General features: G+C 43.6%; 2 protein-coding genes and 1 non-coding gene across 3 annotated transcripts; 2 read left to right on the plus strand and 1 right to left on the minus strand.

Moving 5' to 3' along the window:
* The first annotated feature begins 27,156 nt into the window (after window positions 1-27,156).
* On the plus strand, window positions 27,157-29,935 carry LOC136527539 (transcription factor MYC2-like). The gene has a single exon (XM_066520305.1). The coding sequence runs from the start codon at window positions 27,291-27,293 to the stop codon at window positions 29,430-29,432; it is 2,142 nt and encodes a 713-aa protein (XP_066376402.1). The 5' UTR covers window positions 27,157-27,290; the 3' UTR covers window positions 29,433-29,935.
* A 1,111-nt stretch (window positions 29,936-31,046) lies between these two features.
* TRNAG-GCC (transfer RNA glycine (anticodon GCC)) lies at window positions 31,047-31,117 on the plus strand. Its single transcript has one exon. It is a non-coding gene; the product is annotated as a tRNA-Gly (tRNA).
* Window positions 31,118-31,368: 251 nt separating this feature from the next.
* LOC136527534 (dnaJ homolog subfamily C GRV2-like) lies at window positions 31,369-47,280 on the minus strand. Its single transcript, XM_066520300.1, has 22 exons — window positions 46,431-47,280; window positions 45,503-45,733; window positions 45,318-45,405; window positions 44,695-44,903; window positions 44,397-44,498; window positions 44,260-44,322; window positions 40,900-43,107; window positions 40,265-40,627; window positions 39,931-40,071; window positions 39,130-39,522; window positions 38,534-39,025; window positions 38,079-38,302; window positions 37,618-37,962; window positions 37,193-37,487; window positions 36,029-36,466; window positions 35,593-35,938; window positions 34,940-35,283; window positions 34,384-34,851; window positions 33,618-33,742; window positions 32,945-33,068; window positions 32,166-32,234; window positions 31,369-32,030 (listed from the first exon to the last, which is right to left on the minus strand). Exons 1-22 carry the CDS (start codon window positions 46,866-46,868, stop codon window positions 31,803-31,805), a joined length of 7,734 nt encoding a protein of 2,577 aa, XP_066376397.1. The 5' UTR covers window positions 46,869-47,280; the 3' UTR covers window positions 31,369-31,802.
* Window positions 47,281-72,089: the final 24,809 nt, after the last annotated feature.

Consider the following 72,089-nt stretch of genomic DNA (forward strand, 5'->3'; position numbering starts at 1 on the left):
TGAGAACATGAGATGTCAACCAAATCTTGCAACCATGCCCAAATGACTCTAGATGAACTCTACAACAAAAGTCATGAAAGGTTCATGTTGAGCAAATGCCAAGAAAACGCTCCAATGGATCAAAAAGGATAATTTAAGCTTCATCGTGATCCTACTTTGGTCAAAGTAGAACAGTAGGTTCTATACCATTTTTGAGGTTGGACCTTAAATGAAAGTTGTAGTACATATCATGTAGAACAAACTTTGTTTTTGGACCAAGAGCTAGATCAACTTGGAAATAAGTCAAACAGAGGCTCGAAGTTGGAACCTGCTGCTGATTTCAACACTTAGAATTATTCTAAGTCAGTTTCGCTAAGCAACGACGTTGGCATTCCACGTTCTCCAAAATTCATTAAGCAACTCAACTTGGTCCAAAGACAAAAGTTGGAGCTTATGTGGTGGAGAAGAGCAGGCAAGAAGATGGCAATTGTCGGACTTCATTTTGCCCATCAATATGGAAAGATTGTTAATTGTTGCCGATACTTTGACAATGTCATATTGGCACTTGATTATTTCCTAATCTGTAGCTCTAATGGCTGTGCACTCTTAATATGAAATGTAGAGTAGGCCGAGATTGACAACTTTGCTTTTGGGCCCAAAGTCTAATTCGGACCCAAGCTAGCCCAAAACGGCGTCCCACCTTGTCCACTTCGTTGCACGCCACGTGCTCGACGTTTTGCCTCCGTGGCGACCAGGCGCAAGCACCACGCGCCCACCTCCTCGCCACGTGTCCCGGCCACCCTGCTGCGCCCCTGCTGCTCCATAATGGAGGCCGAGCTATCCCAGACGCTCCCCACTCCTCCCTGCTCTCACTCGCTGCCCTTGCTCTCCCTCCTTCGCTCTAGAGCTTGCGAACGCCGTGCATGTCCACCATGGCCGCCGTGGAAGCTCCGGCCGCCGCAGCTGTTCTCGCCGCTCCCAGTCTCCTCACTCCCCACGAGCACCGCCCTCAGCTTCGCCGCCATCTCCTTCACGTCGTGCTCGTGCTCGCCGTCGCAAACCGCCACCGTGGCCGTGGAAGCTCCGGCTGTCGCCGCCGCAGCCGGCGCCCGCGCGTGGCCAAGCCGCCGTGGGCCACCTTGGGCTAAGCCGAGCAGCCCTGCGGGTGCGCAAGGGCCCCCTGGTGCTCCCCCGCCCCTCAGCCGCCGACGGCATGGCCTCCTCCGGCCGGAGCAGCGAGACCCCGACGACCTCCCTGTGCAAATCTACGTCGAGGACCTCACGCCACAATTCGACGAAAGTCAGGGGCCTAGCTGCAATGTCATAGACTCATGTGAATAGTGTCGTAAGGACTGGTTTGTAATTATTTTGTAGGAACTTTAGAAATTCATAGTAAATCGTAGAAAATTCGTAAAATAGTAAATGAGGACTTTTTGGAATCCTTGTGAAATTCTCTATGCATTAGATCTATAATATGGCATGTTTTAGTTTAAATATTTTGCGGTAAAAATAGATTTGTGCAGTAAGGTTGTAATGCTAGTTGAATTTGTTATTTTTCATAACTATAGATCTAGGGCTCCAAATGAAGTGAAATTTTTGTGGCATGCTACTCATGTGATAGTTGATGTGTGGTAAAAATTTCATGAGTATTGGATGAAGTATGAGTAAGTTATTGGTTTATCTTGCTCTCACATGATTTCTTGCTTTAGCGACTTGTCTTTTTCATAGAGGTTGCTATACATATTAAAATGGAGTGAAATTTGTACAGTATACTATTGAGAGGATATGTGAGCCACTGTAATTTTTGTAGAATTTATTGTATAATTTTGGTATATGTTCATTAAGTCACCTTGTTATCTAAAATAAATTAAGAAATGCATTAAAAGAATTTAATTGGCCATGGACACTAGGTTTTCTGGTGTTCTTTAGTCATGTGGGAAATGTTGGTAAAGTTGGTTTTGCCTAATTATGTGTTTGCAACATAAGTTAATGATTATTTTCTTGCAAATGTGGTTTATGGACAGATCTGGGAACTTAGCAAAGTTCTTCATGATAATGTGTTTTGTTGTGAAACTTGTTTATACAAAAGTTGTAGATAATTCATGTATCTAGCTTCTATTAAAATTTGGTGTCATTTGGCCAAGTAGTTTAAGAGTTATAGTTGTTTAAAGTTGGGTTTCAGAAATAGCTGTTTTCTGTCAATTGTAGACCAGTTTCTGTAAATAGATATATTTGACTTAGTTAACTTGAGAATCATGCTAAGATGATTAAAGATGAATTGTAGAAAATTTCATAAGATTTCCATAATGTCTTCTTGCAAGTCATTTGGATTTGTGTAACTTCAGTTATAGCTAAATCTTGTAGCTGCTGTTTGCATGTCCAGAAATTGGCAGATTCCAATTATAGTGCTTGCTTGTATATTGTTAAGTGTGACGTATGCCTTGAATGATGACTGAGTTAGAGCACTTGAGATCTTGGGAAACTTGTGTCATGCTTGGTGTTGTCATCTTCTTTGCCATCTTAGCATGATAGATGGTGTGATGTTTAAGTTAAGCATCACAAAGTACTTAAGTGTGTTAGTGTAAACTATGCTTGTCTTGCTTGCTAATTTGTGATGTGTCTCATGGTACTATTCTTCATATTTATGCACTTGCATATTGCATCTCATTTAGGTACGCTAGATGAACCACGTGAAGGACGTGATGTTAGAGCCAAACCTGAAGACAGTATTTGATGGATCTATCCCGAAGGTGGAAGGGCTAAGCAAGTGTTAGGACCTGTGATGTCACCAGGATGGTGCAAGCTAACTGAACTGACTTGTGTCGGATCCTAGGCAAGCCCCGGAGCATTATAAGTCTCCTAATTTATAAAAGCAATTCTTTCTATATATAAGTTATATATTGTTGCATTAAGTTGTAGGAGTTGATTGAAATCGTTGATGCATTTAGTACTATCCTTGCCTACCTTATTACCTTTTTACCCTGTTAGGTCGGGATCGAATAACTGCTTAGCCTTGCTTAGACCGGTAGCGATCGGTGATATTCGGTCACCTACATTATAGGTGGTTACTGGAAGAATTTAGCTATGGAAAGAATGATATCCTGGAATTAACCATGTGTGATGGATAATTGGAGACCGGACGGAAAAAGTTGGAGGCAACCAGACAGGGTTCTGGGGTGCTGTTAGTTTCCGTCTGTGTCGATTAAGGACCGACCGTTGTTGGCCCTCGAGTCATGTTGAACGCATGCCTTACATTTAGCTGGCCGGATAAAGTACCTTCCGACCACGAAGCTGGGAGATTATTCGGGCCGAGTAGACTGCCCGCAGCGCACTGTGCCGGAGCAGGTGTGGTAGGACACGGGGGCGAGATGATAAGACCAAAGTGCAGTCGGTCGGCCCCCGGGTACATGTGGTTCCTGGCAAACTCGAGATTCCTGGATAGTTGACTCGGTGATCAATATCTCACTTTAGCGGGTGAGTGAGGTTTGTGTAAGGAATAAATCACCAGCTGGTTAGGAATCGATTCGAATCGCCATCGCTCCTGGATAGTGAGCACTTGACTCGAGTTACTGCATCATAGTAATTATTATGGAACAATGATGGTTATCTGGATGGTATGGGATATGCTAAATCTAAATTGGTAACTGGATGTTATTGGTTAATCAAGTGATTGCTATAGTACAGGTGCTTACCTAGATGGATAGGTCATAATAAAGATGATGCAAAGTACTTAAAATGGTTTCTTCATGATAGCTTATTCTTTTCGCAAACAAGTCAGCTAGCCCACTAAAGAAAGCCTTGCATGATCCTTGGTGTCATTTGTTTTGGTTTCCGACGGGTAAGTCTGGCTGAGTACATTCGAGTACTCAGGGTTTATCCCACCTTGTTGCAGGTGATGTTCTCGACCTGTTGATGATGGTGGCTAACCGCCGGTGGGCTCGGTGATTCTATACTTACTTCTCATCTATATGCTTTTGTCGGATGATGTCACTAAGCTAGCAATATATTTGGAACTTATATTAATGTAATCATTTGAAAGCTATGTTGTTTTCACTAAGCGGTTTTGAAACCCAAACTTGTACTATTATTTGTTAACCCCTTTGTAATATTATTTCCACTGCAACCCGATGTATGTGATGTGTATTTGCTTAATCACGCGATCTTGGTTGTGATGTTGATTTACCGAGGTCTTTCGGGACACTCGGTGGACTACCGGGTTTATATGAGTGAAAGTATGGGTGTGTCAACGTATTAGCGGGGACAACCGTACTTGATCTTGTATAAATTGGGCGGTTCTGTCACAGGTTGTCAGTGACTCAGCGTTCTAAATGGATTTTTCTATTTTCAGATTTGAATGAATAGTGTCTGTTTTTGTTATTTTTGTGTAGATTTCTTTAGAGCTCCAAAAATTATGAAAATGTTTGTGTGACTTCTCTGTGATGTAAAGTATTTAAGAAAAATATGAAATAATGTTTTTCAGTACTTTTTGAATGTGATAAAAATTGCTCAATTTATTAATAAATGGATTTCAATGATTTTTCTAGGCTTATTTACTTGTCCAAAAATTATGAAATTTGTTTTGCCACTTAGTTATCATGTAATGAACATTTACTAAAATTTTGACCTCAATTAGAATAAGTTGATTTATTTCATAATTTTGAATTAAATAATTAATTCATAAAAGCAAATAGTAATCTTTAATGATTTAGGTTTTGTTTGTAATTTTGGATTGAGTGATGACCTTGGGTCATTAGTTGATAATGATCCTTGGTAGTTGATGTATGTGTTACGGAAAAGATTTAGTTTGTTTGACTTGCAACTGTACCGTGAAGGAAAGTTGTATTCAAATTGTTAATTTTTGTATCCATCATCGAGCATCATATTTCGTATTCCACATCATGTTAAACATGGCATTGTTATTACGTGTAGTGAACGAAGGTGAACACGTGGTAGTTAATCAAGTTGTTGAGGAGGTTAATCCGTCTGTTGAGGTCGGATCGAATACTTGTGTGACGTCGTAGGAATCGGACTTTTCCGTCAACGAAGGCAAGCCCCGGATGCATACAACCCTACCTTGTGTTTTACAAATTAATTTCGCTTTTGCTTTCCGTTACTGCATTAAGTGATGAGGAGTTAAGTAAGAGCCTAATTGGTGCATTACCAACCTTGTTATTCCATATTTACCATATTACCAGTTTTAAATTCGTATATGCCTAGTTTTGCTTAGCTATGCGTAGAACGATGAAGTCAGGTGATTAACTGTCACATGCAAGTTTCAAATGGAACCTTGGTTACTTATGTTATCATGTGATATGGGGATGTGGAGTAATAAATCTAGACCGGGCGGACTCGGTGTGTGTGAGCCACCAGACATGGAGGTCTTGTGAGCGGGTTCTTTCCGCCTGTGTCGATTAAGGCACGTCCGTTGTTGAATTGCATGAGGTGAGAATTTGTAGTACTAACCACATACTCTGGTAAGCCTTAACTTGGCGATTCTATTATGAGAATGGCTACTCGCGCACTGGGAGTGGAGAGATGGCGAGAATAGCGTGTACCCATGTGGCTATGGGCTGGATTGGTGGAGTACTGTATTCTCGGGTGGCGCGGACCCGTTCTTGTTTTAGAGGATCCGAGAATAGGTTGGTATATGTAGCTCAGGGACCTGCATATATCGTGTGGTCTGGAAGTCCCAGCTGGGTTTATAATCGGTTTGAATCGTCGTTGCTCCTCGGTTATGGAGACTCAACTCACTGTTCATCATCGTAGTATTAATAACTAGAACTTGAGAATGGTTGATGAAGGTGTTGGATATGAAGTTTCATGATCTCATTACGGATCGTGTCATCTTTGTATATGATTTTATGAAGTTTAAATTGTTGAAATAAAGAATTTTGTTAAAGAGCTTTTACGCAAAATAACTTTGATTATTGCTAAAACCATACCTTGAATCCCTGAGCCTGCATTCCTGAGTTCTATCAGTTTTATTTCGGTTAAGTCTTGTTGAGTACTTTTGTACTCAGGGTTCGTTGACCCTTGTTGCAGGTGAGCCTCATGAGCAGATCTGTTTTGGATCGTGCTGCATGACTATCGTTCGTTCTGACGATGAGAAGTAAATGTGTGGTCCTTGGGCAGGGCAGTTTCATTGTGTGTTTTGTATTATATTATAATTCCACTCCACTATTTCGTTTTGTAATAAACATCGAACCTAGTTGTGAGGTTTGAAACTACTATTTTGTAAATTATGTTATTGTAAGACTTCCGCTGTTTTTACTCTGGTGTAGATATTTGAATAAATGTTGTAATACTGCAATGACTCTGTAACGTGATCCTGCTCGGAAATCGTGGAAGATTCGGGGTTCCCCAAGGACACCTGACAGTCTTTTTAAGTTATTGGAAACATATGCATAAATGTCAAAGGTCATCGGACAGTGATAGGTGCATGTGGGCCCTATAACTTAGGAGGTTCTGCCACACAAGCACTTCTCCGGAGCGCCGCATAAGCTTCTTGCGCGCTTCGACGGAGACCACCACCAAGCCGTCTAGGAGGTGGCAACCTCCAAGAGTAACAAGCACCACCGGCTTGCAACTCGATCACCTAGTGCCACTCGATGCAACCTCACGATGCAATCGCACTAGAATCGCTCACTCACACAATCGAATGATCACTCTCAAGTATGTGTGAGATGGAGGGCTCCTAAGCACTCTCAAGCATGGACACAAAGTCCCCCAAGGTGCTCTCCACAAGCTATGGCCGAAGGCCACTTCTATTTATAGCCCCAAGGGCTAAACTAGCCGTTACCCCTTTACTGGGCAAAAATCGGGTCGACCGGACGCTCCGGTCGTGTTGACCGGACGCTGGACCTCAGCGTCCGGTCGCTCGCAGACGACCATGTGTCCCGATTCCAACGGTCACTTGACCTGACCGGACGCAACGGCTTCAACTGACCGGACGCTGAACCCCCAGCGTCCGGTCGTTTCTAGTAAGCTTCCCGAGGTGTATTTCTTCGACCGGACGCGTCCGGTCGAAGAAATACACCGAATCCCGCCTCGCAAGCTCGGCGGGAGGGAGAGAGAGACCCAAACCCATCTCAACCCTGTAAACACCACCTCCTTTGTAAATGTGCCAACACCACCAAGTGTACACCACCATGTGTATGTGTGTCAGCTTTTCACAATCATTTTCCAAAGGATGTTAGCCACTCAACTTGCCACGCCACTCGATCCTAGCGACGATGCAAAGTTAGATCACTCGAGTGGCACTAGATGACCGATATGCAAACAAGTTTGCCCCTCTTGATAGTACGGCCATCTATCCTAAACCCGGTCATAAACTTCTCTACACACCTATGACCGGTGAAATGAAATGCCCTAGGTTATACCTTTGCCTTGCGCATTCCATTCCATCTCCTCCAACGTCGATGCAACACATGCACCAACACGATCAACAATGATATGATCCACTTCATATCATCACGTGATCATATTGGTTCATCGATCTTGACTTCACTTGCTCTTCACCGTTGCCATCGTCCATCGTCGCCAAGTCTTGCTCAAGCTTCACCGCCACGCGGTCCATCACTCCAAAGCCTTCGACTTGCCCTTCACGCTTGCAACCGGTCCATCAAGCCAAGTCTTGTCTTGATCTTCTCCACCTTGATCACATGACTCAATGTCATGTCTAATGTGCAATAAGCTCCTTCATCATCACATGTGTGAGCTTTGCAACATCTCCAAGCCATTTTCACCTCCATGACATATGTTGCTCATACATATGTACCTGTGGACTAATCACCTGTGTATCTCACATAAACACAATTAGTCCACCTAAGTTGTCACTCAATTACCAAAACCAAACAAGGACCTTTCACATCTGCCATACCCAAACAAAACGACGCAACCTCCCACGTGCATCCGACATCCAACAATGTTGTGGGCGCCTACCATCATCCTGTACCTGCCGGCGTGGGCAACAAGGCTTAGAAGTATATGTACTCTCTCCCTCTCACTTGTAAGGACATCCTCTTTATCTATAAAAGGGGATGCGTCCTCTCCCAATATTTAAGTGATTCTAGATTCATTAGATCGATCAAGTTCACTAGTACACAACCATAGAACCACCAGGTTCAAACCACAAGCACACGCTTGAACACTTAGCTCATAGCGGGGCTTCCATCACTCTCGACCCTTCCGACCGGAGTCCGATCGGACCTCTCGTACACCCCATCTTTCTCCTTCTCGTTTGTAACCCCACTGGAAACTTCGAGCACCTAGGCTCAGGAATAAAGTCACTGACCGACTCAAACTGGACGTATGGCACGTTGCCTAAACCAGTATAAACCCTGTGTCATTGAGTGCTAGGCCACCTCCAATCACAACGTACGGCAAAACTATAAATATTTACTTATTGGTCACTTTATGCACCAACATCTGTGTTCCAACATCACCGATTTCGATGCATGCCAAGTGTTTCATGGACCTTTTCCTCGAAGCTTGAATAGTGCTAACATCCTTAACTTTGTCGTAAGTGTGGTTTTTAGTTTTTACATGGACATACTTGATGACCATGCGGCGTAATGTGAGGAGTCACATTGTGGAGCATAGAGAGGCTGTAAAAGGTGGTGGCATGACAATCTATACCATGTCTAGTAAGGCCCCGTTTGGATCCCTATAGATAGTAGTTATTTGCTAATAATTATCTCTTTTGGATCCAAACAGGTATAGATAATAGACTAAATAATTGTTAGCTTGAGCTTTACATAACAACTATCCCACTAGCTGAACCAAATCAGATAATAGCTATTAGCTAGATAACTAGCTATTATCATAGTGAATTAAATAGGACCTAAGAACCATGCACACATCATTATGTTCACATGTATGTAAGTAATCCTTGGGGTGGTGGCAAAGTGTACCACTATTTATGGTGTGGCACACCTTTTTCCTCCATCCCGAACTCTATCTTAGAGGCCTATGGTTCGAATCCGTGATCGAATGTGTATCTTTTATTGGGAATTGCGTGATGTGTTTTTTATCTATAAATAAAACAAATAATGAATGAAACTAGATACACAGCACAATATGGCCATTCAACTAGGTTATATAAAAACTACACATAAACTTTACTCAATATCTCACTTCGAAGGCTTTTGACTAGGGAGTATGTATTTATGCCGCAACCTAACATGATTCCTTGTCTCCGGGTGGGCGTAGCATTTGTTGCGCGCGGCATGGCATCCAAAGGTGTGTGAGTGCGTCGCGGCGCGTCCGGCGGTGGTCAAGTTGCCCGAGTAGATTAGACTCATCGTGGGCCGCGACAAGGACCCGGCGGCCACCTGCCTTGCACAGCTGGCCCACCCCGTTTTATATTAGCATTAGCATCTATAGATCGTCGAATCACATCCACCACGTTAAATACAAGCACACGCATCTGTTGCGCTCACACGATATATATGAGATAAATAAATAAATAAATATATAAATATAGAGAGATTATTAAACACAGGCAAGCAAAGCAAAGCTCGCACGCTGCCAGGGCCAGCCTGCCAGGCTCGCTAAACACGTGAAGACGGACGGACGGCCCAGATTTTACGGCAGGTTTTAAACGATAAGATCGCGTGCGCCGTGCGGGTTGGTTTCCTTCCTCCTACCTTCCCCCCGCTGGTGGGCCTTCTTTATTTATTTATTTATTCGTTTCTCTGCTGCGTGGGCCCGCTGATGGAGGGGTACCAACCGCTGCACGTGGCCCACTCTCCTGACAGGGATGGAATCAACTCAACGGTCAGACAAGCCGGCCGGCTGGGTGGGCGTGGGCTGGGCTGGGCCGGGCTGGGTTATCTACTCCCACACTCACTGTCACAGTGTCACTTCAGTTGGCTGGCCTTCCCTCGGCTGCTGCGCATCATGCTCAACACTCCACTCCACACTTCCCACGTGACAAATTTTTTATTTTTTAGCCCCCTTTTTTAAAAAAATTCACAAATATGTTCCTGAAGGAAAGATTTTAAAAACTAAACCCTTAGCTCGGCGCCATTGTTGCTGGCGCCGAGCTTACACGTCTCGGCGCCAGCGCCTGGCGCCGAGCTCTTAGACTCGAAGCAGACGTGGCGGTGACATAGCAGGAAGCTCGCCGCCAGTCACCCTGGCGTCGAGCTCGGTGCCGTAGATCTTGGCGCCGAGCCTGTCTTACGTATGGGCCCCAATCCTTTCTCTCTTCCTCTCCCTCTCTCTCGCACCTCCATCGCAAGAGCAGCGCACCGCCGCTGCCGCCCGCTCCCTCTCCCGGCCCTGGCCGGCCACGCCCGCGCGCCCTCGAACTCGCCCGCGCCCGCGCCTGGCCGCCCGCACCGCGCCGCCACCGAGGCCGTGCCACGCCCCAAGCCCCCGCCGGACCGCCGTGCCCCTTGGCCGCGCCGGCCCCCGCGTCCGCGGCTCGCCCGACGTGCCGTCCACGCCTGCGGTCGTCTTGGCTGCGCCCCGCCATGCTGGTGCCGCGACCGTGACCGTGCCGCCCGCCACCCCTGGCCTCAGGCGTGCCCGTCGTGCCACCCGCGCCCAATGAGCCATCCTCGCCACGCGGAGCGCCGGGCTTCCTGCGCCCGCCGCTCGCCACCGCCGTCCTCAGCCGCGCCCCCCGTCGGCCCGGCTCGTCGGCCTGACCCTATGACTCCGTCGACGTCCACGACTCCGTCGTTGGACAGATAAAAATTGTGACTTTGCAATATGCGTACTTATTTAGCTTTGATTGTAGTGTAGTTGTTTTGGCATTTATTATTTACTAGCTAATGTGATGACTCAGGTAGTTGATTTAGTTAGTGATCTAGTGAGATAGATATGTAGATAGATAGAAACATAGATACATAGGTACATAGATATAGTTAGATATCTACTTAGATAGGTAGTTATATATTTAGTTAACTAAATAGGATCTAACTATTTAGTGAGTACACTATTTTTATCTATGTAGTTATTATCTTATTTACTTAGTTTGTAGTTAGAAAGTACTTGTTAGGTACTATCTATCATCTAATTTGGACTAAATGACATATGTTTCATTATGTGTTTGAACTAGATGGACAACCTAGTGACCATATATCATGGAGGCACCGTTGAATACGATCGCTATGGATATATTGAGTTTGTTGACATGCAAAGTATGCCTGTGCTATTCAATGATAGGCCTTCATTTAGTGAGATGGTTGCAAAAGCTCGGGAGGAGCTGCATTGCCTTAGAGATGATGGCATTGCAGTTGAGGGTGTATTGTACCTAGGTTCTCCTCCCAACATCCTTAGGCGAATGATCCCAATTGGGTGTGTGGATTAGTGGGAGAACTATGTGAGATTAGCTATGAAGAGTTAGCTGCAATGTTTGGACGTGGTTGTGCATCGGGTGTTAGTCGATCCCATCTCTCATGGGTTTTCCCCACCAATGGGTCAGCAGGCACACATCGACCCTCCCATCCCGGAACCTGATATGGATGTGGAGATTGCACCTATGGTTCCCGATGCTTAATCTGCCCCAATGCGGTAGTTGGAGATGCTTATCAGACTCATGTTGTTGTGGCAAATCCTCCTCATAAGATCCCTTTGACATAGAATCATCCGAGTAAGTGTCTTAACCGCATGGTTATTCAGAGTTTACCCCCTTTCTTACATCCATTTCTTTCATTCTTTCCTCATTTCTCTGTCTATGTTGCAGGAGACATTCCTGAAAATGTGGATGTGCCCCCTGTTGCTGTGCAAGTATACTATGGAGATGGATTCCATGGCTTCAATAGTGTTGAAATTATGAATGATTCAGAGCCATATGAGATGGCAAGAGCTCTTGATTCTGATGATGATCGCCCTGTTGGAGAGCTCACAGAGAGTGATGTTGAGATGCTGAGGCGTATCTTTCCTGGCCGTCGTGATCCAAGAGTTCACGAGTTCAGCGATCTTGCTCATTTCGATCAGGCGTGTGCAGAAGGACTTGATGATGAGCTCCTAGAAGCTTCTGAGGCCAGCCCTAACATGGTAATTGAGAGTGGGAGGGTGTTTAAGGACCTCTCTACATCGAAGAGGTGGTTGTAGACGTTTGTAGTGATACGAAAGAGACCTTACAAGGTCTTGCATTCATATACGGAGCGCCGTTACATAGTTGTATGTGACAAGGAATGCTGCCCATGGAGGGTTTGTGCAAGGAAGCAAAAGGTCACCAGAAAGTGAAAGGTCACAAAAGTTGTTAGGCCACACAATTGTGCTGACCATGAGCTGACACTGAGGTATCGGCAGTTGACATCTACCCTCATTGCCAAGTAGTTGATGGGAATATTATAGGGAGAACCCAACATGAAGGTGAGGACAATTATTAGGACCGTTGAGACGTTGTATGGAGGTTATGTGATAACTTATGGTAAAGCTTGGAGGGCTAAGCAGCGAGCGTGGAAGATGATATATGGGGACGAGGAGGATGGGTACGAGCAGCTGCCAGTACTTTTCAATGCAATCAAAGCGGTGAATCCAGGCATACATTATGAGTACATCCCAAAACCAAATGCATAGAAGGATGGGAGGTAGATATTCTTCTGTGCTTTCTGGAGCTTCCCTCAGTGTGTCGAGGCCTTTAGGCACTATCGTCCTGTCTTCTCCATTGATGGTACGTTCTTGATTGGCAAATACCAGGGCATACTTCTTATAGCCATATGCTGTGACACAAACAACAAGTTGGTTCCTTTGGCATTTGCTTTGGTTGAGAAGGAGAACAATGACAGTTGGGGATGGTTCTTGAGGCTAGTTCGGATACACGTGGTTGGGCCTAGCAGGGAGGTTGGCGTCATATCTGATAGGCACCAGGGCATACTTAATGTCATGTGAGAGTAGATAGAGGGGTATACACCTTTGCACCATCATTAGTGTACTCGGCACCTTGCCGAGAATCTACTCCGAAAGGATGGTGTGAAGGGTAACTTTGATCTGTTCTAGGAGGCTACTCGACAACTTGAGGACAAGTACTTTTAGGAAAAGTTGGAGCTGGTCAGAACTGCATCAAATGCAGAAGGCAGACAATGGCTCATAGGTTTGATGAGGGATTTGGAGAAATGGATGAGAGCTCACGACGTCGGTGGATGGAGGCACTTTTGAGGAGATGATAGTCACACTCCAGGACTATCAAAAGATGCTAGGCCTGAGGATTCACAGCAACCCAGTCATCGGGTAGTGTAGGTTAGAAGGCTGGAGAGCATGAGTGGATGCGTTCCTTGGGCGTGAGCTTGGCGAGCAAGGGGCTCGCACTTCTAAAGTTATCATCTCCTAGCTTCGGTAAGAGTTTGCACAGTGCCCCAAGGAGGCAGATGAGGAGACAGTTGGGTACTACTAATGGCATGGATCCTACACCTATTTGCCTACATTTGGGTGACACTGCGTCCTGGATGTGGGTCCACTGCCTCACTAACTAGGACTAGGCGGATCACTATAGCTAGGGCTCTGTAGTCTTAGGTTTTCTATACCGGCAGCTGTGCGAGGGGTGTCGTCAGACTTCGTCCACAGCGTCACTTGGTGGATGCGTGTACCTGCTCCAGCTATGGATGTGGGCTCATCTTCTAGTTGTCCGTCCAGAGGTTCTGGCTCGTTGTGAGTGGTTCCAAGGTCAGCCTCCAAGTCGACAACCGACGTGGGTGTACCTTTGGGACTAGGTCAGGGTTCCACACATGAGGTTAGAGCGGGCGTACATTGAGTTCACGAATGAGCTAGACACGCTCATGGCATCTAGTGTAAGTAAATTTTATTTCCCATACTGGTTTGAAATGGATTAGTATACCATCTAACATCTTGTTTGGACATGTTGCAGGTGGAGTGGGAGCTGTACGATGGGGAGGGGGCACTTCCTTTTTAGTTGAGCAACATTTGTGGGTTCGACGACGACTTCTATAGGATGAGGTGCCCTCTAATCTGCTTCTATGTTATCGAGTTCCACCTGCCAGATAGAGTTGCATGCCAATTTAGAGTGAGACAGCTTTGGCCAACGGCTCCGTTCTCGACTGGTGTTGACTTACACAAGTAAAGTGTTTTGCTATTTCAAATGTCTCATGATGGTCTATTTCTATTAATATGGTGACATGTACATGGATTCAAGTAATGATAACATACCTGCAGGTTGGATCGTCAGAAGAACAGAAAGATTTTTGACTGGGAGAAGCACCACTAGTTCTACATTGAGCAATGGGAGGAGATGCACGACAACGTGGACGACAACAATGAGCCACACACGAACCATGAGTTCAGGCGGTACCAAGCTTGGTACCAATGTGCGACATGTTGCAGGCTGAGGGTACAGTGGACAGAAGATGACTACGCCAACATCAAGTCCTCCGACGATGAAGACACGACGTACGACCAATCTACTCGTGCAGGAAGGCAGGTGGAGGCAGGACCGATCTTGGACAGAGTGGTAAGTCAATTGCCTTATTTTTCTACGTTAAGTTGCATACCAATACATTAGGCGTTAGAGTTATCTATTTTAGTTAGTGCCACCTTTGAGCCGTATCATCCTTATAATACGTTAGATTCTTGTACAAAAGAAAACAAAACCTATTGCTATCTGTTCAGAAGTATTATTACTGAGAACTTTGTTGCAGGGCAATACACTCAAATGCTTCATTGAAGACATTGAGCACTTTCAGTCGAGAGTCAGGGACGATGACATGCATAGCTTCCTAGACGTAAGATTCAAAATAATCTTTCAAACATATTATTAATATGTTAGATTCTTTTAGTTAACATAATTTTGTACAACAGAGGCTGTCACATCGGCTACGCCGTGTGGCTGCTCATTGTGGTTGTAGGACAGACACGACACAAGATGTGTACATTCCTTCCGTAGGTAGAGGAGGCTTAGGTTCCTCTAGCCAAGCAGCTACAGGGGACGGGGATGAGGACAAGGATGATGTGGACCAGAGGCACGAGGAGCTTGGCCCCTCTTAGCTCCATGACGCTCCCTCGACTTAGCCTACACAGCTTCTAGGCACTAGGCGACGCCGTCCACCTAACCCTTACACTCCAGGTATGAGCGCTCTCGGTCACAAGGATAAGGGTAAGACTAGGAGGCTATGAGGGTTGTGGTAGATGTTAGTATAGACTATTATGGATTTTATATTTACTTTCCTATAACTATTTGGGACTATATGGACATTGTGGACTATGCAGGACATGTTATATTGATTGTGATGTTCGTTGTGGTTGCATTGTGCTCTTTGGATGATTAAATATTTGGATTATATAATGATGTCTCTGTGTTGTAACTGTAGATGCTCCTGAAACAAGGAAAACTCTTACGATTTTTTTCCGTGAATCATTAATCATACTACACTGCTAAAAACGCACAAATGTAGTACATAGATTAAATGTAAATTCATTAGAACATATATAGTCCAATCGTATCATACGGACGCTTTGCAGATGAATCTAGGCTTTTCAAGTAACAGTGAACGAATCTTGACTTTTCAAACAATGAAAATAGACTTTTTAGTTACAAAGACAGCAGTGATTTATCACTTCACTGACATAGTACCGGCATGCAAGGAAGCACAACTCCACTCCATCTCCACCATCCATCTTATGACTGTTTGATCCAAGACCTAAGGTGAAGAAGCACACGGATCGCTGACATGGCACATTGAGAGGCCTCCATTCCTCCCTCAGCCTATAAATAACCCATCACTCTCTCTCATTCACACACACAACAAGGAAGAAGAGCACTCCTTAGTATTTTCTTTCGTTGCAGTACCAATGTCTAGAGGGTCGTCTAGAGATAGAGGAAAGAGGAAGGGAACTACCATTGTGTGGGAGGGTTCTCTTGGTCCTGATGTCTTTGAGAAAGCTCTTTATGAGAGGTTCCTAGTTGAGAGCAAAAGCGATTTTACCAAAGAGGCACCACTGAGAGGATACGATGAACGAAAAGAAGAGTGGCCAAAATGCATGCATGGTGAGGACTACCTAGTGCAGATGTTCACCGAGGGAATAGATGGAGGTCATCATTTCTTCAAATGCCCACGAGCATGGGTAATTGCTATTAGTATTTGTTTCTTCAATATATTCCTCTTCTATATAACTTACATGGCATACTTACTGTAGTCTTCCTTGGCCGAAGAAAACTATGAGTTCACTAGGTGGGTCAATCCTCGATCTATTTATCCTCATGCAGAGTACATCTACTACCTGCAGGACCGTATCTTTAATCTAGAAAGGGAAGTTAGCAACGGTTACAAGAACGATGGACAGGATGACAACAACAATGGTGCCGATTCACAGGAGGCACTCTGCAATGATCCATATTGCACTTGCCCTAACCATAAGAACAAGGGGCCTCCCCCGTCACCCCCACCACCACCAACAACAACAATGGGAGGCTACTGTGGAGAAGGTGCAACACAATTTGCTATGTGGCCACACTACTAGGACGACTTTATCTTATTCACATGCCACATCTATGTGTTTGTTGTTTGGTTTAATTACCTAAGGTATGTTAGGTTTAGTCAAAGCAACTCTGTACCCTAGTTCGGTACATGTTCTCACATGCCATTTTATGTGTTTTGTGTGTTGAATTATATAATGTCCTACTTCATTAGGTTTTATTTGCAGCACGTGATCACATTTTAATACATCCGTAATATTAAGCTGAATATTATGGCCACAAATAATGAAAACAACCACATAATCAAAAGTTCAATACTATGCCACATTAAACAACATAATAATACTAGAAGTACGTGCCGACACTGGACATGGGGGGCAAATGCACTTTCAAATCCTCAGTCTAAAACATACTGAGTAAGCAACTCATCATCTGAGTACCAGTCCTCTACAACAATCCTGTTGGTGTGGCTAGGCTCACCTGCATTGCTCTGACCTGCTTGTCGCCTGTAGTAAGCGGCCTTTGCTTCATCTACGGCCTCAGCGGCCTGAGTGAAGAACACATCGTCATCCTCCTCTGCCTGCAAGCCCGCCTCTACTAGAGCGATGAGCTCGCTCAGTCTACCAGTGCCGTCCTCGGCCTCCTCCGCCTATAAGCCCACCTCTGCTATAGCGATGAGCTCACTCAGTCTGCCAGTGTCGTCCTCGGCCTCCTCCGCCTACAAGCCCACCTCTGCTAGAGCGATGAGCTCACTCAATCTACCAGTGTCGTCCTCATCCTCATCCCCCTCATCAGACAACACAATCGGTGATTGAATAGTTCGACCAACTCACGATATGTGCTCATCTAACTTCTTTTCCTCATACCTTGCACAAGCCACCTCTGTGGCATGTTCCTCGCTGCATCCAATCCCTACATGTATAAAATGCAATTAGTTAGCAACGCGATTATATTACATTTAAATTCAGGCAACGAAAAATAGGCTTTCAAGCACTCACTAGCACATAATGCAACAACATGCTTGTTCAAGACCTACATCTGTACTCTTGTCTCCTCCCTTGCCTTCTTCCTTGCCCTCTCCTCCTCTAACATCATTCGTCTCTCTAATCCCCATTTGTCAAGCCCAACATCAATCGGGTTATAAATACTACGCTATCTAGTAAACTCACGCATCTTTTCTTTGTGATGTTTAACGAATAGGTTGATGTAGTCAGGTCTATATACCCTCTTCCGTGCAATTACTTGCCTCCCCTTCAGTTCATCCAAGAACTTAGCTTGACCATCATAATATTCCCACATGCATTTCCTAGTGCTCTATTCAAACAAAAAATTATATCATATATGTCTTAGCAAAACAAACAAAATACGATTTCATATTTACCGCAAAAATAACGAACCTCATCATAGTCAATCATATGGCCGCAATAATGTCCTATTCCAAGCTCCGAAGGGACTAGGCCATAATTGGATTTAACACCACATTCGCACATGACAGGAGGTGCTTTGTAAATTATCCTTTCTTTCTTCTTTTTCTTAACCTTTCGCGGTTCTTCCGGCCATTGGTTCTTAGGACCATACAACCACTCCTTAAAACGACACTTTGCCATTGAAAACACCTAAATAAGGTGATATTAGTACATGCACACATAGAGCTAAATATTTAAACAGATATACTTTTCACTTACTTTGTGTTTGTTCGGACACACAAACTTCAAAGTATTCTCAGGGTTTATCATGGCTCGATCTCCGCATTCGCATAGAGGAGGTTCCTCGAGTCGTCTAACTATAGCTAGGTGCTTCTCCTTAGCCATCATTGCCGAGGGGTTAGGCGGGGTGGAACCCACCGCTTGAAGTTCTCACGTGGATGTCTCCCTCTAAACCAATCGTCGAAAAGGAGGTACATAAGGTCAAACTTGTCTACACCGTCGATCCACTGAAAGAAAAAGCACCTCTCATGGTCCTATACAACGAGATTCCAATAAAATATTAGTAGCATGCTTACACAAATAAAGAAAAAAGATAGTGAAAATAATTTCTTACATCAAAACGACTGCATGTGTAGAAGCAACGCGCCGCTGTGTCCGGATGTTTCGATTGAAACACGTGGGCTGGGAAACCACAGTCACAGTTAGGGACAAGGTGGTTAGGAGGGACGGGGGCATCTTTGCTAGACGCGTCGGGGTATAATTCTCGAGGATGACCCTGTTTTCGCCAAAACTCCTCCCGATACATTTCTTGCATCTAACAAAACGGATGTAATTTAACAAACAAAAATCAAAACATCACAAATTAATGCCAATGAGAACCATAACTACAATACAACCAATTTCGTTCTAATAACTAAAAGCAATTAACATTAAACCCTAAACCTAGGGTTTCCAATGTTATGCACAACAATGAACCCATAAAGCATAACACCATATGCTACGGTTACCTAGGTTTAATACAAATATTAAAAATTGCATGAAACCGTAAGTAATGACGATTCTTAGGTTAAAAAATCCGACTAATATATACCGAATCGATGCAAAAAAAACTAGGAGGGAAGCGAGGATACCTTGCTCTCGAGGATCTACGGATCAAATCAAAGTTTCCATGGTCCAATATGCCGATTCGTGAGGTAGGGTGAAGTGGGGAGAGAAAAAACCCGAGAGGGAGGAGAAATAAGAGGAAGAAGGCTTGGGCAAGAAGGTTGGGGCCGGGATTAAAACACCAGCTCGGTGTCAGTCACCCTAGCGCCGAGCTCGACGCCAAGATCTACGGCGTCAGGGTGACTGGCGTCGAGCTTCCTGCCATGTTACCGTCACGTCTGCTTCGAGCCTAAGAGACATGTAAGCTCAGCGCCAGCAACGATGGCGCCGAGCTAAGGTTCTAGATTTTAGAATCTTTCCTCCAGAGACATATTTGTGATTTTTTTTCAAAAAAGGGCTAAAAAATAAAAAATTCGGCGTCGTGCCACTTGCTGCTTCTGCACGTGCGAATTATACAGGAGTACTCCTTCGGTCTCTAAATATTTATCGTCACGATTTACGTGCCAATAACTCTAACTCAATTTATAGAAAATATGTGCAACATTTCTATCTTTGACTAAATTTATTAAAAAACTAGATTCAAATATCTATCCAATGATACTAATTATGTATCATAAATATTAATATTTTAATATATATTTAGTCAATGTTATTTCTCGAGAAGCGAAAATGATATACATTTAGGGACGGAGGGAGTGCTCTTTAAAAGGCGCAGCAAATTTCAATGCTCCGCTTGGGCCATAGAGTATGTCAAAAGAAAAAAAAAGATGGTATTTCCTCCGTCCAAAAATAAGTATTGCCGTAAGTTAAATAACTTTCTCGGGTTTAACAGGATTTATAAAAAAAATATTAGGAATATTTATATCTTCAAATAAGTTTATTATAAAAATGGATTCAACAATCTATTTAATGATACTTATTATGTATTATAAATATTAATATTTTTTCTGGTATGTATTTAGTCAAAGTTAAATGTGTTTGACTCTCAGAAAACGAGAACGACACTTATTTTGGGACGGAAGGAGTATTTTAGAATCTCTCATAAAAATTAACGCTGAAGCTAAAGGACCAAAGTATCTCTAAAGAAGTAGATATAGAGATATATTGAAAAAGATAATAGCACATTGATAAAAAAGAAAAGATACATTAAGAAGTGAGTGAATCAAATATTTTAGGATAAAATTTAAATGCTATAAGATCATCTATTTTGAGACGGTGGGGAGTATTTGTGATTGTTAATCTATGTACTACTGCTAGTACCATATATATATAGTACATATTGACAATTAGACTAAGGGGGTGTTTGGTTCCTACAGGAAAATTTTAATCCATGTCCCATCGGATATTTGGACACATGCATGAAATATTAAATATAGACGAAAAAATAACTAATTGCACAGATTGTGGCTAATTTGCGAGATGAATTTTTTAAGCCTAATTAGTCCATGATTTGACAATGTGGTGCTACAGTAAATATGTGCTAATGGCGGATTAATTAGGCTTAATAAATTCGTCTCGTAAATTAGTCTCCATCTATGTAATTAGTTTTATAATTAACTCATATTTAGTTCTCCTAAATAGCATCCGAACGTCCGATGTGACATGGACTAAAATTTAGTCCATGGAACCAAACACCCCAAGGAGAAAATGTTTATGTCATGATCCTATGAAACAAAGCTAATAATTGCCATTAAAAATGTAGGTCACACAAAGTACTGGTATCAGGTAATGCATCTCATCTTCCATCGTACTCATACCGATAGTGGCAGTGCTCCTCGCAGGCTCATAATGAGAAACCTGCGCGCAATAGATGTACGTACTATATGGTGAGAGGCATGCACCAACGGTAACGCCCCCTACAATCAACGCAAATCCTTGCCAACAACATGAGTCATATGTGCCTCTTTCCATCTTTAGCCACGCTAGTCAGTTCTTTGAGCGCCAATTTTTCTTCCAATGCATGTGATCCAGCACATATACATATTTCATGCTCCATCTGTCCTCCAAATACAAGGGATTCCCACATTTGCATCAATATTTGGTGCTCCATGTGCATTCACGTGTCAAAAAGGACTAGTCCCATTGATATCACATTTGAAAACAGACATGCCCGTACAAAACAGGCAATGGCTAAGGGTCCGTTTGGTAGAGTTTCGGCTCTAGTTGTAGCTTCTTTGATAAAGCATTCTTTTCTGGCTCTAGCTTCACTAGTTAGAAAAAAGTTTGGTAAAACAACATTTTCTAGTTGTTGAAAAGGGTAAAATGTCCACAATGTATTTTTTTTTCTTTTCTTCTTCTTCTCTCTCCACCTTATCCCCTCCCACGCCGAACCACACCACATGTCTCCTTTTCTCTTTCTTCTTCGTCTTCCCACGCCTCCGCGGGTTGCCAGCTCGGCCCTCCCTCCCCGTCTACGCCGTTGTGGCCCCATGCTGGGGCAAAATCGGACATCGGCAATTGTGAAGGAGCTAGGTGAAGTTACTACCTCTATCCAAAAAAGAATGCAATTATAAATGTATTCTTGGTAAACGAGTTTAAAATTCGACCAAATGTGTATACATATAGGTAAAAATATTGGTGTTTATGACACCAAATAAGTATATTATAAAAATACATATCATAAGATATCTAGCTATACTTATTTGAAATTATAAATATAAATATTTTTTATTTATAATTAGTCAAACTCTGGATACTTTAACTTGGTACTGTGCCAGAATTACTTTCTTTTGTGGACAAAGGGAGTATTATTTTTTGCTCCTTTATCTCCTCGCTTCTCTCAACGTGATTCTCGGAGCTTCTACAGTGGACACTACTAGAAATATCCACTTCTATGACAAAAATCTTAATGATGATTCCAAAACTATGATAGAAGATAGCTTTTTATGGCGAATATTTTTGTTTCGTCATAGGTCAGTGGTGACGATCCTCAAACTCACCCTATCTATGATGAAATCAGATATCATCACAAGAAATATCATAGAAGTGCACCGGGTTTCGTCATAGATCACTCACGCGACTCATCTGTGACAATCTTCTTTAATACAGTGACGAACAGTTGAAAGGTCCTTGTTTGGTTTTGGTAATTGAGTGATAACCTAGGTGGACTAATATATGTTTATATGAGATACAGGTGATTAGTCCACAAGTACATGTGTGTGAGCAACATATGCCATGACGGTGAAGATGGCTGGGATATGTTGCAAGGCTCACACATGTGATGAAGGAGCTCATTGCATATGAGACATGACATTGAGTCATGTGACTAAGGTGGAGAAGATCAAGACAAGACTTGGCTTGATGGACTAGTTGCAAGCGTGAAGGGCAAGTTGGAGGCTTTGGAGCGATGGACCGTTTGGCGGTGAAGCTTGAGCAAGACTTGGCGCCGATGGACGAAGGCAACGGTGAAAAGCAAGTGAGGTCAAGGTCGATAAACCAATACGGTCACGTGATGATATGAAGTGGATCAGATCATTTGGTGATTGGTTGGTGCATGTGTTGCATCAATAATGGAGGAGTTGTAATAGAATGCGCAAGGTAAAGGTATAACCTAGAGCATTTCATTTCACCGGTCATAGGTTATGTAGAGAAGTGCTTGACCGGGTTTAGGATAGATGGTCGTACTATCAAGAAGGGTAAACTTGTTTGCTTATCGGTCATCCAGTGCCACTCGAGTGATCTAACTTTGCATCGTTGCTAGGATCGAGTGGTGCGGCAAGTTGAGTGGTTAACTCCTTGAAAACGCTTGTGAAAAGCTAACACACATGCATAAGGTGTTGTACACTTGGTGGTGTTGGCACATTTGCAAAGGAGAAGAAGTTGGTAAAGAAAAGGAGTTGAATGCGCTGGTCACGGGGTGATCAAACGCGTCCGGTATCTGACTCAGGCGGCAATGTTCCCGACATGACCGAACACATCCGACATCAATACCAGACGTGTCTGGTATTTTGGCTAGGCGCGGGCAGAGTTGCTGAGGTGACCAGACGCTAAGCAATCACTGTTTAGCGTCAGGTCATGGTGACATGGGGCGCAGGTGTTGGTCTAGAGAGGACCGAACGTAGGGGTGCGTTCGGTCGACCACACCAGATGCGTCTGGTTGTAGTTGAGCGGCTCTGGGAGCTCTCTAGACTCGACCAGACACTGCCCCTCCCGCGTCTGATCACTTCACTGTAGTGCGTCCGATGCGTCGTGTTAGAATGTGTCAGAGAGGGCCGTTGGGCGGCAACAACTACTTTATTTGAATGGGACACGTGGCGGTCAAGAAGGGACCAGACGTGTCCGGTCACCACACAGGACGTGTCCGGTGCACACGAACTATGTGTCCGGTCGTCCTGTCTACCCAGTGAAGGGATAATAGCTATTTTAGCCCGTGGGGCTATAAATAGAAGTGTTGGTCGGCCTTTGGTCGATAGCTGAGCACCCTTGAGCCTTGGTGGCTTGTGTAGGTGTGCTTGGGTGCCCTCTAACTCACTTGAGCTTGATAGTGTTCATCCGATCGAGTGAGTGAGCGATTCTAGTGTGATTACATCGTGAGGTTACATCGAGTGGCACTAGGTGATCGAGTTGCAAGCCGATGGTGCTTGTTACTCTTGGAGGTTGCCACCTCCTAGACGGCTTGGTGGTGGTCTCCGTCGAAGCCCGCAAGAAGCTTGTGCGGTGCTTCGAAGAAGAGCTTTGTGAGGGGCAGTATGCTCACTCCGCGGGAGCCGCGAAGAGCAACTCTAGTAGAGCGAGACGCGAAGGGTGACAAGTGGTCTAGCTAGGTCAAGTGCTAGAGCTTGTGGTAAGCACTCCACTTGGAAGAGTGTGACTTGCGGGTCACCACTAGCAAGAGGACCGGTGGCAACCTTGGAGCTTATCTCAACAGGGACGTAGCGTGTTGGCAAGCACGTGGACCTCGAGAGAAAAATCACTGTGTCAACATTATTCTTCCCGTTGGTTTGCAATCCCCTTACACAAGCTTGTAATTACTTTCATATACATTGTGCTTATGAAGTTGCTCTTGTAATTAGTTAGCTTGTGCAGCTCACTAGTTACCTTCTTGCTTATGTAGCATAGAAGTAGCTCCCTTGTGTGGCTAATTTGGTTTGTGTAACCTTGTTAGTCATATTGCTTAGTTTGTGTAGCTAAGTATTTGCGTACTCTAATTTAACATTAGTTGCCTTGTTATTGAGTATTGCTAGTGAGCTTAGGAGCTTTGTACTTTTGCTTACTAGAATTATGTAGGAGCTCCTCAGTGTGCAAAATACTAGTGGCATATGTTTGTGTGACCTTGCTCCTAGAATTGGATAGGTGAGCTCTAGCTAGCCCAGCACCTTTGTTGCCTAATTAGGATCTTTATAAGGTGCTTGTGAACTTTGATAGAGGGGTATAGTCTTGGCTAGACCGATTGTTTTAATTCCGCATTTGTTTTGATTAGCTGGCACGATTAAATTTAGAAAGGACTATTCACCCCCCTCTAGTCCGCCATCTCGACCTTTCAACAATGCTTTGTCATTGAACTAATTACATATCTGTGACGAACAATATTCAATTTATAATGAACGATGTTTCGTCATAAATCTCCACACAATACTTTCTCCATCCGACGTGTACCTATAGGACCTGTAGTTACTCCACGTGATAGATTTTTGGAATGACTTATAATTTGGAATGGAGGGAGTAATCTCTTGGGTTTTTAATTAAAGTCCTCTTCCACCTTCTGTAACCTAATGTTTACTGCTTGAATTTCACAGGAAGATATGAAAACTATGCGAGCACAACCTGCTGTTGATGGGCACAAATCAATGACTAGTGTTGATGTTGTTTATAAGGTCATTTGCCTCTTCCAGGGCTAGGTCCACTCCTAGGTCAGCGGCAACACTCTTTTTTTGAAGAATGGTGGTATCCCAACAAGCTCCGCCAGAACAGAGACATCGACTGAGAGAATGCTTCGGGAACAACTTGTTGCTGAACAGGAAAGTTTCGGTAAGCTCATCGAATAAGTGGATGAACTGAAGAGAAAGGCAGAAAAGACTGAAAGGGAGTTTGAGGAGTTCAAGAAACAGCAATAGGAGGAGTACAATAAGCAACATGAGGATATCATGCGCTTCAGCTCTTCTTCTGGTAACTCTCAGTCATCAACTCTGTTGACTTGATGCAGTGAACATTTGTGGTTTTATGTGTGTACTCGTGTGCTAGTTTGATATGGTGAAACTCTATCAGTGGCTGCTGCTGACGTATGAAAACTAATTTGTTGTATTTGATTGTTATGTTAAATAATCATGTAGACATTCCTCGAATAATTATGTAGTCAAATCTATGCAGCAGTGACGATCTCTAACTACTTTTATGATGAATTGATTGTTGAGCACGTGGTACAACCTGGGCAGGCCACATGATCAAATAAAAATGCGACACATGAACGAACCAATGTATGACACGTGAAATAGGAAGGGCACGACAGATGGGCTAATAAAAATCCGAGACGTGGAAGGAAGTCGTCAAGCCACGTGGCCGAATAAAAAAACGAAACGTGAACGGACAACACCGTGACACGTGGTCGAATAAGAAATGGCCACGTGGACCCATAAAAATACGACACATGGTCCAATAAAGAAGTGACACGTGACCCAACGGCAACACGACAAATGTGCCAATAGAAAACTGATATACGGAACAATAGGGAACCGACATGTGATCTAGTAAGAACCTAAAACATGCAAGAACCAGAGATGGCCACATTATGCAATAAGAAGGTGACACGTACCCGAATCATTTCCCATACACCCAGCTATAGCATGTACACGTGAAAAGCATCTTCAACGGAAGCACCCGCCAGCATGGCTGCCCCTTGCCACGCATGCCAACGCAGTTCTATGATGGTCAGTTTTTCGTCATAGATTTATCCAATTCTATGACGAATTTCTAGATTCGTCATGGAAGTTTAAGTATGACGCGACTTCTATGACGAATCGTTTTTTTGTCTTAAATTCGTTATAAAACTGAAATTATGACGAATTTGGCTCCTTCAATGACGAAAGTTGATCGTTATGGAAGTGGATATTCCTAGTAGTGGGAGTGGAGCGGCTGAGGGCGTTTGGTGGGCCCTCACGCGGAGCGCTACCAAATGCGCCTTAAGTCTTAGATGACATTATCATAGTTTAGATTGCTTTTGGTACTATTCAAATCACACAATATATATGTATCATAGAATAGTGATTCGTTGTGCAAATAGATTTTGTGAAATGTATCCTAGAAGTGTATTTAACAACACCTGATTCTTATGTAGCATATCATTTCGTGCAATGCATTTATTCATTACCTCTGAAGAATAAGAGATCTACCATACCATAACAGCCAGCCAAATAGATTTTCTTATAAAAAAGCTGTCCATGCAATCCAGAGGATACGCATGATGTGCTCGTCCCTCTGCTCCCATCCACGATTGGTGGCTCACCATATTCGCATGTGGAAAATACCAACTCACTCTAGTATCTATGTTGAATTAGATGTATCGTGCACCAGATCAAAACTTTCTTATGTACTTTCTCCGTGCCAAAAAAAGAATGTGTTTATGAGATTTGTGTCGGTCAAATTAGCTTAAAATTTAACTAAATTTATAATGAATAGTATTAATATTTATGTCTTTAAATAGATGTCATACTTAACCTAATAATATTCATTTTATTTTATTTTATAAATATTATTACTTTTTATATAGCGTTGACCAAAGTTTAAAACATTTAATTTCTCAAAAAACAAGAATTGTAATTTTTCAGATGGAGGAAGCACAGGTACCCCCAATGAAAAAGTTAGAAATGAGATTGTGCCGTGCCTTGCTCCTCGCCCATCCGATGTAGCGACCCACATCATTTTCACGTGTAAAAAAACATGAATACTAGGTAGGCTAAAAAGATCAATAAACCATAGAAATGACAGGTAGGTCCAACACGAGCAATTGCAACCCTTAACCACGACAATGTCCTATGGCCTATGTCACCATGAGTTCTCACTGACAACCGGACCCCTTTTTTTTTAGGAGGCGGGCTACGAACCCGGCGGTTACACAAACCTGTGACCCTGAATTGTAGGTTTGCCCTCCTAAATCAGCCCGAGGGATTGCCCGCTTTTTTACCACTTGGCCCTGTGGCCCTGGCCCTGACCCTAGCCCTGCCCCTGGCCAAGAAATGTTTCCGTATTTGCCCTCGCCAGCCGAACAAGAGGCGGGACAAGCGCCCACTATTAGCACGGGCGTTTTCGGGTCTGGGCCATAATCCCACGGATTCCGTATTCTAAACCATTTCTTTCGCTTTCCCCTCCTTCGCCCTCCATTCTCCACCCACCATTTCTCCTCCCTCCTCTTCGCTCCCTTCGGGTCTACTGCCTCGCCCTCCCCCCTCTCCTCGGCTGCCCCCATGAACCTGTGGACGGACGACAACGCCTCCATGATGGAGGCCTTCATGGCCTCTGCCGACCTCCCCACCTTCCCCTGGGGGGCGACGGCCGGGGGCGGCAACTCGTCGGCCGCCGCGGCGACGCCGCCGCCGCCGCAGCAGGTGCCGGCGGCGGCGGCGGCGATGGCGCCGGGGTTCAACCAGGACACGCTGCAGCAGCGGCTGCAGGCCATGATAGAGGGGTCCAGGGAGACCTGGACCTACGCCATCTTCTGGCAGTCCTCCCTGGACGCCGCCACCGGCGCCTCGCTGCTCGGCTGGGGTGACGGCTACTACAAGGGCTGCGACGACGACAAGCGCAAGCAGAGGCCGCTCACGCTCGCCGCCCAGGCCGAGCAGGAGCACCGCAAACGCGTGCTCCGCGAGCTCAACTCCCTCATCTCCGGCGCCGCGGCCGCGCCCGACGAGGCCGTCGAGGAGGAGGTCACCGACACCGAGTGGTTCTTCCTCGTTTCCATGACGCAGTCGTTTCTCAACGGGTCCGGACTCCCCGGGCAGGCGCTCTTCGCCGGGCAGCCCACCTGGATCGCCTCTGGCCTCTCCTCCGCGCCGTGCGAGCGCGCGCGCCAGGCCTACAACTTCGGCCTCCGCACCATGGTCTGCTTCCCCGTCGGCACCGGGGTGCTCGAGCTCGGCTCCACCGACGTCGTGTTCCAGACCGCCGAGAGCATGGCTAAGATCCGCTCGCTCTTCGGGGGCGGAGCAGGGGGTGGCTCGTGGCCGCCCCTGCAACCTCAGCCGCCGTCGCAGCAGCAGCCCGCCGACGGAGCGGACCAGGCGGAGACGGACCCCTCCGTGCTATGGCTCGCCGACGCGCCGGTCATGGACATCAAGGATTCCTTGTCGCACCCGTCGGCCGAGATCTCCGTCTCCAAGCCGCCGCCGCCGCCTCCGCCACAGATCCATTTTGAGAACGCGAGCACGAGCACTGTTACGGAGAACCCCAGCCCATCCGTGCACGCGCCGCCACCCCCGCCGGCGCCGGCCGCTGCACCGCAGCGGCAGCACCAGCACCAGAATCAGGCTCACCAGGGCCCGTTCCGCCGGGAGCTCAATTTCTCCGACTTCGCTTCCACCAACCCTTCTTCCCTGGCGGCGACCCCGCCGTTCTTCAAGCCCGAGTCCGGCGAGATCCTCAGCTTCGGCGCCGACAGCAACGTCCGGAGGAACCCGTCGCCGGCGCCTCCCGCCGCCGCCGCCAGCCTCACCACCGCTCCCGGGAGCCTCTTCTCGCAGCACACGGCGACCATGACACAGGCCGCCGCGGCGAACGACGCGAAGAACAACAATAAGCGTTCAATGGAGGCCACCTCCCGGGCGAGCAACACCAACCACCACCCGGCGGCGACGGCGAACGAGGGCATGCTATCCTTCTCGTCGGCGCCTACTACGCGGCCGTCGACGGGCACGGGCGCGCCGGCCAAGTCGGAGTCCGACCACTCGGACCTGGATGCGTCTGTTCGCGAGGTGGAGAGCAGCCGCGTCGTGGCGCCGCCACCGGAGGCGGAGAAGCGGCCGCGAAAGCGCGGGCGGAAGCCGGCGAACGGGCGCGAGGAGCCGCTGAACCACGTGGAGGCGGAGCGGCAGCGGCGAGAGAAGCTGAACCAGCGCTTCTACGCGCTGCGCGCCGTGGTGCCCAACGTGTCCAAGATGGACAAGGCGTCGTTGCTCGGCGACGCCATCTCCTACATCAACGAGCTCCGCGGCAAGCTGACGTCGCTGGAGTCCGATAAGGACACGCTGCAGGCACAGATCGAGGCGCTCAAGAAGGAGCGCGACGCGCGGCCACCCCCGCACGCCGCTGGGCTCGGCGGACACGACGGCGGGCCGCGCTGCCACGCGGTGGAGATCGACTCCAAGATCCTGGGTCTGGAGGCCATGATCCGCGTGCAGTGCCACAAGCGCAACCACCCGTCGGCGCGGCTGATGACGGCGCTCCGCGAGCTGGACCTGGACGTCTACCACGCCAGCGTCTCCGTCGTCAAGGACCTCATGATCCAGCAGGTCGCGGTGAAGATGGCCAGCCGCATATACTCGCAGGACCAGCTGAACGCCACGCTCTACAGCCGCCTCGCGGAGCCCGGGTCTGCCATGGGCAGGTAATCAAGGAGAGCTCAGCTCGCCTGTGGCTGCCGGATAGGGACGATACTGATACTATTCACCACCGGACTGTCATCGTCGTCACCACACGATAGCCAGAGAGATTCAGGAGGAGGGAGACGACGATGATGCTGGTGCTGTTGTTGTAAACGTTAGAAGGAAGGATGGATGATGATAGCTTCTGCAGTTCTGCTGCTGTTCATCATCTTGTTGTGTTTTTGCCAGTAGCGTGTTAATTAGCAGGATTAAGCAACCACCAAGCGTCCACCCGTTGCTGTTAACTAAGTACCCTGTTGTTATGAGCTGTGATGATGGATCGACTGATGTTAGCGTTGGTTGAATCCAAAACTACTGTATATAGGATGGATCAAACGTCGTCGCACCGGGTGGAGGTGGACGATGCCCTGATCCTGATGTTTGTATTTTACAGCAGGATTTCGCTTGCAATGGAGTCGGTTTTTTTGATCTCATAATAACAACAATACATATGGTCTTTGGTTGGTTTACCATTGGTTCTTGTTCATTCAGAAGCTTGAGGGGTCGATGTCGTTGTATCTTGACTGATCGATCGATGGATCTTGCGGGTGTGTTCCTATTCCCCATTTGATGAGCTGAAAGTTGCGGGTGTGTCCTATCACCTGTGAGAGCGTGCGAGAGTTTAACATGAGCCACAGTAGGATTTGCACATGACATGATGGAGACAGCATAGAAGCAGGGGCATGTGAGTTGGGTGTAGTTGGGTAAGCTTCGCCATCAAGCACGTGCAAGCACTAGGCATGAAGCGAGTTAGGCAAGTGAAGGAGAAGCAACTTTTCCCTCCTATACAAAAAAAGGGGAGGACTTGCTCCTGAGTTTGCAGGAATTTCACATGGAATACCAGCTCCCGCATGAATTGATATAAAATATATAATAAATCCGGTACTTCTGGCCTTGACTTGCACAAACACGATTATCCAGTGACAAGCCAACCACTGTATAATGGCTATGAGTTCTTTTTTTCGGTAGCGATGGATGAGGAAAGGACACATAGCAGCACATGCGTCTGTATAAATCTTTTTTTTTTAAAAAGTGCTACTAATAGTTTTCTTTTGGGATGTTTTGAACTCCCTTTGAGTCGGCTAGACATGTTTTGTGGAGGGGACAAGAGTGGCGTGCGGCTTTGCTTATCGCGCATGTGACTTTAACTAACACCAGCCAAGAGCTTTGCTGTATGCTTGCCTCCCCTGTCCGTCTCAATCTCATCCAATATCCATTGCCGCGCACTGCAAGGATAAGAGCTGGCTCCATTTTTGCTTACAAGCATCGGCGTGTGCTTCATCTCTGATCATTTATCTTATTTGTAATACGGTAAGCAAGATAATAAGTAAGGATGGATAGAAAATTTGGGCAGTGAATTGAGGATAAGAGATGTGGAGAGTTGTTTGGTGTCCACATGCCTTTTGCTCTATCTGTTTTGTTTAAGTAATCCAAGAAATAATACAAAAATATGAATATGTCCAGCGCATGTGACTCAATTTGGATTCCACGCTATTTTAAATAAAACTAACATGCATCGACAGCGACAAACTCCAAAGATAACCGCGATGAAATAAGATCATCTGAGCAAAGAGACAACGAGCACCAGTGGTCTAGTGGTAGAATAGTACCCTGCCACGGTACAGACCCGGGTTCGATTCCCGGCTGGTGCACATGGTTAGTTTTTAATGTGTTTTGCTTTGTTACTTGCAAACAAGGTGTCAAGCAAACAACTTTATTATTACAAATAAAATAGCAAACCCTAGACAAAAGTGAGGACAGATGAAGCCTCACTCGGTCATAAACGGCAGTATACCACTGTAAAATGTTAACTGGCGCCACATAATGCTGATCAAACAATGATAAAAAAAAAACATCCATTTCTCTCATCCCAAGAAAGTCGTGTGATCCAAACAAGGGAGCGCACCCACCCAACTGTTGGTTTTAGCCAGGGCTTTTCAGCCATGGTTCAGTATTTTCTTCTCAAAACAAACCAGCACCAGCCGGGCTTATCAGTCCAGAAACCAACCAGCGAACAGGCTGAATGACTCGATACAATTTTCAGCTCAAGTATTCTATGGACATCTATGTTACAAAAAAGATCATATGATGTGTACAAGAAACAAACGCAAAACCGACCCCGACCCCGACCCCGACCCCTATGTAATGGAAAACTGTACAATGCTATGTACTGAAATGCAGCCACTGATCGGCTGCTCATTGGTGGGGAATGGAGGCACGAGCTGTATTTGGTGGCAGTAACAAGCCCACTCAAGGTGGCCTCGCTCTACAAATCGTTACCATGGTGCCTTCATGGTCATACTACAACGAGCTGAGATTAACGTGTTTCGTTTTCCGCTATGAATGCTGATAAGAATGCCGTCCACTAGGGTTTGCAGGAGCTGATGGTGGAGAGGGAGAAGAAGATGGCAGCCGGACCAATGAAGGTTGAGGTGGAGGTGCGGTGAGGGCATAAGTGAGTCTTGATGATGAGCTCTCAATGAGCCCAGCAACTCCAGCAGCAGAAGATTGTGCATTGGATGGAAGGAAAAGGTCGTGCTTCTGGTCCTTGTAAGCACTCCATACCTACATAAAAGGAATTTTTTTTTCAGTCCAGCATTTGTTTGTCATTTTCTGTTTGGTGAATCACTTGTCATGATCACAAATGTAGTTTCCCAATTCATAGGGTTCTGTAACTTTTATTGCAGTGGAGTTACTTACATCAGAGGAATTCAGGACTTCACGAACTCTAGCACAGTGTGCACCTTCGGTTGCAAAAGCATGAAGCACCTGTGCAAATCAAACAAAAAAAAGGTAACTAAGGAATGAACAGAATAACAAATAAGACGTCAACAAAGAAACAATCCCTGGAGACTGATGAGGCCATCCAAGTATGCATAACAAGAATTAAGTGCATCGACAACAAAAAAAAAAGCACAAACAAACAGTTAGAGCCCGTTTGGTAGAGCTCAGTTCTAGTTCTAGCCAAAACAGCTTCAGCAGTGACTTTTTTTATGAAGCAGCTATGTGTTGGCTCCGAGATGGTGAGACCTGCTGCTGCCTGTCGAGCGGGAATCGAAAGGCAGGTGGTGGCTGCAGTGCAAGAATACACAGGAAAGAGAGGGGTGGAACGGTAATAAAGGAAACCCTGTTGGGCCAAAAAAACTAATGATCCTAATGGGCCAACAGCCAGATGCCAGCCCATGATGAAAATGAAATCCGCCTGTTAGACGTCCATGCCCAAATCATCCAATTAGTCATAATTAGTCGATGATTAATTAGATGACTTGGTTTCTAGCCACTCTAGTTCAATCAGTGGGCATAATCATTGCTGGGGGACCGATAAGGCCGACTAATCGCAAGTAGTCGGACGACTTAATAACACTGATCAAATCTCATGTGAAGGTCACCCCTTAAAAATAAGATAAATTTAGGGTATAATGGAATTGAACTAAAAAAGCTTCATGGCATCCCAAAGAAAGAAAGAAGCCAACAGTTACCTCCACAGCCAAAACACGCCCAATTGAAGCCTCTGATTCATTCCACTTCATTGGACTACAGAGTCCCTGTCTTCCACCAGCACGCCAATCAAGAATACCAAGGAGCACTTCAACAAGACCAACCCTGTTTTGTTTCATTATGAAATACACAACCAAGATTAGTTGTTGAAAGATTTGATTCCATGAAAAACTAGTTTGGAGTGAACAATATTTTTCCCACATGGTGTAAGCTTTTGGACTAAATCTTGTGTTTGGTTTGTTTAAAGGTTCAGAAAATGTAACATATTGATTTATTTAAAGAAAGACGTATTACCATTTTCCATGTTTAATAAATATAAGAAGAAATCAATAAAATGGATTGCTTAAGTAAATTTTATAAGCAAGCAAAAACAGGCATGACCTGAGATACTACAGAATACTTGAATTTGCATATTAGTAGACTCAAACAATTTCATCTCCTCAAGTAAATTCACAATTTTTGCACTGTTGACTTGACTTCATATGCATCTTTGTCTATATAATGCACAATCAGTTATAGCTGCTAAACTTCTTTTTCAGGAAAAAAATCTTGAAGTTTTACTAATGTTTTTTGACGGAAATTTAGCTTTTAAGGCAATTTCACAAATTCACATGATATGCACTAATAGCTATATAGGCATTCAGAGCAGCTTACTTCAGCCCCTGTGCAACAAGGGCATCACGAGCCCGATTACCAGCACCGACTACACGCTTTAATGTCTCCAATGCCAGTATACTTCCACCTTGCCATCCAATTGCTTTCATAAGCAGTGGTACGACCTGCATGGCAGTTCAAGCAAGAAAAGATTATGATGGGTCCCTTAGATGTCACTTGTGACAGAATGTGGTATGAAATTGGTCATACTGGATTTTTTTTAAAGTGAGAAATTGTGGTCTTAAGGATGTCAAGGAAAGCACACTTAAAAAAAGTAGTATTCTAACAGCACTAGGCAGCAGGGTGCCGCCTTGGGGCTTGGGCCTAGGTAGGCAAAACATGCCAAAATTTGGAAGCGGTAAATAGTGAGATTAACACTGCAGTCGGACTAATAAAAGATGCCAGAAATCGAATAATTACTATATGCATATAATCTAATCTGAACTACAGGTCTAGACAGAATAATTACTTTTCAAAGGTAATGTTTTAGTATTAAAAAGCTTTATTATGAGAAACATTTTAGGAGGTGAGCACAAAGCAGTCACACTGTCTAGATAGAATAATTACTATTCAAAGGTACTGTTTTAGTATTAAAAACATTTATTATGAGAAACATTTTAGGAGGCGATCACAAAGCAGTCACACTGTTGTATCAACAAAATAAAAAGATGCTATGCAAGAGATTGACCATGCCTTACCCAGCGAGAGTTACAACTTACAACAATAATAATAACTTAAAAAAGAAGTCAATAAAACAATCAAATACCTGAGGAGTTCCTGCACTTGTTGCTGCCATAGCTTCTGCACAGGTTGTGCTAGACGCAAGCTGATGCAGAACACGCAAACAACTAAGGCGAACACGTTCTTGTGGAGTCTGCACAGTGGCCTCAGAGTGAGCTGAGTTGTCATGTTCGCTAGGTTCTGCCTGCGATCCACTGGTAGCCTGCCCAGATGCCATAGTTTCCCTTCTTCCCTCATAAGCCATAGCTGCAACAAGCTTTGGAACATAACCGAGGTAGCCAACATGGTCAGCAAGTGCTGGATGAACTCGTAGTAAGGAAACCAATGCCGCGGACAGTAGCAAAGGAAGCTCTGGATCTGTAGCAATTGCTTCATAATGTGTAGCAGCAACAGAGGAGACATACTGATCTAGGAGCCCTTCAAGGAATCTTTTAGGGTTTCTCAGTGGAAACTTGGGGTCCTTAAGAAAAAGTCTTACATAAATTCCACCAACCTGAAATTTGGACAGCATACTGACACCTTAACCAAAGTTACAGAATTATTATTTTACGCAAGAAAAAAAAATCTGGAATAGAAACTACCTGTGGTTCATCCTTCATTACATGTTGGCCGGATGCTTGTTCAGGTACATCCCAATCAACAACACATCCTTTCATCTGCTCTTGATAGAGGTCTGATGCCATTGTTGCCAACTGTGCAGAAAGAGAAGCTGCCATTGCGGGTGTCCATACTAGTTCAGGAGTTTCCGTTGTCTGTTCAAGAGAAGAAACAACAGCTTCACCAGGTCCATCTTTAATGGCAGAAACCAAACCATCAGGCAGGAACCTGGCAAGGGTGATTGCCACCCTGGGGCCATGCATTGGTTGCCCAACAAGTTTGCCCAATAAGGATGCAGCTGCAGCTCTTTGCTGCATAGGGATTTCCTCTACATAATAGAAATTAAGTGATTAATATAACTTAAATAATTAGAGTTATTGAAGTTGTTGTAACAAGGTAAAACGTGTAGAAATTAATCCAGGTGCAGAGCAGTTAAGCGAATCAAAGTTTAAAAATATAACTTCACTGGAGATTGATAAACAAAAGTAATTTCAACCAAAATTTTTAAAAATAAGTTAAATCAATACAACTAGAACAATGTGGACTGCAGTATCATGCACATTATGCAAAAAAAAAAAAAGATAAACAAAATATCAGCCCTAACTATAGTAACAATATAGTGAAGTAAAGATCAAACCTTGAAGTGGTAACATAAGTTCAAGAATGTAAACAGCACCACCATGCTTGGCAGCAGCCCAGCCAAGCTCTGGTGTGCTGGCTAAAGAATACAGTACAGCAAGAGCTCCGTCCCTGCAAGGAGGATTGCAGTGGAGTATCTGAAATAGTAAAATGAGGCTCATCCTTTCTGCAACCATAGCCTCCAAACAAGGAGCATGCTTAGTCAACAGATAAAGAACATTTAAACAGATTTGTGGGATGCTGCTTTCAGGAGGAACATGCAGTGCAAGGCATTCAAAAAGAGGAATCAGACGCTCCTTGGAAGCAAAAACAGCAGCTAAGCCTGGATTACTTGTAAGAAGATTCTGCAATTAAAAACAAAATAATGACATGCAATTCAGTAAATCTGCCTCACACAGAAAAGGTTAAAGAAAGTACTTTTTCAATAAAAGCACCTGAAGTGATGTTAGCCCACTTTGGAGGTTTATAATAACTTCAGAATCTCCATCTGTACTTTGTTTTCCTGATGAATTATCCATGTTTCCTTCATTAGTCGAATCACCGACTTCATCATTTTCAGAAATAGATGCTTCGATAACTGAATCATGCTGATGAATCGTCTCCTCCAAATTAATGGAATTCCACTGTTGTACTAACTCTGCTATAAACTTAAGCAGGGCTATGCAAAATTCCTCCTGATCACTTATTTCAAAATCCGGTTGATTGTTGTAAACTCTCAAGTATACATTACCAACGTTCAATTCTTTGGATAAAGCTTCATAGGTGAAAGACTGTGATTCTGTCAAGTCATATGAACCATCAGGGCCTTGACTAGCACGCTGCTGGTCTACAAATTTGAGAAGCTCCCCTCTGGTGAATGAATTCCATATGATCTGCAATAAAAGAAAGTTCTTTTTTTTAGCTCAAATTCATCTGCACAAATACAATATAGAAGTAGTGGATTTTGTGAAATATTTCTCATTAGGATTACACAGAAAACAGCTTTTAATTGCACATATGAGGCAGTAACACTAACACCGCATATTGAAGAAGTGAATCATATACACACGTTCAGCCAAATAGAAGTAGACTGTAGCAAAATACTTGCATAAGTTGTGCCACAAGGAACACCTTATTTGCCGCTATAAAGTAAGCATCGATGTATATTGATGAAACATATGCACTAGGATTCTGATAGTATCTGTGCATTTGCATGCAAACTAACCTGTTGGACATACTGTTTGATGCTTGAAGTTGGAATTAATTAATTATAAATCCACTCTGACTATAATTCCCTATACTGACGTGTGCATAGACCACACGCTATAAGGCACAGGTGCAATTGTGCGTGCATGCATGTTGTTAGCAAGTAGTTAATCATATATCAACTTTGGAGCAAGAAGGGCATGTGTGCATATACCCAAAACAGACTGAATGTGCATGACCACACTCTTCGGCCGCATGTGCATGCGTGCATGTGTATTAGCATGTTGTTTAACATACTGCAGACCATGGTAACGACTAATTTACAGCATGCATACATTAATGATATATTTTATTTATCGTGAAATTATCAAAATATTCTAGGCATATAATACAATTAAAATAGAAGCCATTACCTCTGGTGATTCCAAATTTGAATTTAGATTTGATAATAACTCTTTAGGTGGGTGGTTTCTCAGCATGTCAGCAAGCTTTGGAGTAAGAAGAGCCTTTAGCGCATTGTATGCAGGTTTGTTATCTGGGTACATGATATCATCACTACTGAGACCACAAAGCTTAGACAAAGCTTGAGTTGCATGAACAGCATGCAGATTTTTAGCAATCTGCACCCTTGCCCCAACACCAGGTGCCTCACATGTCTCATTCTCTTCTGCTGTCGAATCGTATTGAAGCAGCAGGGGTAGCACATGCCTGCAAGTATATTTCAATTATGTAAATCAGAGTAAGAATTTTTTTTTCTCCTAATGTACTATCATATTTCGGTTAGCATCTCTTTTCCACATTAATCTTAGAAAACAAGGATAGCAGGCAAGGCAACTACCATAAAAATCCAGCCCTGAGCAGAGCATTTTGCAACTCAGACGACACCGAAACATTCGCAGCTGTCAGCAGCGCAGCATCCACTGCTGAGGGAACAAATTCAAGTTCTGTACAATGCACAATGTCCTCAACAAGGCCACCAAACTTAAGAATCTCAACTCTTCCTGACTCAAACTGACTGAGAACAGAGAAGGTATGCATTATGTTGGTGACTATTCTTGCAGCTGGTTCATTTGCCGGTGTTGTGGGCTGAACAATGCACATACAGCGAGAAAGAAGTGTTGCCAACAAGGGGATGCCACCATCCCTTATAAGTTCTTCTCCATTTAATGAAGATGATGCACATCTAACAGAACATTACAACAGGAACATCAGATAACAAAGAAGGCGAACATCTAAAAAAAATCAAAGTGAGCAGTTTTTAAAAAATGTATAAACACAATAAAGTCCGTGTTAGCTTACGTCAGCCAAATTAGCTCCGAAGCAGCTATCAGAAGAGGGGCTCTATCAGATGAAAGAAAATTGCTGTCATCCTTATCTACAGTAACTGCATTTAGCAACATAGGATAACCAGCATATTTGAATGGTTCCAAGACATCTCCATATCTCTTGTACAAGATGCATTGTGCCTTCAGCAAGAGTAGCAGCCTCCAGACTTGTGGTCCCTGCAATCCCTGCATACTAGCCTGCATATAGAGATGGTAGACACTGTAAATAGCCAACAATGTGAAAACATACCTTAATGGGGCTCGCTAGTTTGACATATTCTACTAACAATTTGTAGGAAAAGAAGTTCAATAGGCGCCACTTCAATGAAATACAAGGGTGAATTAAGTAAACAGTTTAAGCAACAAAAGGAGAAAGCATGAAAAGTTATCATGCATAAATGGGCAAATGTTCATACAAACAAGGAGCACCTGCAATCGCTCATAAGCCTTTTGCACAGCAACAAACTTCTCCCTTCCTTCAGGGTTCTTGTCTGGATGATATTTTATTGCTAGCTTTCGGTATTGGCGCTTAAGCTTCTCCTCATCAATGTTTTCAATTTTGTTTCCGGAATTAGCCGAACTTAAGTCAGATGACTGCTTGCTGCTACCATTCTCACCAAGCACAAGATCATCAAAAGAAATCTCCAGTATCTTACAGGCTTCTTCTTCAGATAAATCCATTGGACGACGAGTTAACTCTTCACGCCACATTACCAACAATGACTGCAAAAACTCCACGTGTTCTACAATGGGCCAGTTAGGAAACCTAATCTCATCACATAGGTTACAGAGGTAGTAACGATGGCACCACATCTCATCTTTCAGATTTGGGTAAGTCACAGGTGGCATAGGAGCATAATCATACAACAAATGGCAATGCTGTGCCAATTTCTGAGGAAAGTCACCGAGATGCTGCAGAACCTGCCAAAAATAAGTTGAACAAAATAATTTAAAATGAGATTAAAATCTCAAAACTAGAGAGCAAATGTTTTTACAAATAAAAATAAAGGATATAGGTAAAAGACCTGACGAATAAGGTTTTCTGCTCGCATCTTGTGGGTCCATATAATTTCTGGTGTGTCAGAATCAGACACCATTGCACCTGCAAAAGCAGAAGGGCCACTGCGCTCCAAGACATACAGCAAAGATTCTGGGAGCAGTCCACCCAGTACACTACGCTTTGCCAAAGGCAAAGATGAAGATAGTGCTGCCTCTTCACCACCATGAAAAGCTTGATGAGTATGTGTGGCCGAAAACAACTGTGCAATTGATAGGAGATTTGAACCAGGATACGCCAATGCAAAGTAAAAGGCACCAGTACTATATAATCGAATCATAGCTTTAGGGTTTCTTGTAACAATAGCCTTAAGCAATGAGGCAGCTGCTTCAACAATGCTTGGTTCCCCAGTAAGCATAACCTGTACAACATCATTTGTTTTTTGTCAGCATTTGGTCAATGAAATTGTTCGAACGAAAGAGAAAAATATACATCTGAAAAGTTCAATAAGATCATTGAATCACAAATTAAAGCATGAACTTTAATGGCATGAACAATAGCTTATATCTTATAACACAACTGACAACTGTGTGCATTATAATGCAGATGACTATACTAACAAGTTAATATAGAGTTACAATTTAGTGATATTTCGAGGAAATGCTACTTACGTCAGCAGAGCTTTAAGGTTGCATTCTATTAACCTATACGCATATTAATCTGATAGTTGTAAACTAAGATACTGTCACTTTTATGTTGTATTTATCTAGTCTCCAGCATCCACTTATATGGTGGAGAAAGAAAGCAAACACTTGAAGCTAGAGATAACCTGGGCCACATGAGGAAGGCATCTTGGACTTGACAATATACGTTTCACCCTAGGAGTTGGAGTTACTATTTCACCTGCATCATCAAGATCAGACCGTGCAGATGCCATACTGTGTAATATAGATAATGCAGCGTCCCCAATCTGTATAAGGAAATACATTTTTATGCGAGTCAAAGAAAGTGCAAATTAATAATACAATTTTATGCCAGACAAAGTAAGTGCAAAATTAATTTGTGAGGAAAGAATTTGTGCTTGCTGATAGCTAACACTAAAATGGGGAAAATAGCAGCACAGGCGCGAGCATGTGTCCAACCACAAGCTGCAGATTTAATACCTGAGTAGGAGTCAAAACAGGCACTCTTACAGAAAGTGCCCATCGCAGTTCCCGTATATCCCGTAACCTTTTCCAGTCAGACATACCAGAAGCCCAACATTTTGTTGTCCAATCAATTGACTTCTTTGACCACAGCCTTCTTATTGCATCCTTTTCAAGTGGCCCAACTTGTGTGCCATCTTTATCAATGCACATCCACTCTTTTGAAGGTTCCATAAATGCAGTTGCCGCGATGAGGTTAGATTGCAAAGGAATAGCTGTCCGCTCAGATGTTTCGTGTGCAACAGTAAGCAAATCAACAGCCAAAACACAGCCTCCAACCAAAACACATGCTTCAACATTTGAAAGGTCATCCATCAAGGCCTATAAAAACAAGGGAAAAAGAGGGAGAAGATTTATCAGCATTTGAGTGTATGTCACATCAGCAGATCCATAATAGTAAATTGGTTCTTGAAAATATTGTCCAAGATTAATGTCGATGTCCAAAGCAAATATCTAGATACTCATCAATTGTACTGTACAGTGCCCACTGCCAGAAAATGACCACATAATGAAGCTTGTTGATATTTACATATTAGCATATATTATGTCATCTTACTACAAAATAGAGAAAATTAGACTACAGAGCAACAAACCTTTAAAAGTAGTAGCAAACGATGCCTCAACACCCTATCATCTGTTCGGTCTAAGAGGACAGTAATATGTGCAGTGCCATCAAAAGGCCCAATAACTTTGTAATGTTGCTCATAAACTATAGCCATTGCCCTTGAACAGAGTTCTCTTACAGAAGACCCTCCACCACCACCAAAGCCATCTAATCTCCCCATGTCACACCAATCATCAGATGACCCCAACTCATCAGGTACTGCACCATCCACAGTAAGACCAATATCTGCGTCACACAAAAATCGATGGTACAGAGCTCTAAAAAAGGCAACAGGATCACGTAGTGGAAAATCCTGTGCTCGATAGTTGCTTACACTTTCAAGCAGCAGCCGCAAATAGTATTGCCCCACACAGACTTCTTTGGACAAGCTTGGGTAGCTCACTGAAAATTCAGCATAATTCCATGAAATACGAGGTAAGTTGTCACTACCACCAGCATCCTCAGTGATTGAACTTCCAGGGACAATGTCATCTGTTCTTTCTTTCTCGACATCCAGGTTATGAACTTCAGTTTGCAATGCTTCCCTCAATTCCTGTCTGGTGCGTTCATTCCATATCAAATCTGCTCTGTTGTGATCTAGACTGAATGCCCTCCAAAATCCATACCAATTGCACAGGAGCCTGCCAGATCCCACAGGAGTGTTTTCCACCACAACCTGTGCAGGGACTGAAAAATCTGAATGCGATGAGCTGACAGGATTGCCATTGGCATTGCAGTCCACTGAATAAACATGTGAATCCAGCTGTGGTGCCCCAATTTGATGATTATTTTCAGAAAGGGCCTCAGGTACAGAACCATGTGGAACTGAAACTGTGTGAGAAGGATCAATGTTTATACCTGGCAAAGGAGAGTGGGTGGAAGAGTACAGGCCAACATGCCTCTGATGAACATCTGCTCCTCTGTAAGTGCCCACACTGGTGTGCCTGAAGGGTTCCCCATCCTCAACACCATTGGGGGGTATCCCTTGTTCTTGTACTGCCATACTTTTACTACCACGAACCCTCCTCTGCTGAAGTATTCGTCTCTGCCTTCTGCTCAATGGTACTTCATCATACTGGCTCTGTGAATCTTCATCTGAACGTGTATGGAGATAAGCAACAAGTCCAGGAGGAAGTATTCTTGATAGCAAATCAAGTGCAGGTTGATAGGAATCAGCCCAAAGAGCAACAAGCTGCCGACTAACATCACATCGTTCTCCAGCAGGAAAGAAGAAAGCATTTAGTAAATGCCTCAGAAGAGCACCATCCTTCAAGGCAGCATCACGCATGGACTCTGCCGCTATTGCATCTTCTTCAGCAATTGTACGCATTATAACAGAAATAGTCTCTCGCACACTTTCAGCTGGATGTGCAAATAATGCAAACAAACGACGGCGCAAACCAGCAACTTGCCGCAATAGCTCAACAAATGTAGCATGTTGGGTTGTTTCACCATGGGGTTCACAAAGCATAGCTTCAAGGACTTCCACAACAGACAGAGATAACAATGGTGACACCGATATTGGCCTCAACCTGTTAACAAGGATCGGAACATACATTGGTTGCGAGAACAGTACAGACTTTGCATGCATGTAGGTGGCATGGGATTCTCCCCTTGTATCCATTAATAAGATAGATGAATCACCAGGACCACCACCAATTAGCATAGCCACAAGCCCAGCAGCTTCAGCTGCTACTCCTTCCGAACCATTCCTAAGCAAACCCATTATTCTCCCAACAGCGACAGGAAACGCCATCACATGTGATGCCACACTTCTTGATGTAAGTAGCCTGCGTAAGCATGCAACAAAACCCATTATTGTTGCTGCTGCTTTTGGAGATGGAGGCGGAAGAGGAGGAGCATCAGCAGGAAGGCTTTGTGGTACGATCGGAAGAAGACTGATTAAGGCCATTAAGACCACTTCGGGTACTTCAATATTGACAGGCACTCCAGTGTATGGTACACATGCATTAAACTCCCTTATTCTACGCCACAATCTGATTTTTGCTCCAGGAACAGTGTCAGATGACGCTACAGCCTCTTTAGCAACTGCAGCCAAATGTTTTATGTGCATGGTAGCAGACTCCATATCAACAGAACCATGATGGGGCATCTGAAGATGTGCTACCCCGCAAGGCGGATCTATCCGATGACCAGGCATTGTTAACCTTGGTAGCACTGGAATAGCACACTGTCTCTGAAAACAACAAAGAGAAAAGGAAACATGAGCGCAAAGGCCAAGATGGGCATGACAGAAAAATAGAAAATACACGTATCATGACCCATGAGCATAGATTAGTACTCTGCACTCATCTGTGTCACGCCTACTCTATGCTTGACTCAAAAAAAAAAAAAAAAACTCGATGACATGAGGAAGATCAATCCAAGTAGGAGAAATGGAGATGCATAACAGCTTGCACTATGTTGTTACACAGTATATCAAGATTTCACCTCTGAAGTATGAGTTGAAGTTATTATACAGATGTATTAAAGATAGAAGATGTGATTATGTGGAACAGCAACACTACACAAGCACAAAAATCAAAATGGGAGTGGAATGGTGCTTCTCCAGGTGTTTTTGGTCATTACACTTACGGATCTTAGCAAGAATATTCGTATTTGCAAATAAAAAGTTGCCATAAGCGGTGCACATACATTTGAATCTGTACTCTTCATGACTCTTAAGTGTAATTCAAGATAAATGAATCAAAAATACAGATTGAATGCTGCCAGAAGAATAAAATGCACCTTAGGTCCTGAAACATGTGCAACAGAATCACTTGGGTTCACAAACTTAGGAATTGCATGTTTCAATCCGTGAACTTATATAAGTGGGTCATAAAAGGTTCCAGTTCTATGTTATATAGGTAACTAAAGATGGCATACCACCTTGGCTGAATCCTAGTCAAATTCCAACACAGACATGCTGCTTGAAACTGCTAGGGAAATGGGTTTGTATTTTAAGGAAGCTTCATGGAGCTGGACAGTTTTTACAAGATTTTTTGTGGATCTTATCTAGCAGCCCATGACCACCCTTTAGTTTAAATGGCATTCAAGTGCCATCACGACCATTAGTTGCTAATCATGTGCAATTTGAACAGTTGTTCATGCACAAATACAAGTTTTGGCATCTAAATGTGCGATTTTTAGGTTTGGGTACCTAGATGGCACACTTAAAGTCCTGTCCAGGATGTATGCCTTTCCTTTTTTGGTTAACATGCATCGCCAAGTTGTGCCAAAGTACAAGAGACAGTCATGCTTGTTAATCACCTTAAATTTGGGTGTAAAATATACCAAGGTAAATATGACGTCAATTGGTTCATAATGAGAGTGAAAAAAACAAATATACCTGGTTTTGTAAAACATCAAGAACTGTTGCAAGTAGATTATCACGGGAAGTGCTTGCATATACCTGAGAAAAAAAACATAGAACAATTAGATGGCATTTCCTGTAATGGGATAGAGACCTGTATCCTGTGTACTTACATGAATTGGGCAGCCATCATTGAATTCAAATGCAAACATCTGCGGCTCTTCTGCAAATCGAACAAGAGCACTTACTGTTGAGAGCGGTCGTACAATGACAGCCTGGAAAGAAATTCAGTGCAAACAAGTAAGAACCTATCATATGGTCTCTTTTGTGTGTGTTTGGGGGGGGGGGGGGGGGGGGGGGGGGGGGGGGGGGGTGTTCGTACTCAAAATTGATACCATTTCTTGGACTGCCAATGGCTCCAGGGGAGAAGAGTTTTAACAATTCATATAAAATTGAGGACAAAATGTCTACCTCATAGTTCTCTGGACGTCTTTCAACAAGTGAAGTGCTTGTAAGAACAAGCAGACGAGAGACAGAATCACCCTGTTCTCCAAGCCCACCCCTTGGTCCAACACCCAAACTTAAGCTCTCAATACTAGCAGTGCCATGCGCAGCAGAACGTAATCTTGTTACTGACCACTCTCCATGTCGTGTTTCAGCAGCTCCAACTGCCTCCATAGCTGGGAAAGAAGTCCACATGCAATTAAAAATCAGAGAAAACCATAGTCGTAGGCTCACAGGTAACAAATAAACTATCACTGAGAGTTTCTTATATGAGATAAATGTAGGATCGGCAGCATCAATAAATGTGTAACCAAAACATGAGACAAACGCGGATTTTGTTGATCAATCTGGAGCTTGAAGGTGGTATTTACCTATTCTCACAGTTCATTTGTGTTTTGCAAGCTGCCAAGTTACAAAACATATGGGTGGAAAAGCAACACTAGAGGCATGATAATGCGGTGAGAACATCAAATAGATATATAAAAGTATAGAGGCATAGAGCAAGCATCTTCATCCTTATCAACATCTAAATAGATTCCCCAATAAAACACAGTACAACTAAAGTTCACCATCACTAGAGATTTGCCTACCTCTTTTTGCTATGAAGTCGTCCGTTTTCATTGATTGTGAATTATCCACAGATAGTGATAGTCCAATCTTTAATTTGGCAGTTTTCGTCTGAAAGGCAACCAATAACGGGAAGTTACATAGAACTACAAAAAATCTGTATCACCGGAGTGGAACGACCAAAAAGGACGAGGACAAAAGGGTGTACCAGATGTGATATAATTGCAGTGTTTGTAGTTCCTGAAGTAGCCATAAAAGCTTTTGACTTCCTACCATAAAGAGGGCATAGCACAAACCCTCCACCTTCAGTAGTCTTCCTCCCATAGCTATCCCCCAAGAGCACAATTGCCGGAGAATTCATATCTCTGAAGTCCAAGCACCAGCGCATATCACCAGAAGCCTCAAGGAGCTCAACACCCACAGGAGTGACCTTAAGTTTCTACAGAATGTTCAGATACAGTAACCAAAGTATTAGACATCATGTGATACATACAACAGTATTTTTTTCAATACAGCATTATGTGAGTAGTAAATTATCAAAGATGGTCTCCGCAATCAGCTAGGTATCTAAATAAATGACCAAAGAAGTGGTGCACTACAATCATCTACCACATCCAGTCACTTACATATGACATTTCAAACAACAAACTAAAGCTAAAAGCAAGCCAAACTTGCTGTCTGAAACATCATATGGATCTGACTGGAAGGAGTATTTCTTAGCACATCATCTATTTTTAGCACATTTTGTGGCACAAGTTGAATTTGTTATTCTATTTTTCATATAGTTCTAAAATCACAAACAATTGAGCAAGAATGAATGTGCAAATATGTGAATTATCTTCAATTGTTCTGCTTGAACTGGTAGCCTGGTGCTATGAGATCTGGTGGATTATCTTAAGGATGCAATAAATTCAATCATGAAGTAGGGTTGTACCAGATGAGATTGGGCATGGAAGCATCAACTGATCAGAATAGAGTTGTACAGCAAAATTACTAGCAGAAACTAGGCCTTGGTTTATTTCCAAAAAAAACAGCCTCGCATTGCTAGTTTTTTTGTTCACAGCAGCACAACACAGTAGATAGTAGCGGGATGTGAAATTGATAGAAGCGGGAATTCAGGAAGGGGATGTGCTTACGAAGGGGGCCCACTCGTGGGTGCGTCGGCGGAGGTGGAGGACGGGGAAGTCGAAGGAGGCCTGGACCGGGCGGAGGCGGTGGAGTTCGGTGAGGATCCCCGGGCGGAGCGGGGACGAGAAGCGCATGGGCTTGAACTTGCCGCGGGCATCGGTGCGGACTGCAAGCGTGAACTCGTCGGTGGCGGCGAGAGCCTCAGCGTGGTCGAACTCGGAGCCGGCATCGTAGGAGTTGGTGAGGTTGAGCGTGGCGGGGTCGAGCGTGACGACGCCGGAAGAGGCGATGCAAAGGACCCGGCGGTACCTTCCCCTCCACGAGTGCTTGACGACGAGGTACCGGGCGAGGTACTCGGGCTCCTCGGCGACCCCCGCGGGGGCGGCGGCGGAGGCGGCGGCCGACGTGGCCACCTCCGCTGCGGCGTGGCGGCTGGCAAAGTCCATGGCGGCTAGACTCGGGCCGGCATTAGGGCTCCGCCACCAGGGTAGGGAAGGGGAAGAGTGGCGCGAGTGAATCGCCCCCAGCGCGGCGGCCGATCTCGAAGCGAGACAAGATCCCCCTTGTTGCTGCTGCTGCTGCTGCCTTGCCGGTCGCCGGAGGACGGTCCTCGCCGGCGCAGCGGCCGGATAATCGTTGCAGAGATTTTGTGTTGCGCGAGTTTTGTTGGTGCTTCGATTGATTGATCGAACGATCGGTTGGTTGGCTCCTTTTCCAAGATGTTTTATTTTCCGGCTGATTTGTTACGGAAAAAAACTTATAAAACGAATGAACAGGACGATTATCTATTTTCGTGGCTTTAATAATAAATCAATCAAGTCATAACTCGTAGGGAGAGTGATCGTTCAAGGACAACAAGGATCCGGCTTCCGTGTTTGGCTTCAGCATGAGTGCGTGCGTTGTTTTCTTCGCTTCCACACACACACACCCCCTCCCTTTTTATAGTAACTAATTAATAGTAAGATTTTTTTATATTAATCAGACATATAGACCCCGTTCGCTTGTTTTAAAAATGGCTCGTTCGACTTCTTTTTTCAGCCGGAACAGTGTTTTCCTCTCACAATAATTCAGCCGAAACAGTGTTTTCAGCCAGTTTCAACCAAGTTTCAGACCAGCGAACGGGGCCATAAGAACGAGTATGACGAACGCAGTGGTATTGTCTGTTTTTCGGCCTCACTGAAACCGCCGTATATATTCGAACACTACGTCAAGAAATAGTTTCTCCATATTTTTAATTGGCTTTAACGTACACTTTCTTTCTTTCTCGTCGTATTAGTTTTATTCTAAGTTAAATATTTTTACTTGTTACCATTAATTTTAAAGTTTAGTAGAGAACAACATGATATTTTTGTTTTTAGATTCATTATGAGAAATATGTGTTTTTAGATTTATGTTGTGAAATTCTATTTTTAGATTTATTTTGTGAAACTGCATGGATTTTTTTGAAATTTTTAGCTAGAGTTAGGATTGTTTGATTTTGATAACGAGGTTGATAATGATAGCACCAACTCTTTTCGTCGGGATAATTTTTATTTTTTAATATTTTTTCAATATTTTCATAATAATCGCTTCTAATTTTTTTTGTGGATTTCACCCTATTGGTCGCGTCGCGCCACATGCATTGGCGCGGCAACATCCACCACATTAGACGGCTTTTTCAACGTGGAAAACGCTGTCACGCCACTCCCGCTAGCGTGACAGTATTGTTCTGTCATACCACCGGAAGTGACGTGACAAGATAAAATATTTGAAAAATCATAACTCTTTGATACAATGTCGGATGAAGATGAATTTTATAAAAATTGTAGTTCTCGATGAGATCTATAACTTTGTAGTTTTGAGTTTTTTTATTTAAGGACTTTAATATGCTCAAAAAATTAATATAAAATTTCAAGAGCATAATAACCTCGTACAAGTGCTTGTCGCATTAGAAAAATAATATTGTTTTTGTATGATGTTAAATGAAGATACTTTTTAAATGAAAGTTGTATCTCTTAATGGCATCTAAAAGTATATAGTTTTGAGTTTTCACATTTGAGATCGTTAAACTGCACGAAAAAAATAATATAAAATTTCAGCAGCATAATAATCGCATACTAGCGCTGGTCAGATTTGAAAAATAATATCATTTTTGTATGGTATCCAATGAAGATACATTTTATATTAAAGTTGTAGCCCTCAGTGACAACTATAACTTTATAGTTTTGAGTTTTCATATTTGAAATCGTTAAGATGCTCAGAAAATAATATAAAATTTCAGTAGCATAATATGACCGCTAAAACTTTATATTAGTTTTTAGAGTATGTTAACGATCTCAAATATGAAAACTCAAAACTATAAACTTATAGATCTCATTCAGAGCTATAACTTTTATGTAAAAAGTATCTTCATTTGACACCACAACAAAACGATATTATTTTTCTAATGCGACAAGCACTATGCTAAAAAATTATATTATTTTTTGTGCATTTTAGCGATCTCAAATATAAAAATTCAAAACTATAAAGTTATAGATCTCATTGAAAGTTACAACTTTCATTTAAAAAGTATCTTTGTTTGACACCATACAAAACGATATTGTTTTTCTAACACGATGAGCACGTGTACGAAGTTATTATGCTCTTGAAATTTTATATTAATTTTTAAGCATCTTAATGTCCTCAAATGAAAAAACTCAAAACAACAAAGTTGTAGATCTCATCGAGAGCTATAATTTTTATATAAATTTCATCTTCATCCGACATCGTATCAAAGAGTTATGATTTTTAAATGGTTTGTCTTGTTACGCACTCCCGGTGATGCGATAAAACAATACTGTCACGCCAGCGGAAGTGGCGTGACAACGTTTTTCACGTCAAAAATGGCGTCTAACGTGGCGGATGTTGTCGCGCCAATACATGTGGCGCGATAAACGTTATTGGGTCGCGCAAGCTCTGCTGGCTTGACCAAAATGGTCAAATCCGTAAAAAAAAATTAGGAGTGTTTATTATTAAAATTTTGAATAAAAAAGGATTAAAAATAAAAATTCCCCTCATCCGTGCCCATGCATATAATGTTATTTATTTCTCCACCCAAATGTGAATGATCTAATATTTTTCACCCAACTACTTCTCCTCCCGGTTGCTTCGATCCAATGTGCTTGTTGCCACCAACCTTCCTCCCTCGAGATCCACATCCCGCGTCGCTCGCAATCTACCGTTGCAACTCTTCCCCGACACGCACACCTCTCGCATCTCAAGCGCCTCATCATGGAGGCCATGTTGCATGGCATATCGTCATGGCTGTTGGGAGCAGGGTCAGTGGCTCCTGTGCCCATGCCTAGGCGGCAGTGGAGACCACTGACCGCCATGGTAGTGGCCATGGGCAAACCACCACGGAGCAACGGTACCCACGGCTAGAGTTTCTCAATCCTCGTGTGCGATACATGCTTCGATCCATGTTGTAGTAGCTATATTAGATGTTCCAACACCAAGTCGATTTTGTTGTCATGACCTTTTTGGGATGTTGCATTATACAATAAGCGGATTTTGATATGTTCTCATCTAGATGGAGATGAGTATCTTTTTGGATGTTGCGGCAGCTATAACTAGATGTCCCAACAACAAGTTGATTTGTTTGCAATGACTCTTCTTCGAACGCTGTTGTCCTGCTTTGATCAAGACAAAGATGGAGACCAAAAAGTGTTTTCCAATGTTGCAATAGCCTATTTTGGACTTTGAGTTCTCATTAGTCACTTCAAGTTTGCGATCATGAGTGCTTATTATGGGAGTGTTTGGGACTGCTACATAAACTCTGCTCCATAAACTCCACCGTGGAGCAGCTCTACAAAAAGCTAGAGTTTGTGGAGCACCTCTTTAGGTGCTCTCACAACTCCACCTTTTTTCCTCGAACATAGTACGTGGAGCCAGCGGCGGATCTAGGAAACATTTTAAGGGGGACTGAACAACACTGCTGCTCGATCTTAAGTCTCAGCCCCCCTACACTATAGAACTTTGTCTAAAAATTCATAGGGGCTCTCCAGTAATTTGCACTACTTCGGTTTGGGTAGAGGGGGCTTGAGCCCCCCCGCCCCACTGCTAGATCCGCCCCTGCGTGGAGCTAAAACCGTTTAGCTAAAAAACGTGGAGCGGAGCAGTCCCAAACACCCCCTATACCGAGACCCTCGACATTTAGTTTCGCTCTGGGTCCGAAAAAACTTAGGACTAGGGCTAGCTATGACTATCGTAGGTAACCATTTCACTCACACTCGGTAGAGGGTCAGAGCATAGAAGTAGCTATACATGGGACTAACTTATGGGAACGAGGGTCCCTATCTATCGTCAGGTAGAGATGAATATTGATTTTGGCAGAGATTGACACACCAATCTAGCTTTAGATCACAAGACCCAAACTCTGCAACCTTAACACCACTTCTCATCTAGTTATCAACCGTGTCACAATCCGGTTTACCTCACCAAAAGGCTAATCCCTACCTCCAAATCAAAGAACACAAACAAGAACTCAGAAGAAGGCAACTCAAGTAAAATGATAATTGAGGATGAACGATTAAGCATCGAATGTAGCATTTCACAGACCAATGAACGTCGACTGTTCAAAGATAGATTGATCTAAAGCAAAATTTAAACCCTAACTTGGGTGATAGCTATCAAATATATAGGATAAGTGTAGGGTCAAGATGGCAGACTAGAGAGGGTGAATAGTCCCTAAAACTGATTGCATTGGCAAACCAAAATAAATGTGAAATGAAAACTATCGGTCTAGCCAAAACTATACCCTCTAAGTGTATAAGCACCTTTTAAGGATCCTAATTAGGCAACAAAGGTGCCAGGCTAGTTAGAGCTCACCTAACTAATTATATAAGCAAGGTCACACAAACCTATGCAACTAGTACTTCAAGCAACGGGGAGCTCCTACACAATCTAGTAAGCAAAGGCACAAAGCCCCCAAACTCACTAGCAATGCTCAATAACAAGGCTACACAAAGCCAAATTAGAGAGCGTAAATTATTTAGCTACACAAACTAAGCAATATGACTAACAAGGCTACTCAAGTCAATTAGTCACGAAAGAGAGCTACTTCTATGCTACACAAGCAAGAAGGTAACTAATAAGCTACACAAGCTAACTAATTACAAAGAGCAACTACACAAGTATAATATATGAAAGGTAAATACAAGCTTGTGTAACGGGGATGCAAACCAATGGGAAGAACAAGGATGACACGATGATTTTTATCTTGAGGTTCACTTAGTTGCCACCAAGCTAGTCCCTGTTGTGTCCACTGCACACTTGGTGGTTCGGTCGCTAATAGGCTTTCACAAGCCTAGCCCACACGTTGAGAGCCATAATAACCTACCCATAAGTGAGGGGTAGCTCAATGACATGCTCTACTAGTGTTGCTCTTCGTGACTCCCATGGGGTGAGCACGATACCCCTCACAAATCTTTCTTCGGAGCACCGCACAATCTTCTTGTGTGCTCCACAACGGAGAACTTGCCACCAAGCCATCTAGGAGGTGGTAACCTCCAAGAGTAACAAGCACCATTGACTTATAACTTAAACACCTAGTGCCACTCGATGCAATCTCACAATGCAATCGCACTAGAATCACTCACTCGCAATCGATTCGCACTCTTGCAAGCATAAGTGAGTTAGAGGGCTCCCAAGCACTCCTACACAAGACACCAAGGCTCAAGGGTGCTCAGTGTCATAGAACCGACCAATTTATAAGAGCACAAGTATAAAAACAATTGATGAAATGATCAAATTCTCGCACTTGAGCCCATATAAACCTGGTAGTCAACTGAAACCATGAAGGATTTCAAACCAACTTGCATACAACCAAGATCACAGTAATTCAACATAACATATCGTACGTTACAACATTTCATAGATGGTTTGCAAATAGGTTACAACACCTCAGAGTCATCGTTATTACAAAACATGTCTTGTAAAGTATGCGGAAGCAAATAGTTTAACTTACACACCCGAGTTCAAATACAAATACTGGTTTGCTGATCACAACCCGCAAAAGCATTTGGATAAGGGAAACAGAGATCATGCCCATGATCTAGTCTTCATCACTCGCCGGGTGGAGCTAATACTTACAGAAGCCCTGATATAGAAGGTCATCTGCAACAAGAAGGAATAAACCCTGAGTACGAGAATGTACTCAGCTAGACTTACTCATCAGAAACCAAAACAAATGACACCAAGGATCATGCATAGCTTAATTTAGTGGATCTGGCTGACACTTTCTTTTTACGGAAAAACATAAGTAATAATGATCAACTCTTGATCTGAACTAGCAGTGACTTTTAGCCATTAACCTTTCATCTATATTAGCACCTGTAGTAAGCAATCATTTGATTAAGATGCAAACATTAATAACCATATCAGGTATAAATCGTGGCAACATTATCATCATCATCCATTTAACCATATCGTTAAATTAATTGAATCTACGTTGCCGCTGCTCAGTCAAGTTCTCACTATCCGAGAGAGACGGCGATTCGAATCGATTCCTATCTAGCTAGAGGGGTATTCCTAAACACAAACCCTGCTTCTCCTGTCAGGGTCACAAACAAGTCACCTTTGATACGATTTAGGAGTCGCGAGTCCAAACAGATCGACATTCTCAGAGAACCACTCTGCCAAGGTTGCTTGGGACTCTAACCCACCTTGGACTTATGCCAATGGCTCTCTGCACATCCTTACTACCTCTAGAATGCACACCACTGCTCGCGTCCCTGGCCTGAGTCGAGCTACTAGGCTTCGCGGTCGAAACGACTTATCCGACCAGCTAAGTGTTAGGCTATGTTCAACATGACATAAGGACATACAGCGTATCGATCCTTAAACGACACAGACGGAGTCACTATGTCCAACCCTGCACAAGACTCCGCCCGGTCTTAATTCATTATTAACATGGTTCTTTTCCATGATAGCAAATATAGCCAACCGTGATCCACCTCATCCTAAAGCTCATAGATGACAGGAAATCACCTGACTTCTACCGCACTAAGCATGGTGAAGCATTTTAACCCGTTTCTGAACTTAAATAGGATTCAAGTGCGATATCTGGACAAGGATGGATATATAATGCAACAATTGGTTCCAACCAATTCCTATACTTAATGCATCATTAACAAATAAAAGATACTCAACGTATTTGTAAAAACATGGGAGACTTAATATGCTCTGGGGCTTGCCTTTCAGGAAAGAGGAAGGACAGTGGTCAGGGCACTCGGGCAACTCCTCCTCGGTGGCTGCTTCGTCGATTTTCTGCACCTCGGGCTCCTCCTCCTGGCTCGCTCCCTCGAACTCCAGCAGCGTCACTCCCTCTAGCACACCTATTGCATGTATGCACACGATAAATATCATAGATGCATATGAACGAAGTTAGAAATGCTCGGGGAATGCACATGCTTACTGCAGTCCGCATTTTCTGACTTAGGCTCTATTCAAATCACTTTACTTACTAAGTTTATATAATCTAATGTACAATTGCTCATCTTCAGTTAAGGACCTAGCACCTGCACCTAAGCATGTTCTCAAGTTAGGCTAGCACCTAAACAATCAACAAGAACATTGCAACAAAGCATGCACACAACCATTTATATTTCAGCGAAACAGAGACTATACAGCGGTACAGTAAACTGACCATAACTGAAGATCTACAATTCCAAATGACATGCAACAAGAGAATTTCGAAAGCTTATGAAATTACCTACAATTCATTTTTAGACCTCAAGGCATGATTCTAACCTTTACCAGGTCGAATTTATAGAATTACATGATCAGGTCCAAACAAGACAGAGAACAAGCAACTCTGGGATCTAACTTTGAACAACTGTAGCTCCTAAACTACTAGGCCAAATGCCACCAAATTTTGACAGGAGCTAGATACATAAGTTATCTAGAACTTTTGTATTCACCACATTCCCAACAAACCAAATTATCATGGGGAACTTTGTAAAGTCCCTAGAACTATCCCGAAAGACACAATGCAGAAAAATAATTATTAACTTATGTTGCAAACATATAATTGGACAAAACTAACTTTACTCACTCATCACACATGTCACAAGAACACCAGAAAGTAAGGTGTTCACCATCAATTCATTTCTTTTAATGCCTTTCTTAATTTATATAATTAATTAAGAGAAATGACAAACATATATGAGAACTACACCATTTAATCTACAAAAATTACAGTAGGTACTACATGCTCCAAGTAGACCACTATAAAAATTTCACATCATTTGAGCAAGTATAACATCCTACACAAAAATGATAAGACATAATGGCTTAAAATGACATAATTAGGAAACCCTAGTGAAAAGTGTCAAGTAACAGATTTTATATTTTTTGTAGCATCCTTAAGGTACTAGGATACTCCCCACAAAATTTCATGGTCATTGGATTCCTAGATAAATTACAAAAATTCACACAAGGATCATTCAATGATAAAAGGAAAATATATAACTCAAAAACCATACATGCAATGACTCTCAAATTTTTACCAGAGCTTCTACTAAGCAAGAATAGCTTACCAACAAAATTTCATAATTTTTGGAGCACAGGAACTCTAGATATAATTTAAACAAGTTCGCATGCATTTAAAAACACATTTCAAGTTCCTATTTAATTCATCCAAAAATTCCACTACAAGTGTTCATGTTATATTTTTCCTAAATACTACACTTCGCTATGATCCTAACAAAATTGGTACCATCCAATTTGGATCTACAAAACTGGAGATACAAATTTTACAAAACAACATTCAAAACTAGAAATATTTAAACTGGCTTCCAATATACAGTCACTGACAAGCGGGGCCCTCGGGTCAGATGACCCCACAGGTCAGCGAGAGGAAAATAGGGGAGGCGGCTATGACGGCACGGCAGTGACAAAGCTCGCCGACGGTGGCTTCACCGACGACGAGGACGGTACCTCCATGACCGCCTCGACCTCCCGCGTGGATTGGTGCCCTAATCGCGCTCTCTACTGACCTCTAAGTACTCCGGCCACGGAGCACGGTGGCTCAGCCATGGCGCACATCGGCTCACGGCCATGTTTCGGCCTGACCGGATCGGTGGAGCTGGCTACATCATCACACGAGCAACGGTGAATGATGGTGAAGCTAAGACAGAGGCTATGGAAGGAAAGGGGGAACCGTGCAGTGCTGGCCACGGCGAGCGCCACTCCTACGAGGTGACCGTAAGGGCGATGGCGGCGAAAATGTCCAAAGGCCCTTACCTATGGCTCGTCTAGCTCAGCTAGGGTGACGGCAAGGTACGTGGGTGCTAGCAGAGCTTTAGGCGGCCGCTTGCTGGCTGTGGTGCCGCGGCGAGCAGGCGCAAGCACGGTGGAGCCGGTGACGACGACGACGGTCCGCTGCGGCCGCTGTGGGAGAGCGAAGGAGAAGGCGAAGCAAAGAATGGAGAGTCTAGGAGCGTCACGGGCGAGTGCGGGCGTGTTTTGGCGCACTAGAGCCCGACGTGGCCTGACCAGGCAGGTGGCCGACGACGTGTGGCGCCACAGCGGTGAAGCCCTGCTACCGATCGGGACACTGTAGCTCCGATTCAGTCACGACATTGATGCCTGACAGCGTTACTTGATGACTGTCAAACGCCTAATCGGTGGCGAGTTAGCAAAACCTCCCTGAAGCAATCCTGTAGAGCTATAATAGGGCTACAACATTACTTTAGAAAGTATCAGCAAATTCCCAAAGAATCACGAGTTACACCAAGCCAAAGTCAGCTCCTTCAAACTGAAATTGCAATCCATACTTAGAATTTTTTCTAAGTGCTAAATCAGCCCTCAACACTGACTTGTGGGCCCTTTTTGAGTATGTTCTGCACATTTTCATGAGTTGGTCATAAAATAACTTTTGTTCCTTAGATAATTTGCTACAACTTTACTTTAGGTTGCTCAGATATGCAAACACTCTAAGTTGTGCTTTTTAAATAGTCAAATAAAAGAGTCCTAGGGTCAATACAAGTCAAACCATCACTTGATAGCATAATTAGACAATATGGTCAACATGAACAATGTTCCTAATGACATTCTAAGTGTAGCTAGATTGTTTAAAAGGATAATTAGCCACACCACACATTGATCACACCAAATCAAGCATCACAAGCATTGAAACAAGGAAGAACAAGTGAAATGTTGCTTTTGTTTCAAAGCCATGTTTCACATGTTTCATGATTTTGTTGCATAGTACTAACTAACCATGTTTCACTAAAGTGAGTTGCACATGTTGCACTTGAGTGTTGCACACTTTTATTTCATAAAACAAATACACATGAAATATAACAATATGTTGCAATGTTTCGACAACATGTTTCATGCAATATAAGCTCATGAATGTATGAATGATGCTCATGTTCATGAAATGCAAGTGCAAATGTGGAAGCCAAACACCTGGGGTGTTACAGCCCTCCTCCTTATAAAAATCTCGTCCCGAGATTTGGCAAGCGTACCATTGTTGATAGAATTCCTTATAACCGTCCCTCAAATAATCTTCTCTTTCCCACGTTGCATCGCGTTCACTGCCCTAATTACTCCACATGACTTTGTAAAACCTGACCACCCGACTCTGAGTCACTCGCTCACGAGTGTCAATTACTCGGACCGGCTTTTCTTTAAAGGTCAAATTAGATTTTAACTCGATATCCCCCAGTGGAACTCTCTCTTTAGGGACGCGAAGGCATTTCTTTAATTGGGATACATGAAAGACATTGACGATAGCACTCATCTTTGGAGGTAATTGGATCTTGTATGCTACCTTACCACTTTGTCCAATGATTTCAAATGGACCGACATATCTCGGCATAAGCTTTCGCTTCACACCAAAGCGTTGGACACTCTTCATCGGTGAGACTTTCAGATAAACGAAGTCTCCAACTTTGAACTCAATAGGTTTCCTACGACAATCAGCATAACTTTTCTACCTAGCTTGAGCTATGGCCGTATGGGTCTGGATAGTATGAACTTGTTCTTTAGCTTCTTGAACAAAATCAATTCCATAATATCTCCTTTCACCAGCTTCTACCCAATTCAATGGGGTTCTACACTTTTGGCCATACAAAGCTTCAAACGGTGCCATCTTGATACTCTCTTGATAACTATTATTGTACGAGAATTCAGCTAGGGGCAACCACTTTTCCCATGAACCCTTAGCCGAGAGACACATGCTCTCAGCATATCTTCTAAGATTTGATTGACTCATTCAGTTTGCCCATTGGTTTGCGGATGATAGGCAGAGCTTCTTACTAACTTAGTTCCTAATAATCCGTGTAAGTGCTCCCAAAAGCGAGCAGTGAACTATGGTCCTCTATCAGAGACAATAGTGTGAGGTATCCCATGAAGTTGGACTATCTGATTAAAGTACAACTCCACATAGTTAGTTGGATGGAAATCTATGCGGATAGGAATGAAGTGTGTAGACTTGGTCAGACGGTCTACAATCACCTAAATGGAGTTAAAATTTCTCTAAGTAGTAGGGAGTCCAACAATAAAATCCATACTTATCTCCTCCCATTTTCAACCTGGAATAGAGAGTGGCTGAAGCAATCCAGCTTTCATGTGCACAGCTTTGACTTGACAACAAGTGTCACACCTAGCCACATAAGCGGCTATCTCCTTCTTCATCTTGGTCCACCAAAAGCGAGGCTTCAAATCATGATACATTTTGTTACTACCAGGATGAATAGATAATTTAGAGGAATGGGCTTCAGATATGATTTGATTTCTAAGCTCTCTATCCTTTGAAACCACCAACCTATCCTTAAACCATAACATGTCATTCTCATCTACCCGAAAATGTTTGGTTTCTTACTCTTTCATCTTACGCTTGATGTGGAACACACCTGAATCTGTCTTTTGTAGCTCGATAATTTGACTCTATAGAGTACAACTGACAGTGATGTTGTGAAGGACTGCAGGATGAAGGAGTTTTGACAAATGGAAGTCACTTTCAATCAAAGAGTGGCAATGAGATTTCCTGCTTAAGGCATCCGCAATAACATTTGCCTTGCCAGGATGATAGTGCACTTGGAGGTTATAATCCTTGATCAACTCGAGCCATCTTCTCTGACGCATATTCAACTCCGGTTGAGTGAAGATGTACTTAAGACTTTTATGATTAGTGTAGATATTACACACATTGCTGAGCAAATAATGTCTCTAGGCCTTCAAAGCATGAACAACTGCAGCGAGTTCCAAGTCATGCGTCGGATAGTTCACCTCATGCTTCCGAAGTTGGCGAGAGGTATAAGCAATGACTCTACCCTCTTGCATAAGAACACCTCCTAAACCTATACCTAATGCATTGTAGAACACATCGAAAGGTTTCTCGATATCCGGTTGCGCCAAAATCGGAGCCGAAGTTAGAAGAGTTTGCAGGGTGTGGAAAGCCACATCACACTCGGAAGTCCAAACAAACCTCATGTCTTTTTGCAGCAACCGAGTCATAGGCTTGGCTATTTTAGAGAAATCCGGGATGAAGCGATGATAATAGCCAGCCAATCCTAGAAAACTCCAAACCTCGTGCACTGAGATTGGAGCCTTCTAGTCCAACACTTCTTGCACTTTGGTGGGATCCACCATAATTCCACCATCGGACAACACATGTCCGAGAAAAGGTACCTCACGAAGCCAGAATTCACTCTTGCTGAACTTTGCATAAAGCTTGTGTTCCCACAATCTAGTGAGAACCACTCACAAATGTTCAACATGATCTTCTTCATTCCCAAAATAGACCAAGATATCATCTATAAATACTACCACAAATTTGTCTAACTCAGGCATAAACACCGAATTCATCAAATACATGAGTGTGCGGGGGCATTGGTCAATCCAAAAGATATAACAAGATACTTATACAGACCATATCTTGTAGAGAATGCAGTTTTTGGAACATCCTCGGGCTGAATTTTGATTTGATGATAACCAGATCTCAAATCAATCTTGGAAAAGACTTTTGCTTTAGACAACTGATCAAATAAGATATCTATGCGTGGTAGAGGGTACTTATTCTTGATTGTAACTGCATTCAAAGGCCTATAATCTACACACATGCATAGTGATTGATCCTTCTTCTTTACAAAGATAGTTGGGCACCCCCACGGAGACGAACTAGGACGGATAAGGCCTTTCTTTAGAAGTTCATTCAACTAGGTATTAATTTCAGCTAGTTCATTAGGAGGCATCCTATAAGGCCTTCTAGAGATAGGCGTTGTACTGGGTAGCAACTCTATCTTGAACTCCATGTCTCGATCTAGGGGCAATCCGAGCAAATCATCGGGAAACACATCCAAAAAATCACACACGACAGGGATATCTGCCATAGCCTTTGCTTACACCGCATTGGCCGCACAAGAAAGATTGAGGTCCTTGGGTAGCTATACTAGAAAACCTTCCTGAGTACTAGGATCTCTGAGCATGACTACTCTAGTCAATGTATCAATAAGCACTCCATGACTGCTCATCCAGTTCATTCCCAATATCACGTCGATACCCAGCCCCGGTAACACTACTAGATCAACCGGATAACTTCGCCCCTCTATTTCAAATTGCACGTCCCCAACTACAAGCTTGGTTGGGATAGTACCACTGGCAGCCCTAATACAATAACCCTCACCCTCAACAGTGTATGTTTTCTGCATAAACTTAGATGCAAATGCGGGACTAATAAAAGAATGCGAAGCACCCGAAACAAATAGTACAACCATGGGGTGTTGATCAACCAAGAACTTACCAGCAGTTACTACCTCTCCTAAAGGAATATCAGCAATATTAGTGTGGTTCACCTATCCCTGATGGCCACCTTGGTAGTTATTCTTCTTAGGGTAAGGGCACTCCCTTGCCCAGTGACCTGTCTTGTTGTAGTTCTAGCATGGCATGTTGCTTGGAGGAGCCTTGGAACTGCCTTGGCTGGTAGTGCCCTTGGGAAGAGCAACTGTAAAGGCCTTGTGAAATCCAGTCCTACCTAGATTCTTCTTCTACGGTGGGCAGAATTTAGCAGCTGATGCTGGAGGGTGAAATGGAGCCCTTTGGGTGACTGGAGCCTTGGATTGCGAGGCACCCGCCTCATAGGCCCTCTTATGACTTTTCGAAGCAGCATATATAGCATTGTTGTTCTCTTGCGATAAAGCATCACTCACAAACTCATTAAAATGAGCACACTTGCAATTTCCCATGGTCTTCATCAATTTGGGGCTAAGTCCCCGCTTGAAACTAGCGATCTTTTTGGCATCAGTGTCAACAAACTCAGTAGCATACCTTGCAAGGTTATTGAAAGCCTGTAGGTATTCATTCAAGCTTTTGTTCCCCTGGGTCAGCTTCATGAACTCCGTATGCTTGATTGCCATAAGACCAGGAGGAATATAATTTTCCCTGAAAGCAGATTTGAACTGATCCCAAGTGATTTGGGCATTAGCGGGCATAGTGGACCGATGATGACTCCACCAAATACCAGCTAACCCATGCAGTTGGTGAGAAGCATATTCGGTCTTTAGCACTTCTATCAAGCGAAGCAGACGGAATTTCTGCTCAAGAGTGTTCAGCCACTCATCAGCTTGTAGGGGCTCCTTAGCCTCCTTGAAGATCGGGGGTTTCGTATCAAGAAAATCTTTGAAGTCGCTATACTGATTTGGTTCTGGTCCTTGGTGTGCACCACGACCATCACGATTTGTAATCGTGCGGAGAGCCTCAGCCATAGTGCGCTGTCCTTCTGTAAGAATTGCCATCAATTCTGTTGGTGTGGGTGGTCGTGGTGGTGGAAGATCGTCATCATCACCAGCCGCACTAGTGGAACGAGTGCGAGGCATCTACAACCATGCGTAACCAGTAATTATTGGTGATGTTAGCACATTGGAGAGGAACAATGTAATTACACCAAACTGAATTTACTGGAGAGAATGAAAACTTCATATAATAAACAGAGGCAATAATTCATTCTCCAATCACCACATCATCAATTAGATTACTAGCGCCATATGCAGTGCATTCCAACATGACAAGTTTTAAACTTAACCAACAAGATACGCATCTCGAAGGGAGCGAATTAAAGTACATTACATGCCAAGTTTGAATTAAAAGGTACATCCCACATCAGTCATAGTACTAGGTCCATTACACCAATGACTGCAAAAGCTTAAACTAGTGAGACTTGCTAACTAACTACTCATCAAAGTGATCACTGTCCACATCGGAGACGCCTTGGACTTCTTCCGGATCTTCCTCTTCTTCTTCATTTGCAGGTTCAGCTGCATTGTCATCCATCTACATGTCCTCTTCTTCTTCATCGGCCTCAATCACTTGAGGTCCACCCACATTAGGATACCTTGGTATGGGGTGAGGAATAGGAAACAGATGGTTGTTCAGTTGATGGTGCTCAACCTGAAGCTCTTCAAGCTGCTCTTGGAGCTCATGCTCCCTTTGGAAAGCATTGTGGTTACCCATGATCCAGCCCTAACATCTTTCTTCTGCCAACTCTAAAGCTGCATCTCTATGACGGGTCACACGATCCAACTCCTGTGCTGCCTTATCTCTCTCTATAGTGAGGTTCATCAGCTGGTTATGAAGCTCGTCTCTCTCGCGTGCTGTTTGACCCCACTGCTGTAGGTGATAATTTGCAATACCCCAAATCTCATCTACTTCTTGCTGAGCTCGCCCACATGCATCCACCCTACGGTGATACTTGCAGGCACGCAACCTGAACTTGTGCTGAGCTGCCATTGCCTTGCTAGCTTCTTCTAGCACACTAGAAAGGGTGTCCTATCTGACTCGACAAAGCTTCAAGACGGCCATCATAGCACTCATTCCAGCATTGTCGCTCTAAACATGTTCACCATGGCCTCGAACCAAGGCCTGGCCAACCTCCTGAGTCCACTCAACCTCAGTAGGAGCCACTCAGGGAATGGATGAAGCTGGTCCACCCACTAACTCATCTTGAAGCTCTGTGCTATATCCATAGGCACATCAAGGGCAGCAACTTGAGCGGCTTCCCTTGGGCTTTGCCCATCAGTCTCAATGCTCCACCCATGCCACAACAGTCTCGTGGGGTTCTACGGCACTATAAAGGTCATAACGTACCATGGTACATCTCCCAATGGCACCGCCTGCCTCCACGTGTAGCGGGGTGCCTCCGAGTACCCAACTGAACTAAGCATCCTCCAGAGCAAGGTGGGTGTACCGAACTGGTCCAAAAAGGTGCTGCTACCAGTAGGAAACATGGGCTCAACCATCTGTATCAAAAAGGGATGCAACTCACATGAGAGGATTAATTTGTTGAGAGATTAAACTTAATACTTGGGATAAGCAATTATAAGGGAGGGAGTAATGCAATATGAATGACATGAGTGAATATGATGCATGCTCGTTCCGTACGTTCTCACAAACCTAAGAAAATTTAAGTTTTAGCGGAATATACGGTGGCATACATATGTTCTCTCAATTAGCGGTAACTAGTCGATCTACACGGTGCGTTGTTAGCGTACCTGCAGAAAACTTCATTGCAGCCCAACCCAACAAGATATAATGCTAATAACAAAAGCAGTAACTAAGATACTCTCCATATATACATCCCCAGATATATATATACTTTGGTATCCAAACTACCCGATAGATGTACCCACAATTAAGTACCTTCATATATACATGTATGCAACATGTAAATACTCCAGTAACCACAACTAACTCACCCCTAGACCGATGGTTGGATGGTCATGCTCTCACAACTCACACTTACCTTAGCATAGAGGCAATTGATCCATACATTGCCATTCAAATGAATGGCACCCATGCAATAGCACGCCGCATGGACGATGAAATAGAAACAATCAATTTCCCCCAAGTTAGTAATTATATATAAGCCACCTAGAAGTCCTTAATTGGGCTACAAGGGATGTGATCACCAGTACACCATAAAATTTTTGATTTTTGAACACTTATATATAACTATAAGTTGGAAAACTGTTTTCACAACAAAAACTTTTGTTTTAAATACCTGTATGACAAGTTTAGTGTTGAATCTAGCTCTGATACCAGCTATCATAGAACCAACCAATTTATAAGAGCACAAGTACAAAAACAATTGCTGAAACGATCAAATTCTCGCACTTGAGCCCATATAAACCCGCTAGTCAACTAAAACCATGAAGGATTTCAAACCAACTTGCATATAACCAAGATCATAGTAATTCAACATAACATATCGTAGGTTACAACATTTCACAGACGGTTTGCAAATAGGTTACAACACCTTAGAGTCATCGTTATTACAAAACAAGTCTTGTAAAGTATGCGGAAGCAAATAGTTTAACTTACACACCCGAGTTCAAATACAAATACTGGTTTGCTGATCACAACCCGCAAAAGCATTTGGATAAGGGAAACAGAGATCATGCCCATGATCTAGTCTTCGTCACCTGCCGGGTGGAGACAATACTTACAGAAGCCTTGATATAGAAGGTCATCTGCAATAAGAGGGAATAAACCCTGAGTCTGAGAATATACTCAGCTAGACTTACCCACCGGAAACCAAAACAAATGACACCAAGGATCATGCATAGCTTAATTTAGTGGATCTGGCTGACACTTTCTTTTTGCGGAAAAGCATAAGTAATAATGATCAACTCTTGACCTGAACTAGCAGTGACTTTTAGCCATAACCTGCCATCTATATTAGCACATGTACTAAGCAATCGTTTGATTAAGACGCAAACATTAATAACCATATCAGGTATAAATCGTGGCAACATTATCATCATCATCCATTTAACCATATCGTTAAATTAATTGAATCTACGTTGCCGCTGCTCAGTCAAGTTCTCACTATCCGAGAGAGACGGCGATTCGAATCGATTCCTATCCAGCTGGAGGGGTATTCCTAAACACAAACCCTGCTTCCCCCATTAGGGTCGTAAATAAGTCACCTTTGGTATGATTTAGGAGTCGTGAGTCCGAACAGATCGACATTCTTAGAGAACCACTCTGCTAAGGTTGCTCGGGACTCTAACCCACCTTGGACTTATGCCAATGGCTCTCTGCACATCCTTACTACCTCTAGAATGCACGCCACTGCTCGTGTCCCTGGCCTGAGTCGAGCTACTAGGCTTTGCGGTCGGAACGACTTATCCGACCAGCTAAGTGTTAGGCTGCGTTCAACATGACATGAGGATGTACAGCGTATCGATCCTTAAACGACACAGACGGAGTCACTATGTCCAACCCTGCACAAGACTCCGCCTGGTCTTAATTCATTATTAACATGGTTCTTTTCACGATAGCAAATATAGCCAACCATGATCCACCTCATCCTATAGCTCGCAGGTGACAGGAAATCACCTGACTTCTACCGCACTAAGCATGGCGAAGCATTTTAACCCGTTCCTGAACTTAAATAGGATTCAAGTGCAATATCTGGACAAGGATGGATATATAATGCAACAATTGGTTCCAACCAATTCCTATACTTAATGCATCATCAACGAATAAAAGATACTCAAGGTATTTGTAAAAACATGGGAGACTTAATATGCTCCGGGGCTTGCCTTTCAGGAAAGAGGAAGGACGGTGGTCAGGGCACTCGGGCAACTCCTCCTCGACGGCTGCTTCGTCGATTTCCTGCACCTCGAGCTCCACCTCTTGGCTCGCTCCCTCGAACTCCAACAGCGTCACTCCCTCCGGCACACCTATTGCATGTATGCGCACGATAAATATCATGGATGCACATGAACGAAGTTAGAAATGCTCGGGGAATGCACATGCTTACTGCAGTTCGCATTTTCCGACTTAGGCTCTATTCAAATCACTTTACTTACCAAGTTTATACAATCTAATGTACAATTGCTCATCTTCAGTTAAGGACCTAGCACCTGCACCTAAGCATGTTCTCAAGTTAGGCTAGCACCTAAACAATCAACAAGAACATTGCAACAAAGCATGCACACAACCATTCATATTTCAGCGAAACAGAGACTATACAGTGGTTTGGTAAACTGACCATAACTGAAGATCTACAATTCCAAATGACATGCAACAAGACAATTTGGAAAGCTTATGAAATTACCTACAATTCATTTTTAGACCTCAAGGCATGATTCCAACCTTTACTAGGTCGAATTTACAGAATTACATGATCAGGTCCAAACAAGACAGAGAACAAGCAACTCTGGGATCTAACTTTGAACAGCTGTAGCTCCTAAACTACTAGGCCCAATGCCACCAAATTTTGACAGGAGCTAGATACATAAGTTATCTAGAACTTTTGTATTCACCACATTCCCAACAAACCAAATTATCATGGGGAACTTTGTAAAGTCCCCAGAACTATCCCGAAAGACACAATGCCGAAAGAGACAATCCCGAAAGACCACTATAAAAATTTCACATCATTTGAGCAAGTATAACATCCTACACAAAAATGATAAGACATAATGGCTTAAAATAACATAATTAGGAAACCCTAGTGAAAAGTGTCAAACAACAGATTTTATATTTTTTGTAGTATCCTTAAGGTACTAGGATACTCCCCACAAAATTTCATGGTCATTGGATTCCTAGATAAATTACAAAAATTCACACAAGGATCATTCAATGATAAAAGGAAAATATATAACTCAAAAACCATACATGCAATGACTCTCAAATTTTTACCAGAGCTTCTACTAAGCAAGAATAGCTTACCAACAAAATTTCATAATTTTTGGAGCATAGGAACTCCAGATATAATTTAAACAAGTTTGCATGCATTTAAAAACACATTTCAAGTTCCTATTTAATTCATCCAAAAATTCCACTACAAGTGTTCATGTTATATTTTTCCTAAATACTACACTCCACTATGATCCTAACAAAATTGGAACCACCCAATTTGAATCTACAAAAGTGGAGATACAAATTTTAGAAAACAACATTCAAAACTGGAAATATTTGAACTGGCTTCCAATATACAATCACTGTCAAGCGGGGCCCTTGGGTCAGATGACCCCACAGGTCAACGAGAGGAAAATAGGGGAGGCGGCTGCGACGGCGCGGCAGCGATGAAGCTCGCCGACGGCGGCTTCACCGGCGACGAGGACGGTACCTCCATGACCGCCTCGACCTTCCGCGTGGATTGGTGCCCTAATCGCGCTCTCTACCGACCTCTAAGTACTCCAGCCACGGAGCACGGCGGCTCAGCCAGGGCGCACATCGGCGCACGGCCACGTTTTGGCCTGACTGGACCGGTGGAGCTGGCTACATCATCACACGAGCAACGGTGAATGGTGGTGAAGCTAAGATGGAGGTTATGGAAGGAAAGGGGGAACCGTGCAGTGCTGGCCACGGTGAGCGCCACTCCGGCGAGGTGACCGCAAGGGCGACGGCGGTGGAAATAGCCAAAGGCCCTTACCTTTGGCTCATCTGGCTCAGCGAGGGTGACGGTGAGGTACATGGGTGCTAGCGGAGCTTTGGGCGGCCGCTTGCTGGCTGTGGTGCCGCGGCGAGCAGGCGCAAGCACGGTGGAGCCGGTGACGACGACGACGGTCCGCTACGGCCGCTGTGGGAGAGCGAAGGAGAAGGCGAAGCAAAGAATGGAGAGTCCAGGAGCATCACGGGCGAGTGCGGGTGTGTTTTGGTGCACTGGAGCCCGATGTGGCCTGACCAGGCAGGCGGCCGGTGATGTGTGGCGCCACACAGCGGTGAAGCCCTACTGCCGGTCGGGACACTGTAGCTCCGATTCAGTCACGACATTGATGCCTGACAGCGTTACTTGATGACTGTCAAACACCTAATCGGTGGTGAGTTAGTAAAACCTCCCTGAAGCAATCCTGTAGAGCTATAATAGGGCTACAACATTGCTTTAGAAAGTATCAGCAAATTGCCAAAGAATTACGAGTTACACCAAGCCAAAGTCAGCTCCTTCAAACTGAAATTGCAATCCATACTTAGAAATTTTTCTAAGTGCTAAATCAGCCCTCAACACTGACTTGTGGGCCCTTTTTGAGTATGTTCTGCACATTTTCATGAGTTGGTCATAAAATAACTTTTGTTCCTTAGATAATTTGCTACAACTTTGCTTTAGGTTGCTCAGACATGCAAACAATCTAAGTTGTGCTTTTTAAATAGTCAAACAAAAGAGTCCTAGGGTCAATACAAGTCAAACCATCACTTGAAAGCATAATTAGACAATATGGTCAACATGAACAATGTTCCTAATGATATTCTAAGTGTAGCTAAATTGTTTAAAAGGATAATTAGCCACACCACACATTGATCACACCAAATCAAGCATCACAAGCATTGAAACAAGGAAGAACAAGTGAAATGTTGCCTTTGTTTCAAAGCCATGTTTCACATGTTTCATGATTTTGTTGCATAGTACTAACTAACCATGTTTCACTAAAGTGAGTTGCACATGTTGCACTTGAGTGTTGCACACTTTCATTTCATAAAACAAACACACATGAAATATAACAATTTGTTGCAATGTTTCGACAACATGTTTCAGGCAATATAAGCTCATGAATGGATGAATGATGCTCATGTTCATGAAATGCAAGTGCAAATATGGAAGCCAAACACCTGGGGTGTTACACTCAGCAACCAGCCCAAGGCTGGCCAAGTGCTCTATTTATAACCCTATGAACAAATAGAGTCGTTGCTCCTTCACTTGGTAGAAAACAGAGCGACTGGACTCTCCTACAAACTGACCAAACGCACAGGTGCCAGGGTCCGATCATAGGATGGGCGCCATGTGTCCAGTGCGTTCAAAGATGACCATTGCCCTGCAACAGCTACTTCCCATGTGTGCCAGTCAGCAGGACCGGACGTGCCTCTACCGAGTGACCAAACGCGCCAATGCCGAGTTCGGTCGTGCCAACACAGCACAACCGCATGATCCGACCCCGCCTACTCATCAGTGACTAGACCTACTAAAGCCAGAGTCTAGTCGACAACAAAGAGCTCCCTGAGCACCTATTTTGCTTTGAACCAAGTCTGGTCATACATGATCGGACCCAACACTAGAGCCTAGTCACGCGTAGCTCGCCATGTGTCACTTCGCTGCTTCGTCGAACAACCAGACTCATGGACCAGGGTCCGGACCTCCATGACCCTAGGGTCCAGTCCTCTCACGCTACTCTATGTCATGCCATGTCCCATGATCGAACCCACGCCATAGGGTCCGGTCCTCCAAGACTGCACGGTCTGGTCCTCCTGGTGGCCACACTCGAGGAAGGGGTTAGTGACCAGACTTGCCTAGGCAGAGTCTGGTCCTACCCGCTAGCAGGGTTCGGTCCCTGGTTCCTTCTCTAAGATGATCCAAATCAACTCCAACTTCTTCTCCTTTGCAAATATGTCAACACCACCAAGTGTACACTAACATGTGCTTATGTGTTAGCATTTTCATAAACATTTTCCAAAGGGATTAGTCACTCAATTCACCACGCCACTTGACCCTAGCAACGATGCAAAGTTAGATCACTCTAGTGGCACTAGATGACTGATATGCAAATAAGTTTGCCCCTCTTGATAGTATGGCCATCTATCCTAAACCCAGTCATAAACTTCTCTACACACCTATGACCGGTGAAATGAAATGCCCTACAAATATACCTTTGCCTTGCGCATTCCATTCTATCTCCTCCAATGTTGATGCAACACATGCACCAACCAATCACAAGTGATATGATCCACTTCATATCATCACGTGACCGTATTGGTTCATCGATCTTGACTTCACTTGCTCTTCACTGTTGCTTCGGTCCATCGGCGCTAAATCATCACTCAACTTGCCTTTTACACTTGCAACCGGTCCATCAAGCCAAGCCTTGTCTTGATCTTCTCCACCTTGGTCACATGACTTAATGTCATGTCTCATATGTAATAAGTGATGGACCAGGATCCTAGGGGTTCCCCATTGGGGTACTACTCAGATGGGCCCTAGGCTAGCCCATGTTGGTATTTCTTATGTCTATTGGATAATTCCGCAAGTGCACAGAACATACCGCTATAGCACTTCACCCGGGAGTATTCCAAGGTATCGTTATTTATTTTTATCCCAAGGGAAAGCGGTAGCTAGGAATGATAATAAAAGAGAGACCCTTATGTACCACAACTTAGTATCAACTAATATAGGGGTAAACGGAATATGGTAGGAAGGGATGATGATGAAACAAGCCAAGATAAATAAGATAACTAGTAAGTATAGCTAGGTGGGAGGACAATGGGAGAGTATAGGACTCCTATGTTTCTAACTCTACTCCTATAACTTAACCAAACCACACAATTGAGACACACAGATTGGTACCTCACAACAAGTATGCCAGGCAATACATGAGAAAACAGGAGACAAAACCCCTATCCGAAGCGGCTACCTTGTTACTAGAGCCCTACCTTTTAAGAACTTGTCTACAACACATGGTGGAATGCAAAGGCTAAACATGGCTGTCACCACCTGCTAGCTACCACAAACAATCCGTGCAACAAGCGGTAACCAAAAGCAAGATCGTGTATAAGCACCACGCTTACACCTTCTCTCACTACTCTAGCTGTAATTACGAGGCCAACTAGAGCACCCTGTGACAAGCAATGATCGCAATATGGGTGTGTTTCTAGGATCACAATCAAGTGTATAACAACTCTATGACTAGATAAGTCACAACAATACTATAACTAGTATAATATTGCACAAAGTAAAGACTGAGTAAAGTAGAGAAAGAGTAATATATTGAATAAGGTAAAGTCTTACAAAAGAAAGGAAAAGGTACAAGTGCTATACCAAACTCTTTAGAAGACAGCTTCGGAAGACCCGAGCAAAGCTCGCTACTCAACTCTAACTCCCACTCTAGACTACATTACTAAGATAGAGTGGACTAACTACTCTTCACTTGAGCTTGTAGGCTTCTTCACCACCATGAATGGAGAGGGGGAGTGACCCTCTATTTATAGGTGGAGGTGGAGGAGCACCACATCAGCAATTCGTGTGACCTTGATCATGCAACCATTGGATCCACCGCCATAGAACCGCCTTAGATCCAAGGGCTAGGGTCATTTGGCATGTGCTAAATGTGTGGGGAAGGCGGTGGAGGGCTAGAGCCTCCATGGGTAGGTAGACCAACCTACCTATGGTAGCTGGGCCCAACCAGTTCCTTCTAGAAGGTGTCCCCACATGTCATGGAGTGTGTTGGCCACTTCGGTCATGTTGGATGCTTCGTTGTGGGCCTATAAATCCGTGTGACTTCATCTTCCACCCTTGAGTGAAAACACAAGTGTGATCCAAGGGTGAGGAATGACTCTAGGATACTTCACATAGATCATGCCACCTTGTCAAGGCCTGGTGGGTCCATAGGTAGGTTGGGTGACCTACATATGGAGGCCTCACCAGCTCATTTGCCTCCATTTATCATCTCCTGCATAAAAATACCTCAAGGTACAATTGAAACTCGTTATTGATAAAATATGTTTCATGACATGCCTCTCTTCATGTAATTTTGTGACATTTTCACCCTCAACAAGATCCCCAAGCTTAAACCTTTGCTCATCCCGAGCAAACAATTAAACTTAACCTCGGTGGATCAGGAGTTGCTACTATGCTTCACATTTCAAGAGTACCATGTGTACAACAAACATACTTCTCTTTGAATGAAAAATAGCAATATTGAAAACTCACCCATATTACCTTAGTCCTTCATGGGGCATATGGCCTTTTCCTTCGTCTTAGGCAGTTGAGAGATAGAACAACTTTTGACTTGAGCACTATTTTTCTCATTCCGCACAAGTTCTTATAAGAGGTTTTGTAATAATTTTCAATAGAAAGCTTAGTGTTCCTCAAATGGTACTCTCATGTCGCTCAAATGGTGTATGATTCCTCACCAAGGCACATTTTTGAAGTTGCCTTCTTTGTCATTCTGTCTCCAAAAGGCTTATGTGGAGTTTGGGGGTAGGGATGAAAGATGTAGCATGCTTACCTTGCATATGTTGTAAAGCCAAATCCTTGATCCAAGGAGAGAAGTGTCATACTCTTAGATCAAGATATGTATGTGTGTGGAGCATGGGAAATGTGATGGTAAATATAATGTTCGTCTATATGTTATGATCTCTCTCTCTAACTTATTATTTTTTGAGACATGGCTATCACTTTTACTCACGAGCCTTCATGTGCTCACATTTTTTTTCAATGCTATGGACCTTCATGTGTCCACATTTTTCTATTTTTCTTTCTTTTTCAATACTTTTGCATAGCCCATGTCTCTTCTACTAGAAACCATACTTAGAGAGATCATACTTTTAGAGCATGGAGCATTTATTTTGATGGAAAATGGAAGACATGTTTTGCATACTTCTAGTGTGGAAGTAGCACATGTATGTGGTGTGTACATGATCTTGATCTTGGGAGCATGATAAGTCTCTCAACAAGGGTCAACAAGACTTGACAAAATTCAATACAAAGCAAGTAGCTTTTGTGGAAGGCTTAAATCATGAAAGAGCATAAATGGCTTTGGTAGGAATTTATCACCATTGAGGAACAATAAGTTTTTCATCATTTTAAGAAATAAAACTCCGATAGTCATTCATGTTTGGACCAATATTATAGCAGCTCGTCTCACTATTTCATGTCTCACAATAACCTAGACTTGGTTACAACACTTGCAACCCACAAAGTTTTAGGT

Source organism: Miscanthus floridulus, chromosome 2, assembly GCF_019320115.1.
Source record: "Miscanthus floridulus cultivar M001 chromosome 2, ASM1932011v1, whole genome shotgun sequence".
NCBI lineage: Eukaryota > Viridiplantae > Streptophyta > Magnoliopsida > Poales > Poaceae > Miscanthus > Miscanthus floridulus.

Excerpts from the sequence above, each read along its gene's own strand:
- LOC136527534 (XM_066520300.1), bottom strand. The coding sequence starts at position 46,868 with ATGGACTTTGCCAGCCGCCACGCCGCAGCGGAGGTGGCCACGTCGGCC. Across the intron at positions 40,072-40,264 it reads CTGTTTTGACTCCTACTCAG|ATTGGGGACGCTGCATTATC; the intron begins GTATTAAATCTG and ends TTCCTTATACAG. Across the intron at positions 33,743-34,383 it reads CAAGTGCAGGAACTCCTCAG|GTCGTACCACTGCTTATGAA; the intron begins GTATTTGATTGT and ends ACTGCCATGCAG.
- LOC136527539 (XM_066520305.1), top strand. The coding sequence starts at position 27,291 with ATGAACCTGTGGACGGACGACAACGCCTCCATGATGGAGGCCTTCATG.